Source organism: Equus quagga, chromosome 10 (assembly GCF_021613505.1).
Source record: "Equus quagga isolate Etosha38 chromosome 10, UCLA_HA_Equagga_1.0, whole genome shotgun sequence".
In the NCBI taxonomy this organism is placed as follows: domain Eukaryota; kingdom Metazoa; phylum Chordata; class Mammalia; order Perissodactyla; family Equidae; genus Equus; species Equus quagga.
In genome coordinates this window covers 85,701,627-85,773,715 of record NC_060276.1, presented here as the reverse complement: position 1 = coordinate 85,773,715, position 72,089 = coordinate 85,701,627, and the positions used below count along the sequence as shown (strand labels likewise).

The window sequence follows — 72,089 nt, the reverse complement described above, 5'->3', positions numbered from 1 at the left end:
TCCACTGAAGTAGGAGCTTGGATATGGCTCACTTCAGTCAGTGTGGCTCAAGATTGCACTTGGCCTTCCAAGAGTCTCTTGACAGAGCTGTATCCAACTTGGCCAAGAGCTCATGCACATTTGATGCTGACCTGACCCAGCCATGGACAGTGATCAACTTTATCACCCAATCTACTAACTTAAGATTAGAGAGAAGCAAGACAAGAGATTTAGATCAGATTATTATGAATGGACCTAAATTCCAATGAACTCAACTTTTAGCCTGGGCTGGAGGAAAGTGATCCATCCCTAACATTTGTGAGATTTTGGACAAAGGACCAATGAGGCCCTAAGCCTGTGCCAGTCCCTCTCTTTTCAACTCCAGTGTAGTTACACCCTGTAAGGGACCATGCATGCACCCATGTGGATGCAAAATATTCCAGATTCCATGTCCTACCTCCATCCATAGAACTGCTCTCAGGGGCAAACACCCCTGGGGTATATCTGCCCTTGGGAAGACAGACCATGGGAGGATGACTACACAGGTTTTGGAAGCCATCTTGAGGCCATCTGGGCAGGGAATCTCGGGGTCCCAGCTATGCAGAGCATGGTCTAGAAGAAGGATCACAGCCTCTGGATGGGCACATTGCCTTGGATTCATGCAGTCCTCATCACACAGGACAAGGCCAAGCTAAAGAAAGGTAAAGGAGGGCCTTCTAAAGGTACAGGTTTCACATGTCTAAGGGTGGTACTGGAAGAAGGTAGTGAAGTGTGCTCATCAGTCCTTGGCTCACTGAAGGAACATGTACTCTCAGAGCCTTTTGGGTTGGCTTCTGCTCCTAATCCTAGCCATTTTGCCTGGTGAAGATTGTCATTGAAAATATCAGCAAAGATACTAGTTCTGGTTAAATAGTTGGACCTCAGGAAAAAAAAAAAGACAAAGTCAGAAATGAAAGAGGAGACATTGCAACTGATACCACAAAAAGAGAAAGGATCATAAAAGACTATTATGAACAATTATATACCAACAAATTGGATAACCTAGAAGAAATGGATAAATTCCTAGAAACATACAACCTATCAAGACTGAATCAGGAAAAAATAGGAAATCTGTACAGAAAAATAATGAGTAAGGAGATTGAATCAGTAATCAAAAATCTCCCAACAAAATAAAGCCCACACCAGATGGCTTTAAATTCTACCAAATATTTAAAGAATAATTAATATCAATCCTTCTTAAACTCTTCCAAAAATTTGAAGAGGAAGGAATGTTCCCAAGATTTTACAAGGCCAGCTTTATCCTCATATAAAAGCCAGACAAGGACACTAGAAGTAAAGAAAACTACAGGCCAATATCCTTGATGAATATAGGTGTAAAAATCCTCAACAAATACTAGCAAACTGAATTCAACAGCAAATTAAAAGAATCATAGACCATAATCAAGTGGAATTTATCACTGGGAAGCAAAGATGGTTCAACATATGCAAATAAATAATGTAATGCATCACATTAACAGAATGAAAGATAAAAATTATATGATAATCTCAAGAGATGCAGAAAAAGCATTTGACAAAATTCAGCATCCTTTAAAAATAAAAACTCTCAACACATGAAGGAATGATGTATCTCAACATAATAAATGCCGTATATGACAAGGACACAGCTAACATCATATTCAATGGTGAAAACCTGAAAGCTTTTCCTCTAAGATCAGGAACAAGACAAGGATGCCCACTCTCACCATTGCTATTCAACATAGTATTGGAAGTTCTAGCTAGAGCAATCAAACAGGAAAAAGAAATAAAAGGCATCCAAGTCAGAAAGGAAGAAGTTAAATGGCCTCTGTTTTCAGATGACATGATCTTTTATATAAAAAAGCCTAAATATTCCACCAAAAAACTGTTTGAACTAATCAACCAATTCAGTCAAGTTGCAGAAGACAAAATCAACATACAAAAGTCAGTTCTGTTTCTATGCACTAAAAGCAAACCATTGGAAAGAGAAATTAAGAACACAATCCCGTTTAAAACAGCATCAAAAAGAGTAAAATACTTATGAATGAATTTAACCAAGGAAGTAAAAGACCTATACACTGAAAACTAAAAAACAATGATAAAGAAATTGAAGACACAAATAAATGGAAAGATATACCATGTTCAAGGATTGGAAAAGTTAATATTGTTAAAATATCCATACTACCCAAAGTGATCTACAGATTCAGTGCAATCCTTATCAAAACTCCAATGGCATTTTTCACAAAAACAGAAAAAACAATCCTAACATTTATATGGAAACACAAAAGACCGTAAACAGCCAAAGCAATCTTGAGAAAGAAGAACAAAGCTGGAGGTATCACACTTCTTGATTTCGAACTATATTACAGAGCTATAGTAAATCAAACAATATGGTACCAGCATAAAAACAGACACATAGAGTAATGGAAAACAACAGAGACCCCCCAAAATAAACCCATGCATATATGTCAACTAATTTTTGATAAGGGCTCCAAGAACACACAATGGGAAAAGGATAGTCTCTTCAATACATAGTGTTGGGAAAACTGGGTATCCACACGCAGAAGAATGAAACTGGATTTCTATCTTACACCACTCACAAAAACTAACTGAAAATGGGTTAAAGATTTAAATGTAAGACTTAAATCTGAAACCATAAATCTCCCAGAGAAAACATAGGGGAAAAGCTCCTTGATATTGGTCTTGGCAATGATTCTTTGGATATGACACCAAAAGTACAGGCAACAAAAGCAAAAATAAACAAGTGGGGACTGCATCAAACTAAAAATCTGCACAGCAAAGGAAACAATCAACACCATGAAAAGGCATCCAATGGAATGGGAGACAATATTAACAAACGATGTATCTAATAAGGGCTAGATATCCAAAATACATAAGGGTCTCATACAACTCAATAGCAAAACAAAACAAAACTTAAATAATCTGATTTAAAAATGGGCAGAGGACCTGAATAGACATTTTTCCAAAGAAAACATACAAACGGTCAACAGGTACATGAAAAGATGTTCAACATCAGGGAAATGCAAATCAAAACTACAGTGAGATATCACCTCACACCTGTTGGGATGGCTCTTATCAAAAGGACAAGAGATAATAAGTGTTGGTGAGGATGCGGAGAAAAGGGAACGCTTGTACACTGTTGGTGGGAATGTATATTGGTATAGCCACTACAACAAAGAGTATGGAGGTTCTTCAAAAATTAAAAATAGAACCACCATATGATCCAGCAATCCCACTTCTGGGTATATATCCTGAGTAAATGAAAACAGGATCTTAAAGCAACACCTGCTGTCCTATGTGTATTGCAGCTTTATTCACAATAGCCAAGATACGGAAACATCCTAAGAGTCCATTGACGGATGAATGGATAAAGAAAATGTGATACAATGCAATATTATTCAGCCATGAGAAAGAAGGAAATTCTGCCATTTGCAACAACATAGATAAACTTAGAGGACATTATACTAAGTGAAATCAGCCAGATGGAGATAGACAAATACTGTATCTCATTTATATGTGGAATCTAAAAAAAAAAGTCAAACGCATAGAAACAGAGAGTAGAATTGTGGTTACCAGGTGTTGGGGTGTGAGGGAAATTGGGAGATGCTAGTAAAAGGGTACAAATCTTCAGTTAGAAGATGAATAAGTTCTTGGGATCTAATGTACAGCATGGTAACTATAGTTGCTAATATTGTATTGTATATTTGAAAGTTGCAAAGAGGTATATCTTAAGCATTCTCACCAAAAAAGAAAAAAAACGCAGAAAGTAACTATGTGAGGCGATCAGTGCGTTAATTCTGACTGTGGTAATCATTTCACAATATTTATGTATACCAAATTATCACATTGTACTCTTTAAATATACACAGATTTGTCAATTATACCTCAATAAAGCTGAAGGGGGAAAAGAATAATTGTAGTATATGGTAGAAAATAATATAGTAGAGTGATACATATGATATGCTTCCTTACGGGGGTGGGACATTAACCCATCCTGGGGGAGAGAAGTTAGCTAGGGCCTATATGCACAAATGTCTCTATGCCATGATATGTTTCTGGACTAGGGACAGATAAGAAAGGAGAGGAAAGTTGGATTTCACAGGGCAAGAGAAGAAACCTTCTCTCATTCAAAAAAAAACTTATTGAGCACTTACTATGTACCAGGCGCTTTTCTAGGGACTGGGAATATAACACTAAACCAAACGGACAACAATCCCTGTCCTCATGAAGCTTATATTTTACGGGGAGGGGAGCTGGTAATAGTGTTTAACTAGAGGAAGCATAGGGGGGTTTTAAGGCTATGGGACTAATCTGTATTGTAGTTGCAGATGCATGATGCTATACAGTTGTCAAAATCCACAGAACTTTAAAATATAAGGAATGAACCTTAATGTATGCAAATTTAAAAAATCAACCAGGAGGCTGGGGGATCCCAGGATGGAATACAGACTATGACAAAAGAATCTAACTGTATTGCAAATATAAGACATAACCCCACTGAAGACATTGAGACAAAAGGTGCAGCCAACCTAAGTAACTTTGAAAGATGGTGTTTTCACTATACACTGTAAGACTAAAGACAAAAGGCCTGTATGCAAACACTGTGCTCTAGTTGGTAAAGTTGTTTCTCATGGGAGTACGGGTTAAGAATTCTGACAGTTTATACTGGGATGAGCAAATAAATAAATGGATGGTGGGAGCCAGGCTTCTCACTATTGGTGAAGGAGGCTGCAGATAAGCAAGGAGAGAAGACTAAAATGATGCATGTGGTAGTGGATTCGAGTCAGAGATATCAGTATAAACTCACGCTCAGCTTAATATAGATACAGATGGATTCACACAGAAATAATTATAGATATGAGTGCATACATGGATTTGTATACACATTTCCTAGGTCTGTCCTCTGAGCGAGCCTAGATGCAAAGACACCCCAGTGACAACAAGCACACCCAGCACCCAGATCTTGTTTTCTAATGACATTCTCTAATAAAAGGAACTAGGACTTCTTGGAGAAATGCTGATTCTAGGGCTGGGGCAGGAAATATACAAGACGAGCCTGGAGGATCTTATAGTACCAGAAAGTAAGAAAGTGTTCAAATAACAAAATAATGGTAGCATATCAAAGGGACATAGAAGACAACTGAAAGAGTTCCCTATGGCCAAAGCCGGAACAATTTGAGCAATATATAATATAGTATTGGAATATAAACCAGATTATGAAACAAATATACATTAGTCCATACTGATATAAGTAAATGACTGAATAAATCAATGGAGAAGATACAAATCTCCTGCACAGAAGAACTCCCAGTAATTTAGGTAGATATACCCTTGTCAAGGAGGTAGAATTTAACTCCCCATCTCTTGAATACGGGCTGTGCCTAGTGACATTTCCAAACCTTGACAGACACTATCTCAGATGATTAAAGTCAACATCAACAGTGATAAATCTTGTTAGTATGTACCCTTGATATGATGTGATGAGAAGGGCACTTCACGTCTATGTCCTTCCTCCCCCAAACCCATAATCCCAATTGAATCATGGGAAAAATTTCAGGCAAACTGAAATTGAGGGGCATTCTACAAAACACCTAACCAGCACTCCTCAAAACTGTCAAGGTCGTCAAAAACAAAGAAAGTCTGAGAAACTCTACAGATTAGAAGAAGCTAAGGAGACATGACCGAATGCCATGTGGTACCCTGGATGAGATCCTGGAACAGAAAAGGGACATTAGGCAAAAGTTAAGGAAATGTGCATAACGTATGGCATTTAGTTAACAGTAGTATATCAATGTGGTTCCTCAGTTGTGACAAATCTACCAAAGCAACGTAAGATCTAAAAGCAAGGGAAACTGGGTAAGGGAAGTATAGAAATTCTCTGTACTATTTTTGCAACTTTTCTGTAAATCTAAGAGTATTCTAAAATAAAAAGTTTATTTACATAAAAATAACCAAATAATTATAGAAGTTTATTATAAGTCCTGTGGAAAAAATAAAACAGGGTAAGGGAGATGAGGTATGAGGTAGGGCTGGGTGCTATTTTACACAGGGTGGTAGAGGTAGGCCTTTCTGAGGAGCTGACATTTGAACAGCCATAGAGGAGCAGCAAGCCATGTGGGCATCCATGGGAAGAGCATGCCAGGAAGTGGAAACAGCAAGAGCAAAGGATTGAGGTGGGAGCTGTCAGGGAGGAGCCTACTGAAAACAGTTCAAGTGCAACAAGAGGAAGGTCTGAACCACAGCAGTGGTGGAAAGGAAGGAGGGCAGGGGACAGACTTAAGAAATACTTATTTTATGGGCCAGGAAGAAGAAAAGAAGAATGGTCTAGAAGGAGAAGGGCCCCCTCACCGTGTACAGTTACCACACCATTGTATGGCAATGCTCAAGGTGCTATGGCTTTACCACTACCACTACCAGTACTTACTGCATTGAGTCCTCACTGCAACCCTGGTGTGCCAATTACCACTTCCAAAAATCAGGACACTGAAGTCCGGACTGAGAGTTTCCCAGCTCACAGACTTGCAAGGACAAACTGGAAAATTGGAAATAGGCCTTCTGACCATACATCCTACAATTTTCCATTTTGCCTCTGTCCACCATACTTCCTGTGACAGTACCAAGGCATCTTGACGGAGGCAACGATCATGTAATGTGCTGAATTCTAGGAAGTTTGATGGAACAAAAAGCCACCTCCAAAACCCCAGGGGCAGGTCCTGGCTCAGTTTAAGCCTGACTCAGAGAGAAATGGTATAAAGGTCTTATAAGTCACGATATTAATAACATCTCTTTACAACCTATATATAGAAAGTTGAACATCAGGAGGACAGGTTTTCTGCTACTATCAAGTCTAGAGTTCTTGCCATCCTTTGATATCCCAAATGGATCTCGGGGCCTCATTCCTCATATTGTCTCTGTGTGTGTATCCTAAATTTCTAGATTGCACAGCATATGTCCCTCAAGCAAATTTTCCCAGGCCTTCCAGCAGCTGGCTCCCCCTAAGTGGTTAGCTGAGAGTGAAACTACCCACAGGAAACTATCATGCTAAAGTAATGCCCTTCACAGCTCTCAGGCCTTGAGGAGATAATGGTGGAGATTAGGAGCAGGGCAGAATCCGAAGTCATCTATCAGAATTCACTCCCAATCTATTTGATTATCACACTGTGTTATAATTCATATTATTCAGCCTCTAAATCATCAGGCCCCCGAAACTGTAACATATCAAGATTTTTCTGTGCTCTTTGCCTCTAATTTAAAAACATCCTCAACCTTTTTTACTCCAAACCTCTTAGTAACGGCACCAAACCAATCTTGGAAAGGCATTCTATCTTGCTATCCCTGCACTTCTTCCCCTGCTTGCTGCCACCCCAACCCAGTGCCACCCCTCTCCCAGTCCCAAAGAGCAGCATTCCTTCTCATCCCCTGAACCCCAATCATGATCATCTTCCCCTGAATGGTTATATGGAGTGTTCCTTAGAATTCTGGAACTTTTCTGGGTATTGAGCCTTTAAAAAAGAGGACAGAATCTTGTACCAAGAAGAAATTTGAGTGCGTGGAAAGATATTTTTCTCAAGTGCATTTTGGCCTTCCAGAGGAAAAGGATGTTTGTTGAAATGTTTAGCTGTCCATAATAAATTAATTTTCTAACAATATAATTTAACTTGACCATTCTTCATTTATTAATAGATTTTAGAGCAGTGTCCTCCCTCCCTTTCTTGCCCACTCTCTCTTTGCCTTTCTAAAAGATATATATTAATTATAATCTCCGGGCCTGGTTGCCTCAGAAGTGGATGAGGGGACTTCTTCAACTGTTAAATTACTCTCTGTTCCTGAAGGGAAATAATTGGAACATCTATGTCTGCAGCCATCTTGGAGAAAGATAAGGTATTGAAGGCGTTAAATTAAATTACATTGTGGTTCTAAGTTAAACTGTCTGAGAACTGACTTCCTCGACAGCTCTGATTCAGGCCTCCCAAAATGTCACACACTATGACTCATGCTTCCTTCTGGAAATGACAAAACTTCCTCACCACCCTGATCTGAGCCGCCTGCTTTGAGTCCCCCGTGCTCTCAGGAAGGGATTGAGTCGTATGTTACATTTTTTCCATGGTGGGCAAGGAAACCCATCTTTTGTTTTTCCAAAGGGAGAAACACACACATACACACACGCGCACACACACATACACACACAAAGAATGACACACTAAAAATTCTGAAAATTAATACCAGGCAGAGAATCAACACCATCATCCTCACACTCTGCAACCCTGAAAGATAAATAAATGATTTAAGAATTGTAAAAACAAGAGGGAGCTGACTTTTTAACCATTTATGTCCCAAAGCTTTTTTCTACGGAAAGAAATGTATAGTAACTTTGCAAAGCTAATGTTTTTATTATTCAAAGTGGTATTAAAGAGTTTGGATTTTGTAGGTGCTGAAAATCAGAGCTGAGCAGTGCTGATATATTTTCCAGGGAGACTGTGTTCCCTGTGTCTCTGAAGAGATGTTTTGGGGAAGAGCAAATTTGGGGCATAGAAGAGAGAACAGGAGAAGGAGGAAAGAGGAGAGTGAGGGGTACAATTGCCAACAATATTTTACCCTTCTGAAGTCTGCTCTAGACTGTCCCATAGCAGCCCCAAGTATAAATGTGTGCCAATCTGTATATTATAATGTATAACCCAGGACTCATTAAAAAATACTGTTTATTGGAGTGAAAAAGCATCTAGAAGATTAAATCAGCACAAACATTTGCCATATGGTGAATAAGGATTTATTTTGAGGGTAAGAATTTTCAGACCAGAAACTTTATATTATTTACAACTTTATATAACTGTATTATTTATACAACTTTATATTAAGTTGAAATTTTGAAGAATAATTTAGAGACAGATATATATATGTGTAATGTATATGAAATAAAGAAAAGCATGCATTTCTATTTACATAGCCTTACATTTGTTCTCTGAGAGTCTTCATACAAGGAAAAAATTGCCTTACATACTCTCTTTCTTCACAACAAGGCAATGGGTGTCAGTCCTGAGTTCTGTTCTCAGCTCACCACTGGGTTGTTGTGGGCTGGCAATTTAATCAAAATGGGAGGATGAATCAGATGACTCCCAAAAACCATTCCAATTTTGAAATTCTATGGTCCTGAGATTTTTGTCTATAGCCATGGGATTTGTCTTCCTCTTTTCAAAGTAGACACTAAGATGTATTGCCTCTTCTTGATGACAGCTCTTGACTGTGACCTGGGGATTCCAATGGCTCTGTCAAGCCCCAAGTCCTAGGAGATAGGGCCTAGGAACAGGGCACTCTTCCACCCCATCCCTTCTGGACCCCTTCTCCACTGGCAGGTCAACTGGCCCCTGGTCTAATTCTGAGAGAGGTGAGGAGGTCTGCCAGGACCTAAGGCAGGATTCTTATGTTCTTCCATGATCACTACTGATTTGCATTTCTTGTAAATGATTTTATGAGTAGGTAGGAGAAGCCCCCACTCATGTCACACACATTTATGAGTGCTTGTTGTATGCTTAAATCGCTGTGCCAAGTGCTGGGAATTAGACAGAGTTGAGCAAGTCCTTGACCTTCATGAGCCTATGAGCAATTGTGCAACTGTGCTTTAGATCAGGGAGGCAAAGGGACCAAATATAGTTCCCTATCAACCAACAATGGCCTACGAAGTTTCACCAGTAATGATTCATTCTTTGAGTCTTGTAAGTTTCCTGGACTTTGAGAGTGCTCTATTATAATTTTTTTTTTAATTTCTTGGAAGGTGGGAGGAGTACACCTTATGGCCCTGAAGGAATGGGATGAAGGGCTAGGGGGGCGTGAAGAGACTTCAGAGAGAGAATGGTATAATTAATGAGGGTATGGGGAATGGGTCCCAAGAGGCCAATGCTTATGGAAAACAAAAATTTCAAATTAATACATTAAACTAAGATCTGTGTTCTGATGGTAGTCTATTATCGGTTGGTCAGCCGGCTGGCAAACATTGAGCTCCTGTCGTGTTCCAGGCACTATTCTGGATGCTGGAGATACATCAATGAACATGATAATACTGCTGAATGAAAGGAGCTTCAAGTCTATATAGAAAAGGAGAAAGATAGAGAGGGAGAGAGGGAAGAAGGTAATTTCAGAGCTTAATAGAGACCAACCACTAAGGGAATAAAAGAAAAAGATAGTACAGGACGTGACAGGGGAGGGTGGGAGTGACTACTCTAGTTGGGGTGGTCAGAGAAGGATTTTCTAGGGGATAATATTTGAGCTAAGACCTAAGTAATGAGATACAGGTAGCCTCATAAATATTTGGGGGAAGAATTCCAAGTTAAAAGAACAGCAAACGCAAAGACTCTCACAGCCTACTTGAGGGTCAGAAAGAAGGCTGGTGTGATTGGAGCACAGTGGACAAGGGGAGAGAATGGTAGGCAATAAGGCCAGAGAGATGGGCAGGGGCCAGATCATGCCGGGCCAGCTGATGTCCTAATAATAATAACAAGAATAGTAGTAGTAGCAGTCAGCATTTATTGTACCCTTGCACCATGCTAACCACTTTCTGTGGATTATCTTCTTTACTTACCACACCTAGTCCACAAGGTGGGTGCTATTTCCACTGGTCACCAGCCAACAGTACATGCTAGAGCTGGGGCAAGAGCTCCCCAGGGTCTAACCCCCAAACTGATCTAGTTCTCAAATATTTTATTCTATTGCTATACCAAGGAAATAGGTGGCCTCAAATACCTTGTTGTGCACACATAAAATGAAGCATGCCCAGTATCATCCAACTTAAAGTCTAGAAGGCCCTACGGAAGGAACCCTCTTTAAAAGTCTGTGTGAGAGAAAAGAGCAGTGCCTGGGAGCACAGCCACTGTGTGGCTGCTTTGCCTACTTCCTATGGGTAGAATGTTGTTTCCTTTCCTTTATCTACCCTCAACCCAAACCCTGTCCAACGCTACCCAATATGGTGCTGTACTCACTCTGACATCTCTTTAGAACACACTTCCTGGAGAGGAGGCACTGGAGAAAGGTGAGAAACATGCTGGCAGCCTATCAAGGGTCCATGTTCCAGACTTACACCTGCCTTCATCACACTGGAGGGTTGCTGGAGATGATCATTTAGCTCTTTGGGCTTCTGTTTCCTCATCTGTAAAACAAGATTGGCCCTATGTGGGGAAAAGTAACAGTAGGCAAAAGTAACTCAGGAGCCCCCAGGAGGTGCCATAAACTTGATACTTTAAAAGAAATCATAACGTTTACTTGCTAAACTGCCATCCCTACAGTCCATTGAAACTCGCAGTGTGGCTGGTGTGGTAGGCAGAATAATGGCTCCCAAAGATGTCCATGTCCCAATGCCAGGAACCTACGAATGAATATGTTACCTTACATGGCAAAAGAGGCTTTGCAGATGTGATTCAATTAAAGATCTTAAGATGGGGAGATTATCCTGGATTATCCAGGTGGGTCCAATGTAATCATAACAGGCTTTATAAGAGAAAGGCAGGGGAGTTAGTGTCAGCGTAATTTGATGTGAGAAGAACTCAATCCGTCATTGCTGGCTTTGAAGATGGAGGAAGAGGCCATGAGCCAAGGAATGCAGGCAGCCTCTAGAATCACTCAAAAAGGGAAGGGAATGGATTCTGTCCTCAGAGCCTCCAAAAGGAACCATCCCTGCTGACACCTCGACTTTAGTCCAGTTAGACTGATTTTGGACTTCTGACCTCCAGAACTGTAACATAATAAATTAGTATTGTTTTGGGTCACTAAATTTGTGGTAATTTCTTACGGCAGCAACAGGAAACTCATACAGTTGGCCTAATCTTTGGCAATGCATGCTAGTGTTAACTCTCCACCATAAAGTCTCATAACAAAAACTCTAAGGAGAATTTCCAGTTTGTGCCTCATGACCTGGTTCCTTAAATTTGTGAGCAGTGTGCTGCATTAATTCATTCAGACATTGTAGAAAATCTTTCTCCTCACACACGCATCCCTCTTATCTTGATTTCTTCTGCACCACCAGGTTGGTATTTGTCACTTCCTATCTCACAGGACACTGTTCTGCAAAGAAAAAAAATAATAAAACAAAAACCAAATCCATCTGTACACAAAGATATTGGAGTTCTGTTTTAGAGAAATGTGCCATATACCAGTACCATATCTGTATGGTATGACACAAGATGGCCACTTTTCTCTTTACCCCATGAATGAAAGTCTGTGAAGGTACAAAATATTCTTTGGATTCCAGAGCTACATGCCATGTATACCAACGTTATCTCACAACACTCACTTATTGATTAAACACAATGGGAGATGTGAGGATTTTAAAGGTGGAATTGTAGCCTTCTAGCTTTGGGGGGGATCTTAAAGATCATGTAATTCTACCTGTCATCAGAGCAAACATCTCAGAAACAAGATACGGTGGGGATAAGTCCTTTGATAGTTAAACTGGATCCTCTCTGGTCCCTGTAAATTCTCAGAGGTCCCTAAAATAAACATAGAAAGCTTGTCCTTTCCTGGAGCTATTCTGGAGAAGTGAGAAATAGGGCTCTTGGTCTATCCCTGTAAGAGGAGCCGGGCTGCCCAACTTCTGAAGCTGGGCATGTGGTCCATTTCCCTTTAGCTTGAGCTATGCCAACATTTATTGAAGCTCTGAAGCTACTGTTGCTACTGAAGCCAACTAAGCAGATGAAATGTTGATATTCTTAGAAGAGATAATTAAATAATTTGAGAGTAATTATCTACATCAAATGAAGATTCTGGGAGAAATACACACTGCAGATTTCTTTCTAACCTAATACCGAGTAACAGACACTGCGGTTTAAGGTACTGTAAGAAAGTTCTTCTTCAGCTTTTTTTGAGTTTAGAAGAGTAACAATCATGGGGATTTTTTTAAGGTATGAAACTTTGTTTTCAAGTTAAATAATTGACTAAATTGCCTTCATAAGTCAAAGAAAAATCTTTTAAAAGGCTGACCCTGAAAGAGTGATAGAATTTTCCCTTCTCTCATAACATAACCTCAAATTACAAAATCCCATTTAAACTTCTCTTTTCTTTGAAACAAATGAGAAGCAGGAAAGTGAAACTAAAACACTGGTATAAATATGGAACTTTTCTAGGAGTGCAAAAAAATCTGCATGTATATAATTTCTAAGTATTATAGGTATTTCAATAGATCTTTTTGGAAACTTCAACATAAAGAAAATCTACTTAACCATTAATCAAAATGCTCTCTGTATTTGCTTTGCTCTTCTTCGTTCTCTACAATTAAAATGCAGCAAGGATAAGATTTTTAGTGAATTCTTGCTTTGTAAATCAATGATATTGGTGATGTTTCTGACTTTTTGTATCAAGTTGCTTAATGAAGATACTATATCTTTTAAGGGTTTGTAGCATGTTGAGAAAACAATGGATACTTAGGTGCTAAATGACAATGTCTGCCCAATCCAGAATTTTCTGCCAAATCCAGAAGCCTTTTTTAAAAGGCATTCTAAGTGGTCAAGGTACATTAAACCTGGAATTGAAAGGTCGCTAAAAGGTTCCAAGCCACCGAGATTTTCAATTAAGTATAATTCCCTTCTGGAAGACATGTGGATGGGAGAAAGATAACAGTTCTGATTCTCTGCATGAATATTCTTAGGGAATGGTGGAGGGGTGTTGGATGGGCAAGGCCCTTTAAGATCAGAAATAACATAAAGGCCAAAGACACATATACATATTGCCTGTATCATGTGTTAAACATTTTAAGTTACTGTCACTACTCAAAAAGGGTTGTAGCACAACCAGAAGGACCTACAACCAGAATATACAACTATATACTGGGGGGGCTTTGGGGAGAAGAAGAAGAAGAAAAAAAGGACTGTAATCTGGATTTCCTGCTTCTCTTGAAGATCTGCTCCCCTGGGGCCACATTTCCTCATAGTAATAGCTAGCAGGAGCTGTTAACGGCTATCCTTTTTAGGCAGGGCATGAGCTCTCAACTCACCAGTCTTCCTGGGCCAGCTTCACTGATGTGTACTCCCCACCCACCCGTGGGCTTGCGGGTTTATGAACCTGGCTTGGTATGTGGTGTAATCTGGCCTCTGCTTCTTTGGAAATTCGGGAGCACTCATGCCCACTGATGGCTCTGCTGACTAGGAACCCTCAGTCTTCCACGCCCTAGGTGAGAAGAGTCTTGCCTTGAAAATCTCTTGGGAAAATTCCAGGAGGCTCCTAGTGAAACTGAAAGAGTTGAGAGGCCTCCTTGGTACACAAGGAATGCTTAATAAAACCATGAGTAGGTCCCAGTCTCCAGAAGTCTTTTATTCTCTCTTCAATTTCAAGCCATGACTGGCCATTAGATAAATTTTGAAGTAGGTGAAGTTAATCTGAAGTGTACTACTAAAGTATCCTCACTCCCACCTTTTCTCTCCTTAGAGGAACTCACCCGTAACCAATCAGATGCCCTAACACAACGTCACTCTCAGCTCTTCAGTGGTTTCCCATTACTTTAGAATAAAATCCAAAGTGCATACTATGGCCAACATGGCCTTACATGATCTGACCCTTGCCTACCTTTCCATCTTTATCTGCTACCACTCTCCCCCTCCATCACTGTGCTCTAGCCACACTGAGATTTTTGCTATTTCCCAAACAGGCCAAGCAGGCTCCCATTGGAGGGCATTTGCTCTTGCTATTCCCCAAACCAGGAAAGCTCTTCCCATAGGCAGCGATACGGCTGGCTTCCTCACCCCATTTAGACCTCTACTAAAATTTCACTTTCCCAGAGTGGCATTTTCTGACAACCCACATAAATAGCCCATTCTCCCATCATAGTCCATCACTCTCTATCCACTCATCTTGATTTATTTTCATATCCCTTATCACTAATCTAACACTCTAAAGGAAATCTTCACTTTGCATGGTAGTGGAGGACCATAAAAATGGCCATGCAAGCTGAAACTGAACACAGCTTTTCTTTTTTTCAAGAGGATTAGCCCTGAACTAATATCCACTGCCAATCCTCCTATTTTTGCTGAGGAAGATTTGCCCTGAGCTAACATCCATGCCTATCTTCCTCTACTTTATATGTGGGATACCTGCCACAGCATGGCTTGATAAGTGGTGCATAGGTCTGCACCCAGGATCCAAGCCAGCGAACCCCGGCCGCTGAAGCGGAGTGCACAAACTTAACTGCTATGCCACCGGGCTGGCCTGAACAAAGCATTTGTAACAATAAGTGAAGAAAATTACAATTGCTCCATGAATGACCATTAAAATTTTCTGTCAAAACATTAAAAACTCTCCTATTTGTGGTTATAAATGTATAGGAAAACGAAAATACTTGTAAAATGAATACTTATTTACTACAATGTAATTTAAAACATTAGGTATAGTGAGAATTAAAATGTTTTCTTTCTTTGTAGAAAACTTATCAATTGAATGGACAATTCTCAGAAGAAGATATACAGATTGCCAAAAGGTACATGAAAAGATACTCAACATCACTAATCACTACGGAAATGCAAATGAAAACACAATGAGATACCACTTTAAATCCATTAGGATGGCTATTATAAAAAAACAGAAAATAACAAGTGCTGTCAAGGATGTGGAGAAATTGGAACCCTTGTGCATTGCTGGTGAGATGTAAAATGGTACAGCCACTATGCCACTGGTAGACAGCTACTGGTAGACAGTACGGCAGTTCCTCAAAAAATTAAACACAGAATTATCCTATGATCCAACAATTCCACTTCCACTTCTAGGTATATACCTGAAAGAATTAAAAGCAGAGACCTGAACACCAGTATTCATAGCAGCACTATTCATAATAGCCAAAAGGTGAAAACAATCCAAACGGGATAAGCAAAATATGGTATACACACAATGGAATATTATTCAGACTTAAAAAGGAATGAAATTCTGACACATGCTACAACATGACTGAACCTGAAAGACATTATGCTAAATGAAATAAGCCAAACACAAAAGAACAAATATTGTATGATTCCACTTATACGAGGTACCTAGAATAGTCAAATTCAGAGAGACAGAAAGTAGAATAGAGGTAACTGGGGCTGGAGGGGGAGGGCATGGGGAGTTATTGCTTAGTGAGTACAGAGTTTCAGTTTGGGATGATGAAACAGTTCTGGAGATGGATGGTGGTGATGGTTGCACAATAATGTGAATAAACTCAATGACACAACTGTACACTTAAAAATGGTTAAAATGGTAAATTTTATGTTATACATATTTTGCCACAATTAAAAAAACTTAAGAGTGGTTTGAGCAGTGCTTGCCTCTTTCTTCTCATTGTAAAACTTATGACATGGAGAGAACATTATTTATATTCCTTGGTGAACAGTCATACTCCTTTCTAAGTTTGGACCAGCTTCCAACATTTTGTCCTTTGCATTTTCAATGTCACGAAGAATCTCTGAGAGTTCCTTTACTGTGAAGTTTTTCACTGGTGTCCCTTCCTCTGGGACATTTCATCCTTTTCATCACAAGTCATAATCCCTTTCTTCATTTATACCCATAAATTTGCCTTTGTTAAGTTGCTCTGGCTGCAAATCTAGATCCTCTTAAACAGCAGCAGTTTCCACATTCCCACAGACACCTATTTCTTCTATAACTCCATTTACCTTCGATTAGAAACTTGTAAACTTACACATGCAGTAAAAGTTCCCAACATGCTGCATGCGTACTACTCGCTGTATACTTGAATATTTTCAATTGCATGGTTTATGCCATATTTCTTTCCAAACTCAGCTAAAGAAATTGCATGAAATTGTATCTCTATCTCCAGTTGTAGCACCCATAGCTTGTCTGAAAGTCCATCTAACAGGCTTTAAAAGTTGAAATAACTCTACGGTCCATTGGATGGACTAATGAAGATGTGTTTGGCGGTATAAAGCAAACTTTCACATTTCCAGTCAAGAGGATCAGGGTAACCTGCAGCATTTTCTAACAGTAGTAGTGCTTTAAAAACTAAATTAGAAGGCAACACAACTACATGCTTTGCTGCCCTTGTGTGAGCTGAACAACAGATGAGCAGTGACCAGTCACTGACTGACTTTGAAAAGAAGGAATGTGATTGGCCACTGACCATAATGTGCACCTGTCATTTACATAGAGATTTGTGGACTGGAGACCTAACAGTGAAATTTGTACTTTATGCAATTACTCATAATTAATAAACGGTGGTAACAAATTTGAATTGTGTGATTGGGGACTGTTGTTAACTGAATCATGGTGACTGAAATTCACGTATATTGGAACAATACAAAGTAGGACTATCTGCATTATATATCTATTTATTTTCTTGTTATGTTTCCCCCGCTAGAATGTAAGCTACGTGGGATGGAGACTTAGCCTATTTTGTTTACAGTTATATTCCCAATGCCTAGAACAAAGTCATAGTAGGGGCTCAACAAATACTTGTAGTAAAGAAGGAAGGGAAAGAGAATGGAAGAAAGGAGGAAAGAAAGGGGAGAGGGAGCAAAGATCATCGACTTAGATCAAGTGTCATGCACAAATGGTGCTCAGAAAAGTAAAATAACTTTCCCAAAGGCACCCAGCTCTCCAAGGTTCTCATTTGGGATCTGACATGTCTCCCTAACCTACATTGTTCCTCTTGCTCTCTCTCTCCTTCTCTCCAAACCTTCTTTCAGGTTATGCATTCACATGAAGATGTGACTAACAACATTGCAGGGACCTTAATTGCTTGACCTTTGAGGAGGAATTAGAGTCTTATCTCAAAAGGCAACAGCCCTATGGGAGGAGGTGACATTAGGGTCTTCCCAGACTCCCTAGTATCAGACCACAGAGGCTATTAATTCTTAGTCTCTGTCAGACTATTTGCATTTTCTTTCCTAAATGTCCTCGTGTGGTGCTACAATCAGAGTGTACAGGATGCTGGGGTTTTTCTCTGAGAATCTCACTCCCCTGAAGTTAGGTTTCTAATTTACTCATGGGGCTCCAGTGTCCCAGAGCAGATGGGCAGCCTGGCCAACTCGGAGGGGAAAAGACTGACTTCAGATGAAAAACTTCTGTTTCTGTGACTAAGGACTTAGTCAGCTACCTGGTTTGGGATGTACTATTTGTCAGAAAGTAGATCTGGAGGAAATATCAATCATTCTGGATAGAGTAATGGTTTTCAGTGCATTTTTTACTCATGAAATTCAAAAAGAACAGGGTGCCAGTTTAACTTTGTGGTTGAGGTTATGAGTGAGAAAGGAAGTTTAAATTACCCAGGGAGGCCGTCTCCTTAGTCAGAGTTTCAGAGCATTCCAGACTCTTGTGTCAGTTAAAGCATATTGAACGTCAATAAAATACCAAAAAGGCAAACAGTGGTCTATTTGTAGATTCCCCGTCCCCCTACCATTTTGCTCCTTCTCTCTCTCTACCTCTTTCTTTCTTTCTTTCCTTCTCTTTCTTTTCTTTTTTTTCCCTTCTTTTCTCTTTTCTCTTTTCTTTTCTCCCTTCCTTCTTTCCTTCATCCTTCCTTCTTTTCTTTCTTTCTTTCCTTTCTTTTCTTTCTCTTTCTTTCTGTTCCTTCCTTCCTTTCTTCCATGAAAAAAGTAGCTGTTCTTTACAAGAAAAAAATTACTTAAGTAATTAATTGGAAATGACCTTAGCTGATCTCTTCTAAGGCCCTAAATCCAAGATCTATATCAACAATTAATGAAATGTTTTCTTTAACTTTCAGATGTTTTGTTTCTTCCCTTTCCTTCTCCATCTTCCTCCTTTCCTCTTGTATCCTCAGATCACCACACTTTGGACTGCCCACTAATGGTCTGAACCTGAGAAAGAACAAGCTTGGCTCCCTCAAGAGAGAGTTGTGAGAGGTCAATAGTGTCTGAGCCTCTTCTTGTTGGATGCTCTTGCAGAAAATTTGGTGAAAAGAATTAGTTGGCTAGAATCAGTCTTGGGTTTGGTACATTTCCAACATCTGTGCTTTTCCTGGTTGTCATTAGCATAAATATTTGAGAGTCAACAACTGAAAGAATTTGAAAAACGTATTGACTGAAGATTTTTGTCACAGACACTCCATTTCAACTGGCATCTTTCACTCTTTAAAAGGTCTCTCATTTTAAATAGCACTTTCTTCTTTTGTCCTATTGAATTTCAATTATGTGCAGGTCTTGTAGGGAGACACAAAGATGGATAGGACACAGTTCCTACTCTTACAGCTGGAAACCATGCAAGGAGATAAGATTCAGGCTGGCCGAAAGCTAAATAAGAACACAGGGCTAAAATAATTGTAAAAGAAACCATTGAACAAGAAAGGGTCTGTGCATTCCAGACTCTGTTTAAATTTCAAGGTTACCATTACAGACAGAATATGTCAAAGGAGGTCTGAGGAAAGAGGAACGCCTTGGGGGTTGTGGTCAGGAGAGAATGTGAGGATGGAGAGAGGAGTTCAGATCAGAGATGCATCTGGAAGGAGTTGGGAGGTAGAGTTGCAGGGGAAGGTATTTTAGGTGAAGAAGATGTGGGCAAGCAGGGCTGCCATGTGAGACTGTGCAATGCACCTCTCAAGGGGTTGCCGTTTACATCATATTCTCTGTGCAGAACGCAACACGTGTGGCCATTGGTGGCAATCCTGGGGCGAAAGTCTAAGAGATATCCAGTACAAAACCTCTTATGGACATAAGGAGTAGACTTGCTATCATGATGTAAGTCCTCAGAGGGCAGAGACTGGGTCTTATCTTTGGATTCTCAGAGTTTTGCACAGTGTCTGGCACATATTAGGTATTTGATACATATTTCCCAGATGAATGAATTATAACTCAATCTTGTCCAAACCCCATCAGCTGGTTGGTATTAATGAGGGTGAGGTCACAGAATGGGGATAATTCATATTTCTTTGATAACTCTGGATAATGTTTGGCCTCAGCCCCAGAAGTGTCACCCTCCCAAGTCATTTCAGTTATTTCCAGGATCTTAAGGGGTGTTTTACATGTGCTCATGCACTGTCCTCTGTTATTCTTCCATTCTAGCCCTTATCAAATGTTTTGAAAGGGACAGCACCCTAGTCATGCCCACTCTGCAGAGCCACCACCCCCTCTGTGAGTATGGTGTAACTGCCCAGGTGTTTATCTCCAGTGCACCCAAAACTGCTATAGTGGAGGCCATGATGGCATCACGGTCCCTTCTGACTCCTGGGATTGAAGCCTTATTAATCCTGTGGAGAAATGGGGAGAACAGCCTTTTGCCCTCCAGGGTCATACACATAGACACGAAGCTACATCACATGTCTCATGTCTGACACAGCCATCCGTAAAACAATGTCTTCAGCTTCTGCTTGTCTTAACACTGAGCAGAAGATGGACACCACGGAGTTCTTTCTACCCACAGTCCGCATCTTCCTGCTCTTGCAAAAGAATACACATTGGAAGGTGTGAGGGGTATGTGAGAACATGAAATATTGTAGTTTGGCTGGAACAAAGGGTATACCCAGGTGAATGGGGGCAAAAGTTGGTTCCAAAGACTGAATTAAACAGGGAACCCGTAAACACTAGCGGAAAAACATTTAGAAGTTATTTGAGTAGAAGCCATAGTTTTCTACTTAAGCGTGGAGAAAAATACTGTTATTACTGGCTAAAGATGTAACAGAAGTCTATGCAAATAGGACAGCAGAGTTACAGAGGCCTAGGTTTGAGTCTCAGTAAGCTTGGTTAAGTCACTTAGCCTCAGGGACTCTTGGTTTCCTTATCTGTAAAATAGGCATACTACCCACTTCTCAGGATCTTTTGTAAGAATCATGTTCATAAAATGCTTAGCACAAAACCTGGCACATAGTAAATACCTAATAAAATGGCCGCAAAAAGTAGTGTATTATAAGGTATTCTCACTTCTCGGCTAATCTCTCATCAGGGATCTCCAAAGATAGCCATATAATAAGTAAGCAAAACTGTAGAGGAGAGAGAGTTTTATTTGGGCTCCTCACCTCCTTTTTCAACCAACGGCCCAGATATTAACTAGGGAACCAGTTTGGTTAATGAATTCACACACTGGAAGTAGCACCTGTTTTTCTTCCAAAAATCCCAAGAGGATGGAGGGTGGGGTGTGACTGGTGGTAGAAGTTCATGGATCAGGAGCAGTCTGGGACAAAGGTGGTGGTCTTTTGAGTGTAAACTCCTTGTCCCTAACCTTTTGCACCACATCCTTAAGGTGACTCATCATTACCCACAGTTTATTTTGGATATAAACGACTCAAGGCTTTTTTCTCCATTGAGTGTTCTGTGCATTTCAGTCAAAGAGTTCATTGTGGAAGTCTTGCACTGGACATCTGTAGATGTGGCCTATAGCTGCCCATCCACCTCATTTTTAAGGCCTCTTTTCCCGGAAGCTGGAATGCCCTAGATTCCAGGACAGGCTCCACTTACCAAGAATTTCTAAGCTCTTTGAAGATCAGCTTCTACCTTATCAAACACCTTCCAATTATTCTGGAATGGGTGACAACACTCTCCTCTCAGGATTGTGTTTGCAAGTCTAGAGGTTACTGAAGAGAGTGTACTATTGAATATTTTATTTTCGTTGACATAACTTCAAGTATTATGAAGAAGAAAACTTTTAAAGTGTGTGATTGCAAATCCTGGCCATTTTGTAATCTATTCATGTATTTAAGAATCATTCATACTATGTGGCACTAGAGCAAGAAGTTTCTTGATGTCACCTACTTCCCTGAAAGACACAAAAAGTATAAAATCTTGTCTCATTCTGAAAACTGGGTGATCATGGTGTGGGATTTTTGATTCTGGAATAGAGGAATAGGGCCATGCCATGTCTGGGGGACTGGATTAGAATTTAGAAAACCTGGATTCTTCATTCTCTCTTCCCACATCTTGTAGCCTTGGAAAAGGGAGTTTCTGGGAGCCTCCTCACAATATATGACACTGACTACTCACCTTGGACCATGAGAGTTAAGAAAGGAAAGAACTTGCTAAGAGTTTTGGACTAACTGGCACTAATAAAGTTGTCCACCAATAATGCTCAAACATGCAGTCTTCACGAATACAAATCTTGTAGCCAATTTTTCTGACATTTCAGGAGCCTGGGAAATGCCAGTGGGTTTCTACTGTCTGAGGCAGAGCTTCCTCTGAGGAAGTCCTCCTGAAATGGCAAGTGTTTTCTTTTCCACTGCTTGAAGGTCAAACCAAATCACTTCTTCCTCAAATAGATCTCACTTTCACGGGCTCATAAAATGGCTGAGTTAGAATGTGTCTTGGTTGATGAAGTCAGATGAGGGTGTGAGGCTGACTCAAGCTTACCCAAGTTCCCCTGGTTATTCAGTACCAGGAATATTTAAATCAGAGCTCACCTTAAAATAGCAAGCCTTTGCAAAAGGGCTCAGCACTGACTCCTGAGAATCTCCTATAGCCACCCCACTTACTTTTCTGTTCCAGTGGTCGCTGCTTAGAAAGGCTATGACGATATACGCCTCATGTCTGATATTTTCATTTTCACTGGTGAATATCATTATACTGCATAAAATCCTAGAATTCATGAGGGCTGGTGAGAATACCCTAAATCCTTTTGTTCACTGAGAGGATGTTATGGCAGAATTCTATCTCCTGCACTGGAATACTTAGAAATTGGCCTGTGTGAATATCTTTGCTTGATAGATATTTGAAGTCCAAAAGTCTACAGTAAAGTTTTTCGGATAACAAGAATGCCATATTATTTTTTTCTCATTTTATGTACTATGATCAAACCAATTTTGATCATTCTAACTACAACATTATGCCCTTGACTCCCAAACCTCTCTGGAGGTCCAGTTGGTTGCCACATAAAACTCTCCACCTGAATGGTTCATAGAAACTCCAAACTCACTATGACTAAAAGATAATCCAAACCTGTTCTGCCTTCTGTCTCCATTTTAGTTAATGACATGACATCTGCCAACTCTCTCAAATTGGAAAACTTAGAGGCATTATCTTCAAGCCTCCCTCTGATTCATTCTTAGTATGTAACTGGTCACTGTACACTGCAGATTCTCTTGTAGAAATGTCTCTCCAATTAGTCCACATCCTCCCTGTCTGCAGTGAAGGATTCATATCCTTTCTTGGATGGCTTCACCAGCCTCCAGCAGTGCCCCCTTGCTACCTTCCTCTCCTAGAGAGTCCAGGACCCACATCTGATCATGTCACTTCCCGGCTCTGAAACTTCAAGCTGTTGGAAGATTAAAATCCAGGCTCCTTGGCTTGGCACTCACAGTTCTTCTTAGCCCGGCCCCAACCACCTTTACAGATTAATTTCCTGCCAAGTCACCACCCCGCCCCGGCCCCAATCCCCTAGACTCTAGCCACGGTCAGCATTTCACCACTCTAGAAATAGAACTGACCTTTTTCCCCCACAATCACCTTGGCCTAGCTCATTCCCTCTCTCTCAAATGTCTCCTCCCTCCCATCTCAGCCTAGCCAAATGCTACTTACTCTTTAATACCCATTTGAAATGTATCCTCCCAGGAGAGGCCTTCCTTGATGTTCCCCAGCCCCAACCCAAGTTACTGACTCCACCCTCCACATTGCCTCAGCATTTTATTCACACCTCTGCAATAATACAACTCTCACCCACCATATGTGAGCACCTTGCAGGATGTTCCCCGTCTTATAATCTTATCCCTAGCACTCAGTAGCATTTGATAAATGGCTCAGTGGATAGATGGATAGATTGAGTGGTAAAGTTTAAATTTAGGAGAGTGGGCAGACATGGAAGAGAAGCACAGTAAGAAAATGGAGAAAAGGAAAGAGAAATCGGAAATTATGTCTCCTCATTCATTCACTTCTAATCTTTTATTCAGTTCATCTTTTTTCCTTCAAACACAGTTATAACGGATATTGATCTTCTTAATAGTCCCACGCCACTGTATTTAAGAAGTCGGGAAATTAAATTTACCCTCCAAATCTGCTTACTGAATTTATTAAAAACATTTTCCTACAGTTTAGTAGTGGAAATTTTATTGCCCTTTAAAAATTTCATGGTAAACAAAAGTACTATGAGCAGCTTCCTCTTTCTAGCCAAGATGAAACAACAGGGAGAAGATTTACCCTCCCATCTTAAACAGCTAAGGAATCAGACAAAATATATGAAACAATGGTTTTCAAAACATTAGACAGCAGGCAAATAAAGACAGCGATCTCTGAGGGACAGGAAACAAAGGAGGTAAGCCCTACGATTGCCCCTGCTTACTGCCTGGAGAAGGTGTCCAGGTCACAGTATGTGGAGGGGGAACTCAGGGAGGGGGCAGAAGACTCCTTAAGTTGAAGAAATGGAACTGGGAGTCTGGAAATATCAAGGCAACTAGAGTTCACAGTGTACAGAGAAGAGAGCTATACGGAGAAAAATTTCAGTAGAACTGCAGAGGGTCCCCCTTGAGTATTTAGCAGAGTACTGATCAGCACGTGCATGTGAGGAAACTACACGAGGCTGGGGAAAGAACCACCCAAAGATTTAGGAGGAACAGTGTCCAGAGCTCACAGAGCCAGAAATAGTGAATAGTAGCTGATCCTATCTGTCTGGGGAATGGACGTGGGGGGGGGGGTTGGGCAGGGATAGAAGGAGCGAGTGGGAGAGATTATAAAAGGTCATGAGGAAACTTTTGGAGGTGATGAATATGTTTATTATCTTGATTGTGAGGATGGTTTCACAGGTATATACAAATATGAAAACTTATCAAATTGTATACTTTAAATATGCACAGCATATTTTGTGTGAATTATATCTCGATAAAGCTATTAAAAATATAGCAATTATATGGTAGAAGTACAGAGTTTCTGTAGATAATTCTTGTGTTTTGCAGTGGACAATGACTTACTGTTTTGCTATTTATCAATGATTTATGATAAATGGTTCACATAGATGGCCATTCATTCATTGATTTTTAAAGGTTTTTAATTCAAATGCAAATAATTCACTACATTAAAAAATTAAACATCCAACTGCTAAGAAAAAGAATAACAAAAAATTACATAGCAAAGTAAAACATGGGCAGTGAGACAAGAATAAGTGGAAGGAGGATAGAAGGGGGGCTGTTTCTGTCCCAGAGAGAACCTTGGGGTGGAGAGAGCTACCCTTCCACGAGCATCTCTCAGCTCGTGGGAATGGGTGAGGCCTAAAATCTGACTCAAGCTGGGTCACCTCCGAAAAAAAAATATCCCAGTGTTTTTTTTTTTTTTACAGATTTTCTCTTTTATGTGAATGCATAGTCCAACTTTATAGACAAGAAGATTGAGAAGCCTGGCTAATTCCCCAAATCACAAGTAGGGTTGGAAAAAGGGAGAAATTAAAACTGCATGAATATCCAATTTAATTTGGTGGGTGAAATACTCAAAGTCATTTGAAGATGCCTTGTCTTGGAATGAGCAGGTGCTCACCAGAGTGGAGGAGAGGGTCTGTGAGTACATCTAAAGCACAAAGACTGTATTAGAATTAGTGGTGAGTATATTGACACACATTTTTTGGCTGATGGGGTTATGAGACAGCTCTGGAACCAAGTAGAACATAATCTGAATTGCTATAATTTTCCTAATGGTTTTGCCATAATCTATAGTCACTTCAGGCTGGGGTAGGGGGACAGAAGTGTGTGGTTGGGCAATGCTATGCAAGCTATTTCTTCTTTCATTGTTTTGGGATGGTGTTTTCCCACACAGGGCTCATAGCTCTTTACAATATTTAGGCTCCATTCCTTTGTGTTTTTTGAAAAACCAGTTGTGGAAAGTTTTGACTCCGATTCTTTCTGTTGCTCTATCCAGTACCCACTAAGTATTTGGCCTTCCATGGGCTGCTCTTAGAAGCCTGACCGCAGGCATAGATACCAGATGAAGGATAGTATTTGCCTGTGAGAAACAGTGTGGCTAGAAACAAAGGATAGTTTTTAGGCATTCTCTAGGAGATCTCAGTATTGTTTCATTTGCTTTCTTGAACGATAATCAGAAATAATTCTCTATCAGGGCAGATCATGCAGAAAAGGTTGATCCAAATTAGGGTGGTCAATTTAAATCAACACTTACTGAAGCCTGGTATGCGCAAAGCTGTGCTTGGCACTGTTGGAGATATACAGGCAGGTAAGACCCAGGCCTTGCTTTCAAGAAGTGAGTAGCTTGTTAAAGAGGAAATGACCAGTAGACAAATGGCAGGAACACAAAACAGAGTAAAAGTTGAGACCTAAGACTAGGTCTGCAGATTTAAGCTGGGGAAGAATTTTGGATTCTTTCCATGTCTTGCAGGCACGATGCAAATTACTTTAAAGTGAACTCGCGGGCCACCATCACACATAGCCAAAGTCACAAAAGAATAGAGGGCAGGTTGGGTTGCCGGGACCCTGCTGGTAGGGTGCTGTGGCAGATTATTAAAAATCACGCCTTCCTGTGTCCATGCCCCTTTGCAATGTGACTTCGCCACTTTTCCCACCAAGAGGTGACTTTTCTTTCTCCTCCTCTTTAATATGGGCTGACTTTGTTACTTGTTTTGATCAAAAGAATGGTCAGATTTATATTGCATGAGCAGGGCTTGTTCAACATAATGAGTACTTCCTAAATGCAGATCTTCCTGCATCCAGAAAAAAACCATGTGCTCAGCCCTTCAATCGTTTTAAGGTGTCCCTTCGTCTGCTACCTTCCACCATCAAGCATTTGCTGTCTCTCTTGCATCTAGGTGGGGCCTTGTGATCAGTTCTCATTACTGGAAGTGCATGCACGTGAAGTGTCACTCGGGTTGAAGCATTAAGAGGTGGTGGGCCTACTCTGTGTTCTCTCCACCCATCCCCTGTCTATAAGTGGATTTCCCAGGGTAACTATGAAGCCACATGAAGATAGTAGAGCCCCACAATGAAAGGACTTGGATCTCTTGGTTATTGCCTGGAATGGGGTCCCATGTCAGCTGGCATTACACAGTGATGTGAAAGAGAAATAAAAATTTATTGCATCAAGTCATTGAGATACTGGGATTGTTTGTAACAGTAGCTCATATAAGCAGTTGTGTGCTGGTAAATGTTTAGCAACTGGATCTCCAAATGACACAAAATAAAACAAAAAACCCTGATTGTAGAGTTTGCTGATTTCCATGTATAAATACTCCCACCATGGCCGATTTCAAGCTACCAAAGTGATGTCACTGAACAGAGAGTTAGGAAGAGATGCTAACCATTGGCTCTTGTGAACTTGTATAAACTAACTCCAGCACACGACTGTGCATAGCATACCCTGACTAATTTACTCTGCCATCTTCAACATCTTCAACAAAGGCTGGGTTTAGTGAGAATCCAGTCTGTCACATGGAGCCACAGACTGGATAAAGCCTAGATCACCCCACCATCCTGCCAACACTTGCTGACTACATCAGCTTGTGACTCGAGGGTTTAGTTACTGAGATTTGAGGATTGTTTGTTAAAGGAAATTCAATACCTCCTTAGCATCTGGCACAATGCCTTGCACATGGCAGGCATCAATAAATGTCTGCAGAATCAAAATCTCAAAGCTAATTCTTTACAAAATTTGCATAGCATTCAAGCCTCATATCCATTTTTTGGTGTTATTCTTAAGAATGCAGACTAGGAATGTTCAGAGTCCAAATAGTCAAATTAGTCTCTTCTAATATCTATCTATACATAAATATAGATAAAATATAAAATATATTTATTTTCTTCACATTCATTACGTACTAACAAAATATTCAAAATTAGAAATATATAGCCATATCAGTTTGATACATTCATGCTTATGATTACTATTCGTTAAAGTCATTTTGCCAAAAGCAGACACATATTTTGCCAAAAGCAGCTGGATCTCAGTACGCTCATCTGTAAAATGAGGGTGATGATCTCTATCTGTAAATTGTCAGCATCACTGGATCTAAAGGAGTTTAAAAAGGTAATATTTTGTAAAAGGAACTTATATAATATGCTCTAGAGTTAGTTTTCTAATTTTTTAGTTTCTTCCCAGCTATGAGGTTGTTTTGAAAATGGGACCTTAAAATAAACAGAGAAACCAACAAAACTGGGTCATTGTAATATTGGAAAGTAGCCCAAAGACTTTAAACATATCTTAAGCATGCACAATGCAGAACAGAGGGCAAGCTGGTTGTCAAGTTCCTGTAGAGGGATTTTTTAGCTATAAATCTTCCAGCAAATGGTATCAGGATTTAGATTAGAAACACTCCATATTTGCCCTTTCATTCAAGAGTTTTTCTTAATGTAATGTACAACTTTGGAAATGCATACTGTCAACTGAAATATATATGGTACAGGTTAAAAATTTTCTTCAATTCTATGTTTAGTCTTGGAACTAATTAAAATGTGAATGCTGATGAACCATGGACTGTGCATAGATTTAGTCATTGAAAAAGAAGAGAAGGACATTTCCACAAGAGATTAAACATAAGCCCAAATGGTAACTTTGACCAGAGGCCACGTAAGCCACATAATAGACATAAGAAGTTACCAAAAATCCTCTTACACTGCAAAGCAGCAGAAAATGCAGTTTGTGCAGTTTGTTCAAAAATGTCATCTTGAAATTAGAGTCTGTGTTCTCTTTAAAAAGTCCAAAACACAAGGATTTGAGGGTATTTTTACATTCCTGATTCAAAGTCCTAAAACATATAATACTAGTTGCTAAAGAAAAAATTATATTAATTTAATAACAGCCACTCTGTAGGAAAGAACAAAATGGAAATTAACTTTGCTTACTCCTTAATATGAGAGCACAGACTTCAACCAAACTCTTTGCATTTGAGCTGAGTCCAAATGAGAAAAATCCAATTTCCCAAAAGGACTAGATGTCTCAAGTACTCATAACACTATTGATTATTTAACTTTGACTCAACTGCCAAACATGCAGGACACTTAAACTTGCTAAAGGAAGTTTCAGGGCAAGGAATAAAGTTCGGGGCATGTGAGTTCAGCCTTCCTTGTCTTATGGGAGAAATCAATCCTCTTTGATGGCTGCTTTCATAATGGCCATGGCTCATCAAGCTCTGCTGGGGTAAAAGTTTCTGGGTTTATCATCTCTGTACCAAAAAAAACCCCAAACCAGATAGTCTTGTTTAAACAGCAATTTGGAGTGGCAATTTAAAAAAATGGAGAATATTCAGCTTACTCCTTTTGGTCACACATTATATTCTTTTATTTTATGAATGAAAATGAATAATTTAGCTATTTATACCTTGGTGAAACGCTCTCACTCTGTTTCCAACTATTGGTCTTTTTGAGCTCACTTATGTTTTCCATTTAGATGCTAAAAAAAGTGTTCTTTGCAAATAGACTTGCACAGAACTCTTGTAGCACCCACCATAAGGCTGCATGAAGGTCTTCAGCGCTCTTTGAAGCTTCTATAACTAAACCAACCCATACTAAACAGAGTCTTCCTGTGCTCCATTACAAAAAAGCAGAACAAAACGTATTACATATGCAAAGTGAGAGGGCAAACTCCTTAAAACTGCAAGTTTCTGTATCACTTACTTGAGTCAGTAGTTGGTTAGAACTAAAAAAGTGTAATGTCAAAAATAATATTAGTGATTGCAAGAGCAATCTATGGCTTCTATAACAAGACTCATTTGTACATCAACATTGCCATATTCCATCAACAGTAAAGTCAAACATTTGGGAGACTGTTTTAAAATTTAATGCTAGATGATCTTTTTACCAAACATAGGATCAGAACCACTCCAGCAAAAGGGGTATTCTATTGAAGCCTGTGGCCAGACTACAGGGAAACAGGTATTTCAGGACACTGGGAAGATGGATGCAGAGAACGTCCAGGGACACCTGTGCACTCCCTCTGACTTTTCCTTTAAATGAGCATGGGGTCTTGCAGATGCTGAGTTCAACTCAAGAATCACTTGTCCATCTGCCCTCCAGCTTGCGTCTAATGCTCTAGCTATTCCCCTCTAAGGGCATATATTATTTGTGCAAATTCTTCTTCAGTGCTACTATGGTGTAGTTTAAAAATGAGTTTCTCAGATCAAAAAGGAAAACAAACTAAACAATTCAACTTTGCATGTTCAGTGTCACCTGCAGTGGCCAAGGGATGCTGGGGCAGAGGCTGGAAGGATAGCTTCACAAGATTTGCTGAACCTGCCCTTATTCTGTTTGGCCACCTTGCTTCCAAGATGACTCTATGTTCTTCCCTAAATAAACTAGGCATCTAATCTAATCATATTTTTTGTGTGTGCATATGCAGGCATGCGCACTCACACACATATGGTTTCTTCCAACAGTTGCACTGAAATCTGCCACTGTCATTCAGAACCTTATGTGTGTATCATGAATGAGATTTAACATTTGAACATATGGCTAAATTGAGGGGAGAAAGGGATGGTTGGAGCAAAGGGAGGAAATAAATGTATCAGAAAATCACAAGAATATTATGAATTTAAAAGGAGGGCACCATTCTGGATAATAATGACCATCTGAACACACATATTACATCTGCCATAGAGGCACAAGAACAAAGAGAAGAGAGATGACAACAGCAATAAAATTATGGAAGCTGGAAAACAGATGGATAAATGGTAATTGACTTAAGAAGCTCAACTCAGCTGAATTCTAAGCCAGCAGCAGGAAAGCCAAGAAACAACCCATTTTGCACTTTAGTATTTCCTAAAAGCTCAGGGATTGGTGGCAGCTACAGAAATGGCAATTAAGGTAAGTCTGAAAACAGAAGGTTTCATTGAAAATCTGTGTAAGACATTAGGTCCCAAATTGTCTCCTCCACTCCAAACAGCCAAGACATAGAGCCTACCTCGCCCTAGCAGAAGACTGAAGTTTTATTCATTATACTGAATGAGAAGGACAGCAAGTCTCCAGACTAGGGGAAACCAGGTACAGCAGGTGGTAGAGATACTATAATGAACATAAGGAGAATAAGGGAGATTTTACATACTAAATGTTGACATGGTCAGCTTTCTTTTCCCAGTCAGCTTCCCAAATGCTGGCAAGTGATAAGGGTCCTTTCTTGGGAATCTGACCAGTTCAAGGGGAAAAATACATTATCACTGGGGATTTCCTAATGAAATAGATCAGGCAGATCACCTATAGTGCTTCCCACAGTTGAAAAACCTACTCATGTGCACAAAGCTTCACAATGTATTTAGACAGTCAAGGGTACCAGATACAAGAAATATGAAACAAAGTGCACAAAACAACCAAACAGAAAAAAAGCAGGAAACAACTTTGCAGAGGAGAAAACTTTTTTTTTTAAAGTATTATTTATATCCTTAGAGAGATAAGATATTACACCCATGAAACAAGAACAAGATGGTATGAGAAAAGAACATTCAGAATACACAAAGAGTTGAAGAACTGTTGGAAATAAAATAAAAATTCAATAAAAGATTAGGAAGATCAAGCAGAGAAAATCTCTCAGAAAATAAAGCAAAAAGTATGAGATTAAAAATAGGAGAAAAAAGACAAGTAAAGGACCAATTCAGAAGATCCAAATTTGAATAACCTGGGTTAATTTTGCAGAATAAAGCTGAAGTACCTTAAATCATTTGCTGAGGTAGTCTTATGAATTCTTAAGTTTTACAAATTGTTCCTTTTAAAAAGTTTTAGTTGTTTTTCTTATTTATAGTTTAGTTTTCTGAAAGTTGTGAGGGGATGTACACAGTTTAAGATGCAAATAAGTCTATAAGACTTATAGAGAAGAGCAATAGCCATCCCTCTTTCCTATTCCTGTGTTCCACAAACACAGGGCAGAGAAAACCAGAAGGGAAGACATTATCAACAAAACAATTCCAGAAAATTTCCCAAAATTGAAAGATTTGATTTTCCAGTTGGAAAGAGCTCATCCCAAGGGGGAAAAATAGATCCACATGAAGGCAAAATTTTAAATCACTTGGGACTAAGAAAAGATCTTTCCAGAGAGAAAGAGATTTAAAAAAAACTAGCTTTCATATAAAGGATCATGAATCATATGGCACTGTATTTTCCCACAGCCATGCTGGACGCTAGAAAACAATGGAACAATGCCATCAAAACTTGGAGGAAAAATAATTTTCAAGCTACAATTCTACATCCAGTGAAACTACGAATTAAGTATGAGGGCAAAATAAAACACCTATAGTCTCAAAAATTTTACCTCCCATGCCCTCTTTCTTGGGAAACTCCTGGAGGATGTGCTCACAAGAAAAGACAGTAAGCCACAAAAGAAGATACAAGAAAAGGCAATAGGAGAAACAAGTCTAGAAGAAGGCAAAAAAATACCTAAGATGGTAGTGAAGGGAGACAGTGTTTGGCAGACCTAGGAAGCAAGTTGTCCATATTTAAGCAGATTAGAAGTCTCGGGAGAGCTTTCTCTGAGAAAAGAAGAAACTGATGGAATATCTAATATATCCAAACTTATTGAGAGGAAGGATGAAGAAGAGTCTGGAGGTGAAGTATTTGTAGGTACATAGAAAACTAAACAAACAAAAGAAACAAGAAAATTATTTATTCCAGGGAAAACAAAAAGTTATTCAGTAAAGAAAAAATAGTCATAGTATACTTCCTGGCTTAGTTGTGACTAGCTTTTATTACATAGCCATAATAATTAAACACTGAATATTGTTCCAGTTGAGATTTCTATATGGCTACTTGGGAGAATAGGGGATGAAAAGTGTACTTGTATGGGATAGAAGGCGGACACCTTTTAGCATTGAAAAATCAAGAAGTAGCAGGGTAAGGACGTCATTTACAAATATAGAGACCAAAAGAAAGAAGGAAAGGAGTTGAAGGTGGTTGTCTCTGGGGAGGGGGAAATGCTGGGGGAGAGGAGAGTCAAGGGGGAGAGGCCAGAGATGGCTGTTGTTCATCTCTATAAATCTTACAGACCTACTTGCCTCTTAAACTATGTATATTCACCCAGAACTTTTAGAAAATTAAACCATAAATAAGAAAAAAACCCTAAAACTTTTTAAAAAGGGACAATTTGCAAAACTTAAGAATTTATATGAATACCTCAGCAAATGACTTAAGGTACTTCAGTTTCCTTCTACAAAATTAACACAGGTTATTGATTAGAATGTTTGCAAGTTAGGTGATAAAAATGCCACAGTTTAAGAAGAGTATATGTGAATCGCAGCACACGAGAATAAATAAGATTACGTTTCTTGGTTATTTGTCCACTAGATCAACTTTCTAAATGAGAGGTTAGTTTTAAGATTAATAAGACCCAACAGAAGTAAACTGTTAAAAACAACTTATCCTTAATTTCAAAATTTGTGTGAGGTTAACAAAAATGATATACAGGAAACTGGCTTTCTAGAATACAAACTATGAAAAAAATCTGTCTCTCAACAAATGACAACAAGTTGATTTCAAGAAGAGAAGAGGATTACTAAACATTGAACCTAATCCTTCTATAACACTATACAAAGAAGGTTAATGGTCATATACATTACTAAGGAACTTCATAATCCTGATGTCTTCTAAATTAAAAGTGGAAATAATTTAAATCTAGTGATAAGTACATTTTGTTGAATTTTAAAACTTTGAAACCCCATGCTCCAATTGGGGTGAAATACTATTCAATTAACCAAAATAATCCTCTCCTAATCATTGTGGATTAATTACAATTTACAGTCTCTATCAACAGTTAACAGACGATGGTTATCGATTAATAACCTTTTTATAACTGCACATTCCTGGTAATTTGGCAATAACTAGTCACAAATGATGAATTATTTCAAGAGCCAAGCATATTTTATGTAGGATCTCTAATTCCAGTTATTATATATGTTCTGGGTTACTTAAGTACACAGGTGTTAAAATCTGAAATTGTATGTAAACTATTATTTACCAGATTTGCTGGTGGAAGGCAGGCAAGCTAAAAGTCATCAACTAAAACAGCAGATTTCCAGGAGACAAAAATATACTGCATCTACCGTAAAATCTTGTGCCCTTGCGAGTTAATTCAATCTCAATTTCTACAATTTGTGTATAACAAAGAAGTTAGTTAAAATGTGTGCCCTTGGGAATGTTTTAGAATACAGAATCATTTGAACTTAAATTAAGATTGTCATCATTACATGTGGAGCTTTTATAAAACTGTGCCTTTAAAACTGTTACTAAAAGAGCTAATGTTTTTATTTATCTAGAACACCTTTATTAGAGCAGGAAAAAAAGAGGCAGAGTTCTGAGATAGAAAAATTTACAGCAAGAGAGTACGTATTAAATCTAGATGTCCAAGACATGCTTTTAAAAAAGAAAATTTCACTAGTACAATCAGTTCATCAACCAGTACTTTTTGAGTTATTCAGAGAGTATCTGCCACATTGTCACATGCTCAGGAATACAATCAAAGACAAGGTAGTAGCTCACGTACATCAAAATAAGTTCAGCCTCACTAGAAATCAAATAAATCTAAATCAAACTAAGACACCATTTCTACCTGCCAAATTGATAAAGATGTAAAAAATGATGTTACAGTGGTAATGTAGAAAGGAAATTGGACTTATACGGCTTGTAAGACTGTTAATTGGTACAACTTTCCCAGAAATCAGTTTCTACTAAAAGACTAGAAATATTTATATCCTTTGAACTCACAGTCATACCTCTCAGAATCTTAAATAAAAGCAAGACAAACAAATCATTTTTATGTATGTTTGTTTGTATAATTTACAGTACTAAAAATTGTGATTATATAACATCTAATAATAGCAGATTGATTAAATAAATTATAGAGTCGCCATAATAAATAGCCAAAAATGTTTTAGAAGAATATTGAGTGTTATGGGAAAAGGTGTGTGATAGATTGTAAGCAAATCTTGACACAAACCAATATGTAAAATACGAAAATATATATTCATAGCTAAAGAGAGTGGGAAGATATCAAACTGTAGTTAGTGGTTGAATTTTTATTTTCTTTGTTGTGCTTTTCCTACATTGAATGTTATTACTTTTATCACTACAGAGAAAAAAGTTTGCTTTCACTGGGATTATGATCGCTAACATTTTTCCATCACGTCAATGAAACCAAAATCAAACTGAACGAAAATAGCCTAACAAAATAAATGCCAAGCAAGGGGTAATAAAGTATTTGTATGCGCTGTCCTGTCTATGTAAACTTGATAAGGAATCCATCATCAGGCGCATTCAAGTTAGAGTTTCTTCATAGGGGTGGTGGGTCTGACTAGCTCATCTACTGCACGCCAGCCACACCACCATGGAGAGGAAGCTCAGTGTCAGAGCTGCAATTTGCAGTCCTGGGGTAGGTACTGCCATTGTGAGATTATGACTGATTTTCAATGGGTCTTGACCTTGTTATAGATCTCATCCATGTAAACCTGTCCTGATAAACGCAGTGTTTAACTCTAGATGCAGCATCATTACTCTCTTTCCCAGCATAAAAAAAGAACTCTCAAATATTAGGAGGAGGAATAGGTTGGTATATCTGAGGTACACATATGAAAGACATTTGTAAATTATATCTGGGGAGTTTATATTTCATTTGATTTATATAAACCACAGGATTAAAAAACTTCAAACACGACAAGAGGATATAACATGAAAAGCAAGTCATCCTCCTTCCTCCTCAGCCCTCTTCCCAGAGGTAATCACTTTAACATTTTGTTGGGTATGTTTCCAGATAATTTTCATGCATACATACAAATATCAAATGAGGTCATATTACACATATACCCTATACCATGCTCTTCTCACTTAGTAATAGGTCTTGGGTGCTCTTCCATATTAGTGCATTTAGATCTACCTTATTCTTTTGAACAGCTGCATGGATGTATTATTATTCACTTAAGGAATCCTACTGAGTAACTTTAAATATGTACACTTAAACGTTAGCTCAACACTGGACCCTTAAACTGAAACCTGGTCAGATGAATACGAAGTGGGCTGGGCTATGAGGCTGCCTCACTAAGGGGTCACCTGTTTCCATGGCTGATGAGAAATCAGACGTTTTGTGGAATCTCAAAGAGCTCAGAAGTCACTTTCTCCTATTTTTTTTCACCTAGGTACTTGGATTTTTAAAAATTACATAAGCTTCATATTGAAGATTTCTAAGGAAAATATTAGCCAAATTAATATAAAAATGTAACAACAACAACAAAAACAGATCATGTTTACACCAGGAATTAAAGGATAGTTTACAACAGACTAAAGGAGAGAAATCATGTTATCCTAATGGATGTAGAAAGGTAAGTTTTACATAGTTCAATATTTATTTATGATTAACAAAAACCTTAGCAATCTAGGAATAGAAGTCACTTCTCTTACTTAATAAAACTTACCACCATTATATTTATTATAAAAAATTTAAACACACTCCTCTTAAGATTCAGAATAAGACAAATACGCCCACTAAAACTGCCACAAATTAATATGGTACTATGCTAGTCAGAGGCATAAGAAAAGAAAAAGAAATAAGAAGTTAAGTATTAGAAGAAAATATACAAAACTGTCATTATTTTCAGATAAGTTTATTTCCCTAGAAAAGCCAACAGAATATAAACTGTTAAATCTAATAAGCAAGTTGAGCACAGTTGTCAGATACAAGAACAACCTACAAAAGTCAATGCATTCCTCTATATCAGAAATAAATTATACCATTGATAAAATTTTTTAAAAACACATAATTTATCTAGGAATTATTTTATCCATGAATATATTCTTCAAGACTTCTATGGAGAAAACTTGAAAGTCTTCCTAGTGACTGTAAAAGACGACCTGTATAAGAGATGAGAAATTTCATTTTCTTTGATGGGAAGACAATATTATAGCGTTCTCAATTTAATCTAAATTCATTTATAAATTCAATGCAACTCCAATCAAAACCCAAGGTAGATTTTTTAAATAGAAATACAATATATTTACTGTAACATTTATACAGAAAACAAAAATCATAAGGAGCTAAGTCAACCTCAAAAAGAAAAGTTTATTGATGCATCCTATTCAATAGTAAGATCTTAACATTTATAGGATCTGCAGTGATGTCCCCTTTCATTTCTCATATAATTTGTAGCTTCTTCTTCCTGCTTAATCAATCTAGCTGGAGGATTTTCAATTTTATTGATCTTCTCAAAAGCCCAGTTTTGGCTTATTTGATTTTTTCTATTGGTATCCATTTTCTATTCTATTAGTTTCTATTCTTTTTTAAATTTTTCCTTCTACTTACTATGAGTTTACTTTGCTCTTCTTTTTCTAGCTTCTTAGGTAGAATTTTAGATAAGTGATTTTGAAGCATTCATTTTTTTCTAATATAAATATTTAAAGCTGTGGGGCCTGCCCCGTGGTGCAGCAGTTAAGTTTGCATGTTCCAATTTGGCAGCCCGGGGTTTGCCGGTTCGGATCTGGGGTGCAGACATGGCACCGCTGGGCAAGCCATGCTGTGGCGGGTGTCCCACATATAAAGTAGAGGAAGATGGGCACAGATGTTAGCTCAGGGCCAGTCTTCCTCAGCAAAAAGAGGAGGATTGGCAGCAGATGCCTTCCTCAAAAAAAAAAAAAAAATTTAACGCTGTACACTTCCATCTAAGCATTGCTTTTAACTGTACCCCACAAACTTTGATATATTATATTTTTATTTACATTCAGTTCAAATATTTTCTACTCTTTTTACCCATGGATTACTTAGGTGAGTGTTGTTTAATTTCCAAATATTTAGAGGTTCTCCAAATATCTGTTATTTCCAATTTAATTTTGTTATATCAGAAAACATACCCTATATGCTTTTAATCCTTTAAAATATATACAAACATGTTTTATGGCCCAGAATATGGTTTATCTTGGTGAATGTTCCATGTGCACTTGGAAAGAATATGCATTATGTTGCTGTCGAGTGGAATGTTTCTAAATGTCAGTTAGGTTAAGTTGGTTGATAGAGTTATCCAAGTTTTATATATCCTCATTGATTTTCTGTATTCTTTCTCTATCAATTAATGAAAGAAAAATGTTGAAAACACTGATCAAGAATAAAAGTAAAAAGACACAAATTCCTTGAAAGACACAAACATGAAAAGTGGCTCAAGAAGAAACAGAAAATCTCAAGACTGGTACCCACTAAAGAAATTGAATTCTTAATTTAAAATCTTCCCATAAAGAAAAATCCAGGCTCTGATTACTTCACTAGTGAATTATATCAAACATTTAAAAGAAGAAATACTACCAATCTGATACAAACTCTTTCCAAAATTAAAGGAGAAAGAATACTTCCCAACTCATTTTATGAGGCCAGCATAACCTGGGTACCAAAACCAGAAAAAAAGAAAACATTACAAAAGAGGAAAACTATAGATCAATATCCCTCATGAATGCAACTGCAGATATCGTCAACAAAATATTAGCAAGTCACATCTATCGATACATAAAAAGGATTATACACCTTGACTAAGTAGAGTCTAGTCTAGTAATGTAAGCTTGGTTTAACATTTGAAAGATCATTCAATTTAATTCACCTTATCAACTAAAAAAGATATGCCATATAATCATCTTAATGCATGAAAAAAAGAGAAAAGGAAAGTATGTCTGTTCTCACAACTTCTCTTAAACATTGTACTTGAAGTCTTACCCACAGTAATAAGCCAAGAAATAAAGATATATACATATATATATATATGAATGTAAAACTGTCTTCATGCAATGATGACATGACTGTGTTTGTAAAAAAAAAAAAATCATGAGGCATCACTAAAAACTATAAGAATACTGCAATGGACTGAATGTTTGTGTCCCTCTCCCAAAATTCGTGTTGGAATCTTAACCCCTAAAGTGATGGTAATAGGAGGTGGGACTTCAGGAGGTGATTAGGTCATGTGGGTGGAGTGCTTATGAATGGGATTAGTGTTCTTGTAAAATGGGCCCTAGAGAGCTCCCCTATCCCCTTCTGCCATGTGAGGACACAGTGAACAAGGGAGCGAATCCTCACCAGACACCAAATCTGCCAATGCAATGATCTTGAATTTCCCAGCCTCTAGAAATGTAAGAAACACATTTCTGTTGCTTATAAACCACCCAGTCTATGGTATTCTGTTATAGCAACCCAAATGGACTAGAACAAATGTGTAAGTTCAGCAATGTCACAAGATACAAAGTCAATATACAAAAATCGATTGTATTTCTATATATTAGCAATGTAGAATTGGAAACTGATATGAAAAAGACCAGTTGCATAGCATTGAAAAAACCAAAATGTTTAGGAATGAACTTAATGAAATATGGACAAGATCACTGCTCTGTAAAATGTACACTATTGCTGAGAAAAGTGTAAAAGGCCCTAAATAAATATATATCCCATTTTCATGGATCAAAAGACTCAATATTGTTAATATAACAATTCTTCCCAAATATATCTACAGATTCTATGTAATCTCAATCAAAATCCCACTAGGTCGTTTTGTAGAAATTAAAAAGATGCTTCTAAAACTTACATGGAAATACAAAGGATCTAAAATAACCAAGGAAGTTTTGAAAAAGAAGAATAAAGTTGATGGACATACACTACTAACTTCAAGTGTTACAATAAAGCTTCATTAATCAAGACACTGTGTTATTGACAGGAAGATAGATATACCTATCAACAGAATAGAATAGAAAACATAGAAATAGACCCACACATATACAGTTAATTGATTTTTTAAAAAGAGGGCAAAGTGATTAAGTAGGAATAGGATCGTCTTTTCAGCAATTAGTGCTTAAAAAATTTAGAAATCTACATAAAAAAAGAACTTTGACCCTTACTTCACACTATACACAAAGATTAATTAGAAATGGATCATAAACCTAAACATAATAGCTAAAATTATAAATATTCTGTAAGGAAACACAAGAAAAACTCTTCCTGACTATGGGGTAGGTGAAGATTTCTTCAATAGGACATAAAAAGCATAATAATCTTAAAAGAAAAATGCATACATTGAACGTCAAAAACTTTTGTCCTTTGAACAATACTCTTAAGAAAATGAAAAGGCATGCAACAGACTGGGAAAAAATATTAGCAAAGCAGGTATCTAATAAAAGATATATATCCAGAATACATAAAGAACTCTTAAAACCCAATAAGAGAAGACAAATAATCCAATTACAAGTGAGCAAAAGATAAAGAAACATTTAACCAAAGAAGATATATGAGTGGTAGATAAACACATGGAAAGTCAACATCTTTAGTCATTAGGAAAGTGCAACTTTAAACCATAATGAAACACTTCTTACGTCCACAAGTGTAGCTAAAATTAAAAAGGACTGCCAATACAAAGGGTTAGTGAAGATATAGAGTTAATGGAAGTCTCATAAATTGTAGGCGAGAACATAAATGACACAATCACTTTGGAAAACAGTTTAGCAGTTTCTTATAAAATTAAAAATACAACTACCTATGACTTACAGGTATTTTCCCAAGAGAAAAGGAAATATATGTCCATACAAAGATTGAATACTCATAAAAGTTTTATTTGTAAAAGTCAAAAATTGATAAGAACCCCAATGTCCATCCTAGATAAACGGATAAACAAATTGTGTTATATCTATATAATAGACTACTGCTCAGCAATAACAAGGAACAAATTACCAATACAGACAACATGGATAAATCTCAAAAACATCATGCCAAGTGAAAGAAGCTTAACTCAAAAGGCTACATATTGTACAATTCCATTTACATAACTCTAGAACAGGCAACCCAATCTACCGTGATAGAAAGCAGAGCGGTGCATGCCTTGTATGTGCAGCAAGAATGGGAACTGACTTAAAAGAAGCACCAGAGAGATTTAGGGGGTAATAGAATGCTTTATATCTTGATTGTAATGATTGTTAATGGGTACGTACATTTATCAAAACTCTTCAAACTACATACTTAAAATGGTTTCATTTTAATATATGTACATTATACCTCATTAAAGATGACTTTAAAAAATCAATTAACTACATTAACAAATGAGACAAAAATTATATGATCATCTCAATAAATGTAGAAAAAGCATTTGATAAAATTTACTATCTACTCATGATAAAAAACTCTTAACAACCTTGGAAAAGGAGTAAACTGCCTTAAAAGGTGTCCACTCTACAGAGAAATTAGAGAAAACATTGTGCTTACTGATGAAATGTTGAAAGCTTTCCCTTTGAAACTGAGAATAAGACAAGGATGCCCTCTATCTACTCTTCTATTCAATACTGTACTACAAGTCCTAGCCACTACAATTAGTAAACAAAAACAAATGAGTATAAAGATTAGAAAGAAAGAAAACTTATTCAAAGATATATTTTTATACATAGAAAAGTCCAAAAGAATCTATAGCTAGGGCCGGCCCAGTGGCACAGTAGTTGTTTGCATGTTCCGCTTCGGCAGCCCAGGGTTCGCTGGTTCGGATCCTGGGTGTGGACCTATGTACCGCTTGGCAAGCCATGCCATGGCAGGTGTCCCACATACAAAGTAGAGGAAGATGGGCACAGATGTTAGCTCAGCACCAGTCTTCCTCAGCAAAAAGAGGAGGATTGGCAGCAGATGTTATCTAATCTTAGAATGAATGAATAGGTTTAGTAAAGTTGCTGGATACAAAGTAAAAAAAAACAAAAAACAATCGCATTTTAATGTACCAGTAACAATCCATTACAAAGTAAAATTTTAAGAAGATACCATTTATAATAGCATCACAAAAGATCAGATACCTAGGAATAAATCCAATCTACATGGAAAACTATGAAGAATTGTAACAAAATAAAGAAGACCTAAACCAACAGAGATCCCAATATTCATGCATCAGAAGACTCAATAAAGTATAAATGTTAAATCTCCCGAAATTGATTAACTACCATTCCAATTAAAATTCTAAAATTTTTTGTCAAAATTGACAATGAATTCTGAAATTTATAACACAAAGTGCCTAAAATATCCCAATACCAAAGAACAACAACTCTAGTGAACATCAAAATTGATATAGCTATAGTAATAAAGACAATGTGGCATTGGCACAAGAATACTCAAATAGACAATAAATTAGAATAGATACCTACACACATACATATATGGACATTTGACTTAAAACAAAAGTGGCGCTGCAGAGCAGTGGGGAAAGTCTTTTCCACAACGTTTAGTAAATTGTATAGCCCTATATTAACAAGTGAAACCTGAGGTCTAATATACCCAATTTACAAAATTCAATTCCAAGAATTATAGATTTAAATGTGAAAGGCAAAACTTTTGGAGTAGGGAGAGTTTAACAGGATACACAAAAAACAGCAGTTATGAAAGAAAAGATTGATAGATTGGATTACATTAAAAAGTTCTGAACATTGAAACCATTGAGAAAATGAAAAGGAAATCAGAGTAAAAGATATTTGCAATAAAATAACAAAAGGCTTATATCCAGGATATATGAAGAATTCCTACAAGTCAACAAGTAACCCAACCCAATATAAAAATGAGCAAGAGATCTCAACAGGCACTTCACTAAAGTGGATATCTAAATGGCCAATAAACATATGAAAATGTGCTCAATCTCATTAGTCATCAAATTAAATGCACCACAAGATATCACTACATACCTAACAGTGGTTAAAATTAAGAAAACGTACAATACTGTGTTGGTGAGGACGTGGAACAACAGAAATTCCCATACATGATTGGTGGAAGTATAAAGTATTAACAATCACCATGTAACATTGGCATTATCTACTGAAGCCGTCTTATCCATACCCTATGACCTACCACCTCTTCTCCTAGGTATACTGCAACAGAATGAGTGCACATGTGCCATCAGGCTACAAGTGAAAGAATATTCATAGCAAGACTACTCACAAAAGCATACAACTGGAAACATCCAAATGTTTACTAACATGGATTAAAATGCAGCAATGAACGCCTACACCTAACATGGATAAATCTCACATTTTCTGAGCAAAATAACTCAAACACAAAAGATTATGTATTACACAATTTATATATAAACTTCCTTAAGTAAAACTAAGCTATAATTTTAGAAGTCAGGATAGGAGTTACCTTTGGGAACGGGCGGGATAGTGACTGGGATGGACACACAGGGGCAGGGTTTCTGAGGTACCAGCAATACTTCATTTCTTGATCTGGGTGGTGGTTACATAAATCTATTCAGTGAGTTGCTCATTTATTTTACATGCTTTTCCCCATATACATGCTATGTTTCATAATTTTAAAAGTTAAAAAATGGGAAAGAACAGGGAAGTTACAGAAAACTAAAGCTCAAATGCATATGTAAAGATGTTCCTATCATTAGTCACCAGAGAAATGCAAATTAAAACAAGAAGATATCACTTTACACCTTTTACACTGGCAAAAATGGCTTCATTGTCTCAATTATTGCCAGGGATGTGCACAGGAAGTCTCCTTCACTGATGTTGGCAGCATAGACTGATCAGGCCATTCTGAGGGGTATGTTGTGTGTGTGCATCTCCTATGACCCCACTACTCCACTCCTCATTATATATTCCAAATAATTTCTTACACAGATCCAGAAGGAGTCACGTAGTAGAATGTTTACTACAGTGTTATTTGTGGTGGCAAGGAATTGGTTCCCATTTGGGGTCCATTACTGAAAATGGCATAGATGCAATGTGGTAGTCGCACTCCATGGAGTACTATGCAGAATTAGAAGCAACAAATTAGATAGCAGCACGAACTGATCTTAAAAACATAGTGCTTTATAAAAAAAGACACAGGAGGAGACATAACACAATACCACTCATGTAAATTAAAAATAACTGATACCAAAATGAGATATATTTTTCAAGAACATATAAAAATTAAATGATACATATTAAAGATAGTTAAATTTGGGTGGGGAGGGAAAATGGGAGTAAAGGATGGTGATCAAAGAAAATTTTTTTTAAAGATTTTATTTTTTTCCTTTTTCTCTCCAAAGCCCCCTGGTACACAGTTGTCTATTTTTAGTTGTGGGTCCTTCTAGTTGTGGCATGTGGGATGCTGTCTCAGCATGGCTTGATGAGCGGTGCCATGTCCACGCCCAGGATCTGAACTGGCGAAACCCTGGGCCGCCGCAGCGGAGCGCACAAACTTAACCACTCAGCCAGGGGGCCTGCCCCTCAAAGAAAATTTTTTAAAAGCAAGCAAGAAAAAAATAGCTAGGATCAGACACTAACTTAACCAGATGTAGGACAAACCTACATAATGTGCATCCTGATATGATGCACTAAAAAGGACACAATGTCACTTGTGTGGTATTCTTGCCAAACGTGCAAAACCGAATTTAAGCAGAAGGAATCCTCAGAGAAATCCAAATTGAGGGCTATTTTATGAAATAACTGGCTTGTACTCTTCAAAAATGTCAGTCACAAAAGACAAAGGGGGACTGAGGAACTGTTCCAGGTTAAAGGAGTCTAGAGACATGACAACTAAACATGGGATCTGAGATCGGATCTTGAACTAGAAATAGGACAACAGTGAGACAAATGGTGAAATCCGAATAGTGTCTAGATTATAGTAGCACATTGATGTTAATTTCCTGAGTTAATAACTGTAGTTACATAAGATGTTAACATCTGGGATACCGACAGAGCATGCAAACACTCTCCGTATAATTTTTAAGATATAATTCACATATCATAAAGTTCACCCCTTTAAAGTGTACAATTCAGTGGTCTTTAGTATATTCACAAAGTTATACAAACTTCACTGGAATGTTAAATTCCAGAATATTTTCATCACCCCAAAGAGAAACTCTATACCCATTAGCAGTCACTCCCCACTCCCTCCTTCCTCCAGCCCCTGGCAACCATTCACCTACTATCTCTCTCTAGACTTGCCTATTCTGGACATTTCACACAACTGAAATCATACTGATCTGTTGTATCTGGCTTCTTTCACTTAGTGTAACGTTTTGAAGGTTCGTCCATGTTGTAACAGGCATCAGTACCTTCATCTCTTTTTATGGCTGAATAATATTCCATTGTATGGATATACCATTTTTTGTTTATCCATTCATCAGTTGGTGGGCATTTGGGTTGTTTCCACCTTTTGGCTACTATGAATAGGAACAGTGATGCTGTGAACATGTGTGTACGTATATTTGTTTAAGTACTTGTTTTCAGTTCTTTTGGGTGTATACCTCAGAGTAGAAGTGCTCGGTCATATGGTAACTCCATTTAACTTTTTGAGGAACTGCCAAACTTCTAAAACAGCTGCCCCGTTTTAAACTCCTGCCAGCACTGTCTTTATATTATTTTTGTAATTTTTTTAAACTCTGAAATTGTATCAAAATGTAAAGTTAAAAACAAAGAATATAGCCAGGTTGCTGTGCCTCTTCTAGGAAGAGCCAACACACCAATGTCCATCTCTTCCTGGGTCCCACAAAGTGAGAGAAAAAGTTAAGAGAAAGTGAGCAAACAAGCCCATAGTCATTTGCACCTTCAATCTTGCTTTGGGGATCAATTCAATACTGGCACATCAGACTTGAGAGGGAAATGAAAACCTGACCATGTAACTAGGGAGTTCTTCATCCCAGGGCTCACTGTAGACATCGTCTTGTTTAACGACAGTCAAAGGGACTCAAAGAACATCACAAGTATGGGAGTGGAGATGGGAGAAAATTGTCCCTTTGATAATTATGATTTATTAAAAATAACCATGCTGCCCAGAGGCCTTTATCACTCTTTAAAGGCTGTCAAATACCTCAAGTGGAATAATTTTCTCTTCCCAGGGCCAGTGGCTTAGGTACAAAACAGATGATGGAACTCATTGGTGGACAAGAAGCCAAAAGACACACGTACAAAAAAAGCACAATCTTTTAAAAGCTCCAAGCCATTAACTTTATTTTTACTGAATTCAGCATGCGGTGACAAAAATGCATTATATCATTACAATCAACTTTTACATGCAGACATTTATCTTTGCATTCCTTAAATTCATTTTCTATTTTATATCTGGTAATTCATATTAATTTAAAATACATGATTTCTTACTAAAAATCTCCAGTTCATAAAACCAAGGGTTTATAACTTCTCCTTAAAATGTTATATTCCTTTATTATTGAAAATTCAATGGTTTAAATTGCTAGGCTTTTTTAAATGTTTAAAGGATTAAGTTTATTTACCAGGAGCAGACAAACAAAACATAATATAAAAATAGCTTTCCAGAAGCTATTCCCATTCTTTTCTTCCCTTTCTCCTGAAAACTGGTGTTTTATCTTTACAAGTTCTCTGTCATTCCATCGGAAAGCTGCTCTTCTTCCGGTTTCCTAAGAGATGGTGAACAGTGCCAAAAAACCCGCTTTACCTAAATTCCAGAGCTCATTTCAGAGAGCAAATGATGGGGTGGGATGTTGGGGCAGAGTAAGAGATACAGATTCTGGTGAGACTGAGAGTCATTCACAAAAGTTACAGGGCTGTGGTGAAGGGAGAACAAAAACAAACTGGGTTCTCACAAGTGGGCAACAAGTCAAAATGACAGGAATGGTGAGGTAGCAGGGCAGTGTGATTAGGCCCACTGGTGCTATGCCTTCTGATAGTAGTTCTGAACAGAAACCAGACTATAATTAACAATAACATGTAGGTAATTAATCTTTGAAAGTTGAGGCAAAGAAGGAAGGATGGCATTAGACCTTGTCGCTGGTTTATTCAGTTTCTTAGGCTGATGTGTGAGACCATCTTGGGTGAAATCTTAAAATCATTCTTTGCTAAGATGATCAGCTCTCATAGGGTTCTTTCTCTGCACTCTCCAATGATAGAGCCCACTGGTTCATGCCTCCTGGAAAACAGTTATTCTAAAACAGTGTAGGTAAAGCACTGATGAGACAGCCTTGGAGAACATGTTTCCAGGTAGCCTGAAACCCAGCAGACAATGTAGCTGTTGCCCAAGAAACACAGAAATCTACATTGTATGCCAGGTTCATGCCCCAGACCTGGATGTTGGGCCTGCAAGTTCTCCCCACATAAGACTTCAACACAATTGCCTGCTGCATTCAAGATTTCTTGTATTTATCCTCTTTACCACAGGACAAGACAACCACAAGTCAGAAGGCACTGTTAGGACTTATCTGCTACAAGTGAAATTTCCTTAAAGTGTCATACCAACAAGTCGTCATTATTTAATCACATTATTTTGAGAATGCCATCTAAAAGTCGAGAGATGAAAAGAGACAGATGGATGGATGGATGGATGGATAGATGGACAGATGAGAGAGACAAGGTAAGATAGATGGGTCGGTAGATAGATAAACAAATAGGTAGATAATGTTGTGACCAAGTGATTGATTTAGAGATAGATAGATAAACAGACGGGTGGGTAGGTAGGTAGATACATAGATAGATGGTTTTGTGACCAAATGATACCTTCCACAGGGAGAAGAGAGAGAGAAAAAAAGAAAATCCATGGATAAAATATCCACATTCCTCCCTCTTGTGGTTGAAATCAAATACATCTCACCATTTATAAAACCTTGATGGTTCCCATACTCCAGCTAATGGTGGAAGACTTACCACCCAGAGCTTAACTCTGTATGTGTATATGTCTGTGTAAATCAAGGTAAACCTTTCATTATTAAGGACGTCCCAGTAATCTTGCTCAGGACACTGTAACAGAAGCTAGAAGATGCCATCAGAGACCCAGTAGCCAGATGTAGCTGCTGATTACAAAAGACAGGATCTACACTGGCTACTGAGCCATTGAGGGTACCTACACTTTCCAGCAGCTAGATGATCCACAGCCTTCTGGGGAGGGGCTCTGTGGAAGGAAAGAGAAGACATCAGTCCTGGAAACTTATGTGGAAATGGTATCCAGAGATTTCAATTGCATATTTTCTTTATTGACGTTCTGACAATAATCCCATGTATGCAGTTTAAAACAACCTCTAGATTTGCTCACTTACTCAACAGATATTGAGTGATAGTGAGTAAAGTGTCAGATACTTTCTCAGGTGCTAGAGATCCAGCAGCGAACAAAAAAGATGAAAATCCTTGCCCTTCTGGAGTGTACATGATTGTGAGAAAATCTACAATTGATTATTTGGCATGCTTTTGCAGTAAAATGTAATATATATACAAATACGAAAAACAAATAAGTAAGCAAACAAAAAACCCAATCCATCATTTTATCGTGGCCTTGGAGCATTTTTGTTTGCTTCATTCTACTTTAACTTGGGTAATCTAGCAATGATGCACATATGTAAAATAAATTGCGGTAAAAAAATATTGTTTCCTGCTATAAAATTGAGGATGATACAGTTATTTCCACCAAATGTCTAAAATACCAAAGAAAACTGCAGAAAAAAGTTACAAAGTATTCAAAACAGCAGCTTACCAGCATGTCAGTTCCAAGCTTTCCTTCCATAATACAATGTAGATATTAAAAATGTTAGAGGATGGGTGTCCTCCCCATAGATTCATTCATTCATTCATTCAGCCCAGAAATGTCTACTGAGTGCCTCCTCCATACTTTATGGGAGGCACTAGGGATGTGACACTGAACAAAGTCCCTGCACTCATGGAACTGGGAGTCTAAAATTTAAGGTGCAGGAAAGACAAAATAGAAACTCGACAGATATGTATGGTCATTTCATAGAATAATGCAATGAAGAGGAATGCTATTTTCCATAAGGTAGTCAGGGAAAGCCTCATTCTGAGTGTGACATTTGAGCAGATCGCTGAAGTAAGAGGAGGAGAATGGTGCAAGCACCTGGAGAGAAAGAACATCACGGAGAGAGGCAAGAGTCAGAACAAGAGCCCCAAAGCAGGAAAAAGCCTGGTGTCTTGGAGAAGGCATTCTTACATTAGCACATGACCGCTGTGCCAGTTATTGTTTTTGACTTTTAGGATTATTCTAGAACGTAAATAACTATGCAACTTTGTTCCAAGTAGATGCATTTTAGAATTCTGCCTTCTTATGAATTTAAAACGCTTTGGCTATTACTTTAAAAAGATTTAGGAAAGCTATCATCAATTGGAAGAAAGGCTGTATTTAAGAACTTTAAATTAGTACAATTTGACTGGATATGCAGCTGGACCACAGAATGACATTCAAATATTTATTGCCAAGAAAGTGGCTTTTTGAAAAAAATGTGTTAGCTATAAGAAAAGATGACCAGCTTTCTGGGAGCTCTAAATATATAAATTTTAAGGGAATGACAACTATTTAATCACTGACATCTAATTTTAAGAGGGAACTCACTTGCCAAGTTATGGTGTTTCACCAGGTGGTTAGCTCTTAGGGGAGGAGAAGGGTGGAATTTATATGGTGAAGTAGGTTTTTGTTTGATTGCTTTTTTTTCTTTTTAAGTAAATTAAAACCATCTCTATCTATGAAGTCTATTTTGGCATTGCCTAGAAGGCGGGGCATACATACCAAAGTGGGGGAAAAAATCTGCTTGTACAGGTTTGGTTGAATCTTACCCTCAATGTAAAACAAAGCATTTATAGAACACACAAATTTACATTTCATAAACCCCTAAAACCAAATGTTCACAACTCTACTTTTATGAATAAGACTGACAATTAAAGTGGGGCAAGGGTTTAGCCAAAATCCAAAGGATCATCTTCTATAAATTTTGGTCTATATTTAGATTAGAAGAATGGTATTTTTTAATTCTCAAAGCTTGCCCTATCTATCCTCCAAATCTTCCTAAATCTAAAGAACTGTAAAGTTAGGATTTCTTCTACTTTTAAATTCATCTAGGCAATATGAAAAGGAAAAACTGTAAATGAATTTTATTAAAGGCCACTCTATGGATTAGTGTCGACCACCAACCAATAATACACATTGTTAAGGCTTATTAAAGTATAGAGAATAGAATATATAAGGAATAAAAGTCAAAGAAAAGAAATAGGGTCTAACTAAAAATGTCACTTTACATAATTCTATTATCTATCAATTAAGAGGACAACTAGGCCCCGGGGAGGGGTGACAGAACTATAACCAAGGTCCTCGCTACTCAAGACCCAATCAGAATGCAAACAAACAAAACAAAGACAATACTTAAAAAACTCCCATTCATTCTAGCTAAAGACCATTTATTTGAGGTACTCATAATGGGACAGAGGTTTTAAAGGGAGGAAAAGACTGATTAAAAGTTAAGCCTGCCACCTGCTGTTGGAAAGCCTGCTTGGAACTGGGATAAAGACCATTTCTTGAAATGGTAACCTAGAATTTGAAGAGCTTACCCTCCAGAATTAGAACAGAGGTGACCTATAAATCAAACCAAGAAGTAAAGAAAGTCATTGATGTTTAAAGCCAAGATGACAGATATAAAATGACATTCTCATCAAAGTTTCACTAGAAATGAAAGAAACGCTGCTTTGTGGGTCATTCAACTAAAGGAAGAGTGGACTTACCCTGTCTTTTTAAGGGATCATACTGATAATTCTATTTTGCCCACCAAAAGTATCCCAACCTTTAGAAATTGTAGTTTTTAGAAAGAAATTTTGACCCCAAACACTAAATGTGGAAGTAAATGAAGAGGGATGAACAATTTCATAGCACTGCCAGAACGTTAACATTACCAGGTCAAAGTTGTAAAGTTTGGCTCTGGATGTCCGCCTCCAACCTCTATCCATGATATTTCATATACTTTAGTGCACATACCAGAAGACTTCTGCAAATAGGAATACAGTCAACTTCTAAAACATATTTATGGCAACAAAGTCAGAGTTTACTTTAGAAACAAACAAAAACTGCCTCCCATGGGGTAGACCTCATACTAAGTGTTCTCACCACACACACACACACACACACACACACACCCCACACACAGGTACAAGGAAATCCTGAGAGGTGTTGGATATGTCCATTACACCTTGATTGTGGCGATAGTATCACGGGTGTTTGCATATACCCAAACTCATCAAATTATACACATTAAATATATATACTTCTTTGTATATCAATTATACCTCAATAAAGTTGTTTATAAAAACAATGTACCTCCCACGTGGTTAAGAACAAAAAGCTTAATTAACTCTAACTATAGCCCAGGAAAGAAATGCACACATATACACACAGTGTGCCGTGGGGTGAAATTATGCCAGAGGAAAAACCAACCTTTTAAATACAGGTGTCTAATTAAAGTACATTCTTGTGAACTTGGATTCCTTTTGTGTTATGCTAGACTATTTGAGCCACGGTCTCACCATAACCAGCACGTGGTCGCAGCCCATCCAGCTCTTGCATACCTGAGATCCTGTGACCACACCAACCAAAAACATTTGCACCAGCTGATGGTCACTTGATTCGCACATAACTCTATTTAGTAAATTGTTCTGCGAGTCAACTTGAAGACTGAGGTGAACATTTTCTGAGGCGTTCCTGCTCAAGACATTTTTTTAAAAAGATATTCCCTGCCAGAGAATTCTAGTCTGAACAGGCCTGGGAAGGGATGGGGCTGGCACAAGATACTAAAACAAACTTCTAAAGGCGAAACCACTCACAGCCCATAAAGGCAGACTCAGACTAGTTTTTTAAAAATAATATTCAGCAATTAGGCGTATGCCTTTAATCCTTCTCAACCAAAATCAAATTTTTTAAAAGAATCATTGGATGAAAACATGAATCATTTAACTCATTAAAAAACAGAGAAAAAGGATAGTTTCTACCTAAGTAAAAGCCTTTTTATGGACAAGTTCCAGAAATTAACTGCACTAAATCCACATGCAAAGATATCTCTCTCTGTCACTCTCCCCTTCTCTGAAAGAAACCCCTAAGACATTCTGTTCATACAATGTCGGTGGTGTGCAACAGTGGTGAGGAATTCTTATCATTGAAAAAGAAGAAGTAAAATAATTTGCATTCTATCAATGCTTAGTAAACAAAAAAAAGAATATCAAAATAAGGTAAATGCTTTCTAAACCTGTAAATGATAGAAAAACCAGTCAGTTCCCCCAAGAACTCCTGACTTAGACTTTTATTTAATAACAATTAATCCATTATTGTTCTACGCTATTACTGGGTCATTCTAAATTTGGTCTCATTTCTAATCCTTGTGCTGTTTTCTAAAGGCATCGACATCACATACACCTAATATTGCAGGTTTCATTTATAATCAAATCTCCTGCAAGTTTCTGCTTTTGCCGCTGTACAAAACTCCTTTTGTCATTGAATGTTCCCATGAGACAATATTCTTTGTTTGGTCTTCCTTGACTCTTCCCATCAAGTTTCACTGAGCTCAGATGGACTGAAGGAGGAGCAAATATTTGGCCTCTGCACACTGCTGACCCAGCTCCTCTTCTCCCTCTGCCGAGTCCAGCTCAGAGACTCTTCTGGAATTCTAAAGGGCCTTCCCGGAGTCCTCCAGAAAGTTAGCTGCATGCTACTACTCAAGGCTGGCTCCTGATCACTCAGTCTGTGTCTCAGCCAGAAACACAAGGCAAATTGCTCTTTAAATATTTGTTTAGAAATGTGTCTCCCATGAGAACAGGAGCTCTTTGAGGGTAAGAATTGAGTTTTTTTCTCTTGAGATTCTCCAGGTACTAGCACAGTACGTTGGATCATAGTAATCGTTTCGCAAATATTTGTCAAATAAAGAAATCTGAGTGAAGTACCTGACACCTGTACTGATACACTTCAAAAACACCAAAAAACAGTGGCCGAGTTTCTCAATTTCAGGAAAATTCTTATATTTCCTTATTCTTTAAACATGACTCACTTCCCATCTTAGTTTTATGGTATCTTTCTTTAAGATATATGGGTATTTATAGGATCAAGCTATTTGCAGAGGAGTGTATTTTCCTAACAGAAGTGTGGGCTAGTGAAAGCACTGTCTTCAAGTGAACGTTTCTATACAATCCCAGTCTGTTGCACAGAAGAATCTTTGGGGTTCAGGAAGGCTATTCTAACTGCCTTCATCAGTGCATGTACTAAGGAAACACGACCTACTCTAGTGAAATGAAAAACATCAAGACAATTGAACAGGTAATGGTAGGGGAAGAGGAGAGGAGAATAGAAGAAAGAAAAGAACAAGGGGAACATCCATATGTTGCAATTTCTTTAGCTTGTGATGGTTATAAAATGAATTATATTGTAATTAAATGAAGCCTCTTCCAAAAACCATAGATGTCTACCAGAAGCTAACATTGGGCATCAACTATTATGAGGTTTATGGTAGTATGCTGCTGTCAAAATTATGCGATTTGTGTAAATGGCTCATATCACAAAGGAGAGAAGGAGAGAGAGCTAACAGATGAAGAGTGAAAATTTGGAGGGGCTAAGAAAAATGATTTGAAAATGACAGAGGGCTAAGTGTATATCCCATACTTAGTGACACTATCTGATGACCTAGCGGCTACAACACCCACAAGATATCCAGCAAAGAGGAGCAGGATGAAAAGGTGGATTCTACTTGTGTAACAAAGATAAAATGGAAAAGTTAATTGAGATTTATAAAGAAAGACTGTTCTGATATGTGTTAAATGAAGGAAAAAGGGGGAAATGGCTATTTTTTACCTTCTAGAGAATGGAAGAAAGACAGTAGTATAAAGTTCTAACGTACACATCAAGTATTTCCTCCCAGAGTGGTCACCACCCAGCTGGTAGTAAGGAAACCAAGTGTTACGGTGGTAACAACTCAGTACAAACCAAGGGCCACGAAGTCTTGATGACAACATTTTTCTCCCCCTTATTCTCTCCTTATTGATGCTGGATTACATCTATGTTCACAGTGGAGGGTTTTTGACAGTGTATGGATGGTTCTGTAGAGCAAATATAGGTGTTCAGAGAAACAAAATGTAAGATTCAAAAAACCGTCAAAACATCAAGCTCTCAGCTTACGATTGGAGATGATTTTTGAGATGGTCTACAAAAGTAGTCTGGAATGTAAAAAGGAAAAGGGATAATAAAGAGAGAAGGCCATTGAAAGTGACAAAGAGCAAGGAAGAGAGAAGTCGGTCAATATAGCCAAGGAGAAAAGGGATGCAAGAGAAGCCCAACACCCAGCCACAACACTGAGGCATTCAGAAATGAGGCAACAGCTTCATGGGCATCCTCTACCAACTAGGTCTAAGTGGGAAGGTTATCAGTTGGAGAAAACCAGAAGGTTGGGAGGGGAAGGATACAGGAGGAGTGTTTCTCAGGAGCATAAAAAAAAAAGTTAGAAAAGGTGAGCATCCGGAGTCCAAGAGAAAGGGAAGATTATTCATAGGCCTGGGCAAAGTCAAGAGATGAAGGAAGGAAGTCTTTCTTCCTGTGCGGGGTGCAGGGAGCAGCAGTGGCCAACTTTATCGCTAGGTTGAAAGGGGAAATAACAGAAACAAAACTGCTGTTTATATTGATGGTAAGTAACACAGGGGAAATCTGGTTCCTCTTTCTATGAGTGGAGAAAAGAGGTCAGGAGAGGTACTTGGCACTAAAGGATAGTATAACCTTGAAAGGACTGGCTCAAAGAGGACAAGAGAATGTGTACATGCGAGTGTATGTGTGTCGGGGGGTGTTATTCTAGGGGAGTGTGAATGGCATTGTGCTGTAGGAGTAACTTGCAGTCAGAAAAGAACAACAAAACCCTCTCATTTAGAGAAAATGGCAGGGCATAAGGAGCTCAAAAATGAAGCGTAATCCTCAACTTCTAATGAGAACACACTAGACCTAAGTTGGCAATGCTGGAAGAGTTGTGAACCTCGGAGCCTGATGAGCAACCCCAATATGACAAGCCAGGAATGATCTCAACTCACCTAAGTCCAGAATTGTCTAGTCCTCTTCCTGACTCAGCATCCCTAACCCTGCCTGTTCGTTCTCCTGCCTCCCATTCCCAGCTGGTAGGCAATGGCATAGAAACTGTTCAAATTTCTCACTGACAACTAGTATTCATTCTGACATTATCTCTCCTATAAGTCTTACTCTGATTATTAAACTTTCTGGAGTCTGGGGAATGAACTGTGAAAGAAAAAACATCTATACAATGCTAATTGTTTTCACGCTAAGAGGTCCAACTCATCCTACTACTGGGATCACTAACAGTTAACACAAACCCTACGCTGACGGGAGAAAGCTGTTGTGTACATTACTTTTCTTTCATATCTGCCCCTATGGAAGCCAGGATGGGCCACGGAATTAGGGATGGAATAAATGGAAGTACTTAAAAGGGTAGAATCTAGAGGATTTGGTGAAAAAATAAAAACAAAAAAAACAGGGACTCCCTCAATTGAGATTCATCCTTAGACAAAACCTTACAATCTTTGTGCTCTCATATTATTATATCACCTGATTTTCTAAGGTTAATATAAACCTGACTGAATTGTAAAATCATGAATAAAAAGTTTAGAGACTGGAACTCTCAAGATCAAATCAAGAAAACAAGTCACATTTTGTTTTAGACGTGCCAGTATGGACAGACAGAAAACTCTGAGGAAAACTGTCATTTTACCAATACATCAAATAACAGGTTACCAAACAGCACTTCTCAAAGTGTATTCTTTGGAGTAGTAGACCCAAGAGATGATTCACAAAAAAACAGTTCTTTGAATCCATTAAATTGGGGAAATGCTGTAGATGTACCATAAGTTCTTCTTGAAGTTTCAAAATAAATATAAAAGGTTCTGAGAAGTCCTGCAGGAAATAAACCTGTTTAATGTTAGTCAACTCAGCTTTTCCTGAACTCATTTGACCACAGAATTTTTTTCCCGTCTCCTGAAAATGTGTTTTGTGACCTGCCATCCTAGAGAGTACTAAAGGCTGTAGCTGGTCCCCACGTGGTTTATCACATAGGCAGGGCAGAAGGATGGGTGGCAACAGACCCACCGAGAATTCTCCCAAAGCAGGTGCCTCAAACCAGGATTGTAAAAGGGAAGAGGGATACTGAAGAGAAAGGGCCACTAAAAGTGACAAAGAGTGAGAGATGTCAGTCAACACAGGGAAAGAGGAGAGGGGTGCCAGACATGGGCCAATCTTCTTGGCTAAGTACACCTTAATGTCACCTGCTTTTCATTCTGTTTTGTCTCCTTTTAAAGCGACCAGTTTCAGTCACCGGGACCCAACTAATGACTGCTTAATATCTTTCAAAGAAGAATTAAAATTGTCCAGTACACAAGATAGCATTTATTATAAAACTTTTCAATCTTGATGGAAGCAATGGTACAACTAATGGAATTAAGTTCTCATGTTTCCCTGTTGGTTTTACAAAGCCACTCACTCAGTACCGTGCCATCAGTAATCAGGCCTGATGAGGACAATTACATGGTAAATATCAACACCCGCTGTGTATACAGTGCTGTTCAGCTACCATGGCTCTTTCACATATGAGTCTTTGACCCTTACAACAACCTTGTGAAGACTATGGTTGTGTTATTATCCATTTACAGATGGGGAAACAGGATTAGAGGGGATCATTGCTATGAACACTTCATACACAAATAGAAGGGACTCTAATAACTGCCTGACAAATTGAGGAGCAAAGAGTCCTGGGCAGATACTCAATGACATGAGTTTGGGGAAGCAGCAAGGTATAGTAGGGAGAATGGTGATCTCTGCCCAAGAAGACAAGGACTCTGTGATCCAGGCAAACAGCTTGGCTTCTCTGGGTCTCAGTTTGCTCCCCAAGCAAATGAGGATAATGTTGATTCTACCTATAATGGGATCATTGAAATGATCACACAAAATGAGATTTATTAAAGTACTTCATCAATTTTCATGCACTCTGCAAACAAAAGAGTTTTATTTCTCTCACAATGGTGGAATCTGAAGGTGGTATTTTCATGTCTTAACTTTGCAATCTGAACCTCGCCTCAGATCCTTTAGCCCTCACTGTACAGTAAGTGCTACAGTAGTTGTGTTTAAGTGCAAATGCTTATAACCCAGGCAGGCAGCTGGCCCCACAGTGCTGGACAAGATACTTCCTGAACCACTTATTTCAATGCCTTGTAAACAGGAGGAACCAAAGCCATCACATTTATTACGTACACAGTTTAACTTTGGCTTCTCATCTATGCTAGAAGGTTATATTTCTATCCTTAAACCATTAAAACTTTGTCTTTTTTTCCCCAAGAGATGCTAAGTTTTTACTTTGCCAAATAAGGGCATTTTTAAAGCCTCCATCTACTACAACAGTGATGGCTCATTTTTTTTTTAAATTGAAGAATAACTAACACAATAAAATGCACATACTTAAAGTGTACAATTTGATAAGTTTTGACATATGTACACACTCATGAAATCACCACCACAATCAAGATAGTGAAATTATCCACCAGCCCCAAAGTTTCCTTGTGGCCCTTTTGTAATCCCTCCTACTTGCCATCCCTACCTCCCCCACCCCAAGCAACCACTGATCGGCTGTGTGTCATTAGAGATTTCTTTGCGTTTTCTAGAATGTTATACAAATGGAGTCATACAGTACATACTCTTTCTGTTTTTTGTCTGACTTCTTTCACTTAGTGCAGGGTCATCCATGCTGTTGACTGTATCAATAGCTTACTCCTCATTACTGAGTAGTACATCATATGGATACCCCATGATTTGTCGATCCATTCACTTATTGATGGACACTAGGGTTGTTTCCAGTTTTCAGCTATTATTTTAAAACTGCTGTAAACATCCATGTACAAGTCTTTGTATAGACATATGCTTTCTTTTCTCTAGAAGTGGAATATCTGGATCATACGGTGGGTGTATGTTTAACATTTTAAGAAACTGCCCAACTGTCTTCCAAAATGTTTGTACCGTTTTACATTTCTACCTAAATGTATTATGAGAGTTCTAGATCCTCCACAAACTTGTCAACACTTGGTAAGGTTGGCTTTTTTCATTGTAGCCATTCAAGTAGGGGTGTAGTGGTATCTCACTGTCATTTTGATTTGCATTTCCCTAATGATTAATGATGTTGAGTATCTTTTCATGTACTTGTCATTTGTGTATCTTCTTTGATGAACTGTCTGTTCAAACCATTTGCTCATTTTTTTCTATGTTGTTTTCTTACTACTGAGAACTCCATCAGTTTTAATGAGCGGTGCAAGACTGATAACTAAGGAATTCAATTGAACTTTTACATAATTCATGAGTAGATAAGAGGATAAAAAATTCATAGTGATTATTTTCTAAAACCTATGCTGAACTAAAACATTCTCTAAATATTATGACAAACTTGAAATTATTTTAAAGCTTGAAAAAGATTTAATTATTTTTATCAGTATTGCTTCTAAGTCTACGCAGGTTCAGAACTTAATTAGTAAATAAAATAATCATATTTCCATGTACTCTAGTGGTACCTAAACCCATCATAGTTATTCCTCAGTGCATTAGCTAAAATCACCAAAGTTTCTGTCCCTAAGCCATATTTCATCCTTTGTACTAATTATAGTCTAATCCCAGAAGATTCCACTTTACAAAAATAATTTATGTCAAACTTGTGCCCACATTCAAAACCTGATGAAGACTAAAACCTTTATCACATTGTTTGTACAAACAGCAACAGCTAAAATGTGATTTGCAAGCACAAAGATGAATTCTCCTTTAAGATCTGTAGAGTAGGCTAGATTCAAGGGCAGCTACAGGCTTTCCTTTGAGGAAAAGCAGGCCCGGTTCTGCTGTGCAGGGCCATCGGTTCGTAGCTCAATTGTTACAGTTGATGTGGGTTTCCTTTTAGATGCCTGGAAAATGACTCTGCTGACCACATCCACATTCTGAAATACTTTTTGAGAACTCGTAACCAAACTGCAGGAACTGACTCATTTTGCAGTGCCCAGCCACCACAATCGTTCCAGAATAGACTCCAGTCAAAGGCAGAAATATCAAGGTCTTAGAACACAGGCAGCAAATTGTCTATTTATAAGGGGGAAGAAGAGGGGGAAATCCCAGGACACATGGGGCAAAACGGCTCAAGCCCCAGGAGACCACCAGACTTGACCGGCCTTAGAGGAAGCACCAAACAGAACACACCATTTCATGGGCAACATGTGCGTTTCCCTCCAAGCTAGACGTTAGAAGCTGGTGGAAAAGGTACCTTAATGTCCAGCTCTCTGTATTACACCTAGAAAGTAGATTCAGTTGAGAGATGTATGCAGGAGAATTTGGGAAAGATGGTGCCTTGAACACCCATTCCTGAATTTCTTGCTTAGTAAGTCAGGAGCATGCCCCTTGTCTCCCAGGAGATAAGCAGAAATGGACATCCTGTTGGGGATGCCAGAAAGAAGTGATGGAAGGGTCTAAGGACACCTAGGCTTAGGATCAGAAATTTGCTAGTACCCTGGGGCTCCCCTGCATCATCCCTTATCCATTTCTACATCTTTGTCTCTTAGCTCCCAACGCAGCTCATCCAAGGCGCTCAGCTTCCTCACGATGTGCCAACTCTCACTCCCTCTCTCAGTGCAGAGTTCCTATCTTAGTTCAGGATGGAAAGGAGCAAACTAGGCCCTCCTCCACAAAACACTCTGTGTTCCCAAATTACTAATTTCTCCTCCCCACAAGTGAAACTCTCATTCTCTCAGTCAGTTTCAACCAGAGGCAGTGAGGAAATCCGGTCCAGTTGAACAAAACTATAAATGACAAAACCAATTAACTCTTTTCTGCAGGTGGGGCCCTGGCTAAAAGAATATGAGTGTTAACCCAAATGCATAACTAACTAGTGGAAAGTCAGGCTAGGGGATACAAATTAGGTATAAAGTCTCAGGTGGTGTGAAATAAGATAAATCTGGACAATACCTACAAAGAGCTATCAAGCCCCCGCTAAGCCCTGTATGCTGCCAGGCCTGTTACACAGTCCAATATCAATAAAATGACCTGTATATATATTTTATGTCTGTTCTCACTGACGCCATGTCTCTTAACGTGTAAAATCCCAGATGACAGAAATTGTATATACTTTACGCAAAGGCAGGACCTTTAGTATCAGATGATGACAGTAAAAGAATGATAAGGGGCTACAATCCATTTACAGCAACCAACTCTATCTTTAAGAAATCGCAAAAATGTTTTTAGCACAAATTTAAAAGAGAAAAAGTAGATATAATCCCACTCCTCCAAACTAGAAAACTGCTTTTATTTTCCCAGGCTCCCTTACGTCCTCCAATTGTAAAATGAGTACCATGTAACACAACTTTTTAACCTGTATCAAACAGTAAATTTTCATACAGAATTATAAGAGGGAACCTATCAATTGACTGAATATAAAAGTAAGGACTACAATAAAGAAAACATTTTTAACACAGAGTTACTTAAAAACCATGCAGTTCAAAAATTCTAAACTATCACTGAGCGTAAAATCAGCAAAGACATGCCCCATGGAAAGCAAGTTTTTGGTAAGTACCAATGGAATCGACACATCCCACTGCTAGATATTTGAGTACCCCACACCTCTCTGAGGGATAGATGTGACAGAATTACCCAATTTGGGCTCCTTAGTTAATAAGGAGTTGATAGCTGAGCTTTATCTTTCTTTATCGAGGTTTTCATATCCTAACAATGTAAGTTACAAGAGTAGCATTTTATCAAAAGAGCCCTACGCACTCTGGTTGTGAGGCATAATGGGCTGGACTCTGATCCCTACATAAATCACTCATACTCTAGGAAAACCATCCTCTTTCTCTTTAGTTATCATCTCTTACATTCTAGCAGCTTCTCGCTATGGCCAACAGGGCCCTCTGTGATCTGCTATTCACTACCTCCCAGATCTCATCTCCTCCTTTCCCCCTTGCTCACTGTTCCACACCAGCCTCTCTTCTGTCCCTTGGACACACCAAGCTTGTTCCCACCTCCACTACAGTGCTTTTGTTTACTCTGCCTGGAATCCTCTTCCTCCAGATACCCTCATGCTTGGCTCCTTACTTCCCACGGGTAAGTCTCTGCACAAATATCACAACATCAGAGAGGCCTTTCCCATCATCCCTGTATAAAGCAGCTCTTCCCCAGACCTGTCCAACCTGGTTTTATTTTTCTCCATAGCACCTACTAACGCCTGGCATATACTCATTTGTCCAATCACTGTCAGTCTTCCTCCTCCAGGCAAGCAAGAACCTTGTTCACTGCTATATTCCCAGGCCAAGAACACCATCTGGCATGTGGTAGGTGCACAATACAGGTTTGTAAAATGAACATTTCCTATATGATGTCTTCATCAATCATTCTACCACAAGCTTATGAGGTCTAGTTGGCAGCCTGGGAACTGTTTGTTAACACCTTACCAAAACACCCCATACTTCATGGGCCAGGTGGACAAGAGCTATAGGAGAGTGATGATTTCCCCAGCCTTAAGAGAATTGTGCAGGGGTAGGGGAGAAAGAACAGTTTCTTTACACTCTCCCTGCTATCCATGGGTAGAAGATAAGGGATGATCTTTTAGAGTAAGGAAATCAAACAGAACAGGGAAAAATGGTTGAAATTTACTGTCTCTACCAACCTAACTTGTCCCAAACAGTCATTTGATCTTGTTCAGAAAGAAGAGCCCTGAGATAATGAGCCATCCTTTTAGATTGTGAGTGATTGTGTTTTTAAATCTACATTAACATTTCCTTCCATTGGGCCATATATACCTACTATTGATGTAGACTTCACATTTCATGCTGAAAGATATAAAACATTTTCATTGCCTTTGCTGCTGTGGTCAAACCTGTATCAGAAAACACACAAAGTCTGTGCCATTACAAAGAACTTGAATGGTTATGTGTTCTTCAAAAACTATGAGAAATGACACCCAGCTTTAAATCACTACTAAATCACAAGTAAAGATAACAATTCTATCTGCCTTAAGGAAGAGTACTCCTAACTGTGGCCTGGTGCCAAATAACACTTTCTGAAGTGTGAGTAGTATAAACCCTCCTCCCTATCCTCATGTCCTCAAAAGACAGGGCCTCCCTCATTTTTCACATCTTTACTTAGAGATATTTTCAAAAACTCATAATAAATTTAAATGAGAGCAGAGTAGGACTTTTAACCCCCAAATTGATTTAAACTTCATTTACAAATTATTTTCCAAGGCAACATTGTGGAAGTCTCTGTTGTCTCTTAATGTTCTTTAAACAGGAAAATGAGTTGAAAGCTTTGGGGAGGTCTTAGATTGTATTTACTGACACATTCTCTACTAAGAACCTTTCTTCTACCACCATTAAAAAAAAGAAAGAAAACCCATTTCTCTGCATTATTTTCCTGTCACAAGCCTTTTCTTTCCCTTACTTTAAAAAAGAAGCCTGGCTGCCAAAGGAAGATGCTTAAAGACTTTTATGAATGTCAGTCTGTGAAATGTGCTTTGTCTCAAAAATGGCAAAGGATCAAATAAAAGATGTAGTCATTGAGGTGAAAGGAACAAAGAGTGAGTTTGTAGCTACTCCTCTTCCTTCCCCTAACGGACCCTCACCCTGTCCCTTCTTTCGTCTGCCTGCAGGTAGACATTGAACGAGTTACATGAGAATACGGACAAATGAACGAACGAATGAACAAATGAAAGAATGAAGGCAGGGGTAATTAGTATATCCTCCTACAGGCTCAGTCCAAGGCCAGGAGATTTTTAAAAGAGATTTCCAGCACTCTGAATCCATAGGCTAGGGTAGCCTGCTCTCACCCTTTGAGATCAATTCTCAACCTACATTTCAAAGAGGAGGAAATTCTCAAGGTAAAACCCCTTTTCCTATATACTGAAAATTAACTATTCATGCAAACATAGGGTTTTATGCACATGGATGGTTTCTTGTAATTCTTTACTTAGAAGTTTTGCCCCTCTAGAAAGCATTCAGAACTAGATGGAGATAAAGGAGCAAAATATTAGTAATTACAGATTCTTACTCATTTTATTTGTCTGTGGATTAATTCTATATCGAATAGAATCACCTCCAGAAAGGGGATGAAAGTGCATCCCTAGGGCCCAAATGCTCGCATTCTTCTCCCTTCCACCCCCACTTTCAAGTGAAAACATTAGAGAAAAAAAGAGGGGAAGTTACATGAGTAAATTTGTTAGTGCATGAGATCAACTGAAAACCAGGAATTCCCCTCCTGGACTTTAGTGGCCTAATTAAAACTCATAAAACACAAATGACTAAAACTGCTCCCATTGATTTGTGAAATAAGCAGCAGAAAAAGTCAACTATGTATTTCACTATTGAGAGGGCCAGGCCTGAAAGATGTGACACTTTGCAGAATAGAAATGAGAAGACCATTTCTGAGACTTTCGGGTTCAGTCAACTTTTATTCTGCTTTTCTGCCAGAAATACTCACCATGTGTACTGGCAACAGCCTATCTGGATTTAGATTCTGGTTCCACAACTTATCAGCTGAGTGCCCATAAGCACATTCCTTTCTCTCTCTGTGCCTCAGTGTCCTCATCTCTGAAATGGGCATCATAATTGCACCAATGGGTTGTCAAGAGGATTAAACAGGTTAACGCAGGTAGAATACTTATAACAGTGCCTATCTAGAACATGGTAAGTGAACAATAAATGGCAGCCACCATCGTCATCACTGTTTTGCTTAATCTGATGCGAAAAAAGACATATAATTTAGAACAGACCCACAGGCTTTGAAACTAAACTGAAGTCTGTTCCTGAAAGGATTTGGGAAGGGAACTCAAGTGTGGGAACTCAAGTACCATTATTACTCCAGGGACCATAGCATATGATTTACACGTGTTATTTCATCCAACAGCCCTGTGAGCTGGTACTGATGCTACACTCTCTGGGGCTCAGGGAAATAAATGGAGTAGCTTACTCAGCTAGCAAGGGGCAAATTTAAGCACAAGTCTACTTGTTTCCAAAGCCTGGGCCTCTCATGGAGCAAATACTTCAATGGATGCTGTGAAGAGGCACCTTCTTGGGGTCACGGTAACCACTGTCACATCCTTGATACTCATCGCAAGATGTCTGGAGGTTTGGAGATTTTTTTCAGGTAATCAGAACTTTGAAAGCACCCTGCAATGTTTTGCTGGGCCCGTACAGATGTACTCAGTTTCTCTCATTTTTAAGAACTCTAGTCTCACATTATATATATCACACAAATCCTAATTGAAAGAAATCAATCAGTTTTTATTTAAAAAGTCTTTATCCATCTACTTTTAGGAAAAGTGTGAAAACTAAGCTTTCTTCCAATACCACCACTAATAGGCTTTCAACAGAACAGGTGCTTCAGGAGAATTAAACTCTTTCTAAGCAGAAAGGGAGGATCCTTTAAAATAAAACTTTAGGGGCCGGCCGGGTGGCACAGCAGTTAAGTGCGCATGTTCCCCTTTGGCAACCCGGGGTTTGCCAGTTCGGATCCCGGGTGTGGACATGGCACCGCTTATCAAGCCATGCTGTGGTAGGCATCCCACATATAAAGTAGAGGAAGATGGGCACAGATGTTAGCTCAGGGCCAGTCTTCCTCAGCAAAAAGAGGAGGAGTGGCAGTAGTTAGCTCAGGGCTAATCTCCCTCAAAAAAAAAAAGAAATAAAATAAAATAAAACTTTAGCTTGCTTTTCATAATCAATGACTCCCTCTTCCACCTTAAAGTAACCACTTACACTTCCTTTTTAAGCAAGTTATTACTTTATTAGATTGACCATTTAAAAGAAAGCAGCTAGAAACTATTTTACCATTAAAATATGGCTAAGAAAAACAAAATGTCTCAATTATTATAATGACTTAAAAAGCATATTATATTCAACTTTTATATGGATCTGTTCCTTTAAGAATTAGAGAAAGAAAATCAACTACATAAATGCTCTAATGATGTATTTACATGACTTTCTTTATAGTTAATAATACATATGTGTTTTTTATGTTTTAGATTATCCTAAATACTTTGGAATATATAAACTAGAATAAATATAGGATTGAAAGACAATAGGCTACAGTTGAGAATTTAAGAACTTGAGCCAGGAAATATCCAAGATTAAATCATTTACATTCTTTAGTGTAATATATGGAACAATTGTTTTATATTGATTTTTTTAAATTTTTCAAAGGAAAAGGGTAGCAAGTAGGTGCGTTTAAGATGTTTTCACTGGAATAAATGTTATGTATAGTTCCCCAGTTCCCTATCTAAATTGAAGGTAGTTCGTAAAATATAAAAGTATTTTACTTTGCACGTTCTCCTTAGTAATTTAAAATCTTCTTGATTTTTAAAATAGTCAAGGATTATGTTAAACTTTGGTTCAGTTTCCTCTCCTGAACAAAGACATCAGTTCTCCAAATTCTGATGGCACAATTAAAACAGTTTAAGGAAAAAATTCTCAAGACTGTGAATATAAAGATGACAACTAATAGTAAGAAAAATCCAATGGGCAGAAAAAATTTCATTATTTATAGCAATCTGAGATTGATAGGAGGGAATGAGTTTGAAGATGGAGGTCAAAGAGAAATAAATCTAGGACCTTTAAATTTGTTCAAAGATAACATTACTGCTAGTGTTTGACTGAAATGCCAAATGAATAAGTAAAACATACCATATGTCAGATAGAAGTTCTAAGAGAAAAAAGTTAAGCAGGGTAGAGGGATAGGAAATTTGGGAAGTAGAATGGGGAGGTTGCTATCAGCTTGGACTGAATTTTTTATCCCTAGGAAGATACCAGTACTGGAGAGACACCTTAGATATTTTTTTGAGAAAAACTGTTAAAACTATCCTTTCATGAATTCAGAGAGTCACACAGTTCAAGTTCCATAGGCTGCCTGATTTGCCCCAAGGGGCCCTTGCTTTGTCCCAGTGTGGCTCCCCTGCCAGGGAGTTCACCCCTTCCAAGGTGACCCATGCCCTCCCCAGAGCCCAGGCCTCCTGCTGGGTTAATGGCCCAGAAAATGTCTGCGAAAAGACTTTTTCCACTATTCAAGATAATTTCCTTGGGGCTAAGGAAAGAGTTATTTCATGTGTCTCAATTTTTCAAGATAAAGAAGTCAGGCTGACTGCTGATGAAGATCAATGCTGGGAAGCCTGTGAAGAGATTAAGAGCCTCTCAGACCCCTGGAACTCCCTGGTTCCCAGGGAACCCGTTATTAGCATTCTATAGTAGACCCCTGGTAATGACCATGGCGGTGATGTCACCAGCTTTTGATGACACCAGGCACAGTGACTAGGAACAAAGTAAACAGCTGAAACGCCCCTCTGACTCAGTCAAGAGTTCCAGTGCCTGTTTCCAGGCCTCTCTCATACCTGAAGTGGACTCATTAAAAGCAGACTGCAGCTAGACAGCTTGTCTTGGCTCTACTATTTCCTGGCTGTGTTACTTTGGGCAAGTTGCTTCACCTCTCTGTGCATTAGTTTCCCCGTGTAAAATAGGGATAACAATCATATTAGCCACATACCGTCTTTGTGAGGATTAAATAAGTTAATATATATAAAGCACTTTACACCCAAACACATCTACTGAGTACCTACTATGTGTCAGGCACTGTTCTAGAGGCCAGTGATTCATTTAGAGCAGTGCCTGGCACATAATTCAAGCTCAGTGTATATCAGTAATTAAAGGTCCACAAACCCTTATCTGATACTCAGATTATTATTCTGATGATTTTATAAAGGTAATAGGGTGACTAGTCTATATAAAACTTTATGGGGGTGTGGGACAGCACTCCATGATCAAACACATTAATATTTCTAGAGTAAAACATACAAACATTCATAGTAAGTGGGATAAATAAAGACTACAATAGCCTCACATCAGTTCAGGTCAGGATTTGCTGACAAATTTTTTACATTAAAATCTTTTGGTTTTCTGAGCTTTTTAGATTTCATAAGAGATGGTGGACCTATATATTAAGTAAGGGGCAAAACCCACTAAAGTTTTCTTTTCCTTTCTAACTTCTGGATGTGCTAAGGACCAAATGAATAGTCAAAAGCATTTAGGAGCAGAAAATAGGAAGCCCTTCAGGCATGGAAAATCCACAACTGCATAATTAATCTATGTCAAATATTCTGTAAACAATCCCTCCCCTCAAAGACAGTGTGCCATTAGATCCTCAGTCAACCAATTCATTTCCACAAAAAAACAGGTTTCAACCAATCCGTAAGGGTTTGTAATCTTAATTTTTGAATATAGGATGAAATACTTAAGTTTTTTGTAATACAACTATTTTAACAGCACAACCTGATCTTTCCCATAGAAAAAAGACAAGCTATTAAATGACAAATAATTGACTTAAAAACACGCACTTTAAAAGAACACAGTATTCTCTGAAGTCAGCCTAGGGAGATGAAAACATGTTACACCAGAGTGGTAAACTATCCTGCTACCAAAGGAATTTTCTCCACATTGCATTTTAGGGAAATATTCGGAGCTCTTGAAGAGCTATACAATAACTGGTTCAAGATGTTCTCACTGCTGCTCACCACTGGAGAAAGGAGTTGCACAAACCTGTGGAAGTCGCCTTCTCCCACCTCTTTATTACCCCCATATGTTGTTATTTATCTTCCCCAACTTTTTTAGCCCCTTTCATTTATTTTATACCGAAGTATTGCTTTGTTCAAGACCTATGTTTACCACTCCCATGGCGATCCGTACACAAAGGCAAGTCAGGAAGACATGAAACGAACGGAGATACTTATGTCGCTTCATGGTTTTTTCCCCTTCTCATTATCCTCCTACTCAATGAGACTGTAGTGGGAGGTCTGAATGACATTTCCAAACCGAGAACTTAAAGCTACATTTCAACACCCAACCCCCTCAGTTGTCATAGGAACAACAGTATGAGGCTTATCTAGGTTCTAACAAACAGCCACTTGTTTCGCTAGCAAGTAAAGCTCCCCCTTCCAATCAAATATATACACACATACATATACATATCTCAAAAAACATTTAATTGGGAAAAACTGTATACCGTACCCAAAACTTAAGAAACAAGCCCAAAGGGAAGGTGTTTATATTCCTGAATATGCAAATGTCAAATAGGATTTGAGAGAAATTATTTTGAGGTCTGTTACTTGACTCGATTCCTTTCAGTTTGTAGCTTGACATACCCACAAAGACTGTGTGTACTGTTAATATCTTTCAACAGAGTATACAAAAATATTAATACTCTCAATAACCCCAGCAGAGAATTCAGGGCAACACGATGTTATTTGTTTTACATCTATTTTTAAAAATTTAATAACAGAGCAAATAGAATTGAAAACATGAAAATCTAAAGGAATTCTTCTGGAATATACTTTCTAGCATTTATTGTTTCAACCTGCTTCTATCATATTTTTGTCATTCAAAACAATAGCTTCTAAACGGATGAGTAAAACCTAAAAATTATATAAAGGCTTTTTTCCATTAAGCATGGCAGTGTTTAGCCAGATTATTAAATCATCATATTTCACCCAAGGATTTACATGAAATACAGAGCTGAAAATAATTGCGAATCACTGAACACAAGCTAGCAGATATAAATTACCTGTAAATATCTTAATGCTTTGTCACCATTTTTCTGTCTTCAAGACTCTAAAACCTATAAATTCACGTGCTTCAGAGAAACAAGTAGCATTTTTCCATATCCTCAGCCACATCTTAAGTGAAATAAGTTGTAATATTCACAAGTTTGAAGCACCAATCTGATTTATTGGAGGATCTGCCCTTAACGGCCATGCTAACCTTACTTTTTATCTATTTCTTTGAAAATAAATACTTATACAGAAGTCTTGAGAGTTATTAGTCTGAGAAAAATGATCTTAAAAGTTCTTAAAGTATATAAGAAAAAAAAGACCAATGAATAGATCCCACAAGATTCACCTTCCTCCCCTCCACCCTCATGCCACTCTAGTGCCAACAGAAAGAAACTGCAGCATTGCTCTCCTGTTTTTTATTATGCATTTTTCCCTTTTGAGTTGAGGATTTTAAGATTTTGAAAGTAATGGAATGGTAACTAAAAGTCAGAAATGCAGATTCAACTTTCAATTTGACTTAAGGTACTTAAAAAGAAACAAATAATATATCTTATCTTATATAACCCAAAACTTACAACTCTGTCAATAACAGTTTTAATTATATATATATTCACATTCATAAAGGAAGATCACCAAAATTACCTATATAATTACCAGCATTTAAAGAATATTTTTTCCATCTGACTTTATATAAGTAGACATCACATGATTGCTTCTATTGACCAATAAGAAATTGGTAAAATCAGGTAGCCACCCACCATTCTAGTTTTCTTTTCTTATCCTATTCAACTTTTCCTGCACAATCATTCTTAAGAAGCCAAACCAAGAAATCAGACATTCACGTCTAATATAAAATTGTTTCCTTACAGTTCATGAACAAGAATCTACTGTATATAAAACAGGTATTCAAAGATTTACTATTTTTTTCTGGAAATTTCGCACATAGGGGTAGCTCAGAGTCAAGATTAGAAAACGGAATTTAAGATTTCAGAGAAAGACAGACACATACACGCATACCCATAAGAACTGCTAATCACAATCTCTCAAAACGTAATGGATTAATTATATCGAAATAACCACCCCTTTGCTATACTAATGTAATCAAATAGAACAATCTTAAAATTCATGACATAAATGTAAAAAATCTATTACCATCTTAATCTGTCCTTCACAATCAGTAGGAAATGTTTCCAATGCATTACTTAAACTTTCATTTTGTAGAGTTCTAACTAAATACTTGACATCCTTTGGTAGAGGGAGGAAAAGGAGGGCAAGTTGACTAATTCTGAAAGCATCCCTTCAAATATCATAGATACTATTCCGACTAAATGTAAATCTATATCCATGGAAAGTTAATGCTGCAACTCTACCAAAAAGCCCATTTTGATTTTGTTTCCTCCCGCTAAAAAGGAAAAGGAGAAAAAAGCCAAACTAGTTGTATTATATATATTCGGCTAAAGTGGTAACACTCAGCTCATCTTTCTAAATTACCTGGATTCTTCTCAGCCTTTATGCTATATTCTTGGGCTGCTTCTTTTTAGAATTCCTCACTCTGTTTCTGTGTTCTCTGGTTCAACACAGTTGTTAGGGGTCTGTGAACCATTTTACAATTCCCACACACACCATATGATATCTATTAGGGAGCAATGCCACTTTTTTCACTTACCAATTCTGGATAAAGCAGTATTTCTTGGTGACAGAAGGCTGCTGCTTCCGTTCGCTAAAACTCCCTCTTCACAGCTTGATAAATCTGATTATAAAATGTCTTTGTTCCAGATCACACGAGGTGCTTTTCCTACGAAAGTTTTCTAAAGAGTTATCTGCTTTTCATTCCTGTGACAAAACGAATAAGAACAAGGGGTGGGGGGAGAACAGGGAGTTAAGTCCACACAAGTTCCTGGCAAAGATTTTTAGCTGCATTTTTCTGAGTTTAATCAGTAAGCTATATTAAAGTGACAGTTACCAGTTCAGGAAGCCAGAGTTTGATCAAGTCAGCCACAACTAGTTTGGGTGTCTTCCACTGATGTGCGGACCCCAAGAAAGCAGTCACTTGGTCATCTATCACATGTGGCTGAATCACTGGACACCCGCCGCCGCCTGCCCCCCCCCCCCCCGCCCCTGTTGAGCAGCAGCCCAGGCAGGAGAGTGGCTGGACGCCTGAAGTGGGACCTCTTATAGGGACCCGCCAATTAGCTGCTGACCAATCGCAGGCAGCACCTAGTACCTAAGTCACATGATAGGGCTGTCCCTATGACTGCAGGATTTCTGAATTACTGGGGTTACACAAAGGACACTCATTCAGGAAAAGAGAAAAAAAAAAAAGCCATAAGCCGAAACAGAAAACGCCCTGGCTGTGACAACTCCGGCTTTAAAACAGGGAACACCCGAGCCTCACACAGACGGAGAAAGAGCCACAACCACGCCAGGATGGAAATCAGAGGAATGCCTGGCACATATTAAAACATAGTTCCAAAGCAGAGGCTGAGTTTACAAACTCACTTCAGCTATAAATCTACTCTTCCTCCCCCTTTCTCTAGTCTCCCCAACAATTTTACATTCTAAACTTCTTTATTTTGAAAAGCTCCAGTAAGCCTCTACAAAGTGGCTGTAGGAAAACGCGTGAGACACACAAGACCCTCTCTTCTCATCCCCTCCAAATACCCCTAAAGGAGATTCAAAGTTTGCCATGAAAAAGTTTCTTAAGCGAAATGCATTTCCTTCACAATGGCTGGATAAATCAGGCAAAATTAAACACTGTCAGGACAAACTTGTACAGTAACTACCCAATCATACGTCTCTTCCCCTCTCTCAATCCCTCTCTTTCTCTCTCATGTAATCATTTTGGACTCTTCACATCAAGAACATTCTTGTTAAGTAAATGAGCCCCCCTTAGCGAACCAGTTACCAATTTATTGACTTTTATTTTAACAGCCTCAATTTATTTCTTAAATATTTTTTACGTTCTAGGAAAAATTCAACTGTGAACACCCCTACCACTTCTTTGACCCCCCAAAATAGTACTTACAAATGTTCTTTGTTTGGGTCTGTAGCTTTCTCCCCCTCCCCCAGACATCTGAAGCCAAAATATGGGCTCAGCTTCATCCTTCAAACCTAAAGGCCCTATTTTGCTCGTGTAAGGCTGCAACAGCTCCTTCTCTGAGGCAAGCCCGGAACACTGTGCTGCTTGCCATTCCCAATTTATGGAAGGAAGCGTATGTCAAACAAACCAGGTGATGACTCAGACTGCCTCCCCCAAGCCACGTTTTCCCTAGAATGGGAGGGTAGCGTAAGTGCAGCCCATTTGGATGTGACTCAGTTTTATTAGACTGGTGATTGTAGTTAATCTGACAAGCTCACATTTTACTTCCATAACTTGTAGATTTCAGGATCAGAATGCACGTTCTAAGTGGTTTCAAAGAATTGGATCATGTAAATGAAAAAGTTGCAAGATTATTTTTAAGGTATGGCAAGGTTCCGGTTCTATTCCCAAATATTGAAAACTTCATGATTATCGATTGAAAATTTTACAACCGAGGCAACCAAACGTTTGAGCTCACATGACAGCAGTAAACAGGTTTTATAAGTTTAGGTTTACTGGAGGGTTTTACCAGGGAAGACTCAGATTTTTTCTGCCCTGAGGACCCATGTTTAAGTCTCTAAGTCTGGGGCCCACGTGGCAGGTTCTTCAGGAAGTGGTCGGGAGCCTGAGAGCCATGTTGAAGCTTTCACTTTTGCATTTACTGCAACTCACATTCTAACCTGAGCTATTCACACACAAGCACACGTGTAATACAATCACATCACACACACACAAAATCTGTACAGTCCTTTAATCTCAACCTGACTAAAAGCTGCAAAATGGAAACTTACAAATCATCAAATGTCAACTGTGAAAATTCCTATTAAATAAATTGCCACGCCTAAAAGTCTTCCTCTTTAGCAAAAAGTTCACTACCAAGATGGAG

At 38.3% G+C, this 72,089-nt stretch overlaps 1 long non-coding RNA gene across 1 annotated transcript; it reads right to left on the bottom strand.

Moving 5' to 3' along the window:
* Window positions 1-11,608: 11,608 nt before the first annotated feature.
* Window positions 11,609-70,218, bottom strand: LOC124245336 (uncharacterized). Its single transcript, XR_006890264.1, has 3 exons — window positions 70,088-70,218; window positions 69,791-69,957; window positions 11,609-12,063 (listed from the first exon to the last, which is right to left on the bottom strand). It is a non-coding gene; the product is annotated as an uncharacterized LOC124245336 (long non-coding RNA).
* Window positions 70,219-72,089: the final 1,871 nt, after the last annotated feature.